At 36.6% G+C, this 72089-nt stretch overlaps 2 protein-coding genes across 2 annotated transcripts; one reads left to right on the top strand and one right to left on the bottom strand.

Annotated features, from left to right (window-relative positions):
- Positions 1–19551: 19551 nt before the first annotated feature.
- On the bottom strand, positions 19552–30963 carry ANGPTL5 (angiopoietin like 5; the record flags this gene model as incomplete). Its single annotated transcript, XM_083855840.1, has 8 exons — positions 19552–19871; positions 20959–21144; positions 22172–22292; positions 26543–26643; positions 27407–27500; positions 27883–27986; positions 28987–29137; positions 30862–30963. The coding sequence occupies 8 exons, from the start codon at positions 30961–30963 to the stop codon at positions 19552–19554; spliced, it is 1179 nt and encodes a 392-aa protein (XP_083711966.1).
- Positions 30964–33076: 2113 nt separating this feature from the next.
- CEP126 (centrosomal protein 126) lies at positions 33077–69265 on the top strand (the record flags this gene model as incomplete). Its single annotated transcript, XM_083854465.1, has 11 exons — positions 33077–33154; positions 34748–35070; positions 35785–35916; positions 44474–44619; positions 45974–46094; positions 49563–49761; positions 59618–61718; positions 65614–65738; positions 66018–66105; positions 66666–66875; positions 69201–69265. 11 exons carry the CDS (start codon positions 33077–33079, stop codon positions 69263–69265), a joined length of 3588 nt encoding a protein of 1195 aa, XP_083710591.1.
- Positions 69266–72089: the final 2824 nt, after the last annotated feature.

The raw sequence follows: 72089 nt of genomic DNA, 5'->3' as shown, positions 1-72089 counted from the left end.
GCTGCATGTGGGGATCAGAAGGCAAGTAACAATCAGCTCACAGAAATTTACCAAAACCAAGTTGCTTTTGTCTTCTAGATTTGCACTTGTCTAAGTGTATTTTATCAGTTTGCTACACCAGTGAGCCACAGCAATTACTTGACCTCATATGCTGAGAAACAGGGATGAAGTCTTTATAGGCCAGACACAGTCCATTTGGCAGAAGCACAATGATATATATATATATTAAAAAAAAAAAAAAAAAAAAAAATCAGCTCAGGGGTTCTCAAAATCTTTTAGTGTTCAACATCACTATGCAGTTAATGAACACTTAAAAAAATATGCTGACTGAGTCCTATGTTTTTCTCTTTCCTGTGTCACCTTTACTTTGAAAGCCAGTTTCCAAGCAGCAATCACCAGTAAAGTACATCACCTGTTATTAACATTTAGAAATTAAATCCTTCTCTGGCGACTGAATCGGCTGGAAAAGCAGCTTTGACTTTCCCACTGCAGCATCAAATGAACTAAATTTACTTCCAGAAAGGATACAGAATTCACTCTTCTACATTTTTCAGTTGTTGGCTGTCAACTGGGACTTGCTAAGTACTCAGTTCATCACATAATTTTGGCTTCTTAGGAACCTTAAAATAAAAATCTTTTTAAAAATTATACAGTGCCTCCTCTCTAAAAAGAAACACAGACAGCAGAACACCCAACTACAAAGTTAAAACACAGAGGGTGAATAAAAAGCACAAGAGACTGATCAGTCAAGATCCAGCTATAGGTTTGCTGTTCTCAGGGACCACTTACTAGCAAAGGTAAGGTGAAGTTCACTTTTGCAACAGACCCTTTTCAATAAACACATGACATTGAGCAATAATGGCAGAAGTAGTTTGGTTGATTTTTCAGAGGACATGACAGTTCGTCAGACATGTCTAACCTTGAATTGTTTAAGATTATTATAAGGAATTTTTAGCACTTCCAACAAAAATTACAGAGACAATTTTTTTTTGCCAAAATGCATCTTCATTATTTGCCTATTGTTTATACTGAATAAATGTACATACCTACATACTAGAGATTGCTGGGATGGAAGACTGATAAATCAAACTTTGAAACAAAATACACATTGAACCTCGAGCCACATAGCCCATGCTGGTGGCTATGGCCCCAAATGGCCTTTTTTACCCAGTGTAGGCAATCAGTGAGAGCTCTTTGACACAGGAGGCTGGACCTGACATAGGCCTTTTCTTTCTCCCCTGCAAATCTGAGATCTCCTTTCATACATGTTTTCAGTTTCTGGATGGTTCTGAACCCTTTACCTGGGTTCCTGAATTACAGGTGGGTGATGCTTAGCTGGAGTTATTTTACAGGCTGCTGCAGCAGGTATTGTACTAAATCATGTGGCTGTTTTCCTTTCTTACCTGACTGCATCTTCTTTCAGAGCAACACCAGCTCCTAGTAAACAGGTGACCATCAGCAAGTTGGTCATAGTTCTCTGATCTCAATTTTCAACCTGCACCCATACATTCAAGGTTTTCACTGCTATCTCATGCTTCAACTTCACATCCTAACAGAGGATAATTGGTACCAAGCTACAGTTCACCACAGCTTGGTGAAAGCCCTGACTGGAACTTATGTTGTTTGCATAAGGCACTTTTAGCATAAGGAACATAATGAGGCACATGTCCTACTACTGGCAACAACATTATTATTTGTACTGGAACACTGTGTACAAAAATGCTTATAGATTTGTTCCAGTTATGCTTTATTAGTGTGTTTACTTCTGAGTTCAAAGTAAGCTAATATTAATTAAATCCTTCTTAGGCTGTTGCTACCTTACAGGTACCAAGGTCTGTTCTTGGGCTTTTTTCACTGCCAAGGTTGAAACATGATAACCAGCAGGTCCTATCCCACAGCTTTCTGTGGCCTCCGTGGGTGTTAAGACAGACAAACTCCTCATTACAAGTTCAAAATTAAACCATTAGCTGGAGAAGAAAGCGAGATGTTTATGAAGTACAGTCTCTCAGCAGCCTTGCTGACAGTATCCAAAGCAATAAGAAAATGGGCTTCAGGCAGCAGATGACTCCAGCAGACTCATGGTCCTGGGACAGGGGGTCATGTTAGATATACTGTGAAATCATCACTGTTTATGCTGATGCGATTTTCTGTTTTGCACAAATCCGAATTGTTTTTAAACATACTTACCTCTTGTTATTATCAAATAACAACAATTTGCCTTGAAGTATTAGGATTTCCATGAGAACAAACAATTAAAGCAACTTTATAATCCTCCCAGGTTTTTAAATCCCTGATTATTGATGACAGTGGATGCTATTGTGCTTGCTCATTTGTTTGCTATCTTAAGGACTATGCAACCATGAGTTTAAAATTTTTCCACTGGGACTTAATCCTTGTTTCAGGGAAATGGAGCTGGTTCACGTCTCACTGACTAAAGATGGAGCGATAAATTATTCTCACCATTTTTCATCCCCATGAGACAGGCAAGTTAAAAGAGCCATTCTGTTGCTTTTTCTTGCTGTAATGTATTGGGGAGAGCAGGCAGGGATGCAGGATGAAGCTTCTTTGTAAACTTCACATGTTGGAAGATGCACTCTAAATTAAACACTGTGTTTGCACTCTTGGACTGCCTCTGTGAACCTGAAAGGGTATTCAAGGTTTCCGGTGTAATGCTGAAAATGTTTGGGTTTTTTTAATTTCTTTTTGTATTTTTTTTTAAATTTTTATTATTTTTGTAATGCAGAGGTAATTAAACTGACAAAAAGCAATGCTGAATTAAGTTATTGAATCACTACTTAAGCAAGCAATTCTACCAGAGATGTGAAGTGTGTAAATCATCACTTATGCAGTTAAGGGTTAGTCTTTTAAAATAAAGATACTGGACTAATGAGGTACAATGCAGCATTTTAACCTCTTTTCCATAATTCTTTCCCTCAAAGTATGTTCTCAAGTCTGGATACAAGTCTTGATATCAGAGTGATAAGAAGGCAAATACCTAATCAACAAGCCAAACAGTCAAACTCTAACTAGAATTAGTATCTTAAGTACAGGAAGAAAAAAAAAAAATTGAAGACTCAAGAATCAAAAAGATAGTAAGTGGAAATGGATAGTGTATAATTTTTTTCAATGGCTGTTTTTGAAAGGAACTTATGGTTGAAGAAGCCAGGGAGTACAGGGATAAAGAAAGAGAAAAAAGGGAAAAAGAGTTTCCTGAAGAATGAATGACAATACAGAATCTCAGCTTGTTTCCACAATGCTTAACTGCTTTACCTGAATGTAGAGTTATAAAGTTGAGCTTGGAGACAAAGCCAGGTTACTTAGGGAATATAAGAAAAAAATCAAATTTTCTGCACCTGAGGTTAAAACAAGTTTCAGCATTTGAGTGATGGATTTTTAACTGTATAAACAGGGTGATCTTTGTCCCAGCATGCTGAAGGAGCATGAAACTATAAGTCTGACAGCAAAGACTGAGCAGAGGTGGTAACAAATTTACTTCTTATCCTCAAGAAAAGTGGTGGGAGAATGCCCAAGCAATGGGGCAACTACAGGTGTCATCAGAGATGTGTAACCTTCACCACTGTGCTGAGTATTGGGGAACAGATCTCCAGAGGAGCAGCCACAAAACATGATCTAACACCCATCAACACCTTTGTACTGGGACTTTATGTAGTTTGGCTCATCTCAACAAGGTGTATAAAGTTCTGGACCTTTGATCTTGAAGGTGATGCTGAAGTCTTCCTCCCTACCTCTTAACCAGCTGTGTCAGCAGCATAGTGGCTCTCTGCACTTAGGTGAATCCTGTTAGCAAGGGCAATATCCTCAGCTTGAGCTGGAACCTGGCAACCACTCCACCACAGGTCAAGTAGCCTTTCTTCACCAAAAGGAAGAGTAATGCAGAACAGAATCTACCCAAGGAAGAGTGATAAGGAACAGAACCTGTTCAGCTCTGATCACTTGCTTGGAGGGTCTGCTGATTGTGACTCATCTGAAGATATTTGTCTCCCAGATCTTCCCTCCCCCAGCCACAGCTTGCAGCCCCATTAGCTGAGCTGAGACAGCTGTTTGGCAGAGCAGTTCTGCAAAAGGGATCACTGAAACGAGCTGACTCACAGTGCTACTGAGGGCCATGCAAAAAATCCTGAAAACAGCCACAGAGAAGGCACCAAATGCAGAACTGTATGGGGATGAAAACTCCCTAGAAGCCATCCCTTCTCCTAAATCTATTGAGACATTTTCCTTGGAGAGTCATCACTAAGAGAAAAGCTGAAAAACCAGAGACAGGATCCCACCTGTCTCTGGGGAGTTCCTATCTGCCAGACCTGGGAGCAAAATGTTGGGAAAGATGAGACAGGAAAAACTTATAAATATGATTGCCTGGCAAGAGATACTGAAAATAAAAACGTGTGAAATAGAAATGAAAGCCAGCTTTGAGATGTCAGCGTGGCAGGCAGGAAGATGGTGATTAACTGGGAGATGGGTTGAGTGATAACAAACAAAGGGACACCAAGGGACCCAAGGGTGTAGCCCCACCAAGGTATCCAAGGAAAAAGGTAGATAAGAGACTAGTCTTTAGAGTTTAGAATACAGAGTGATATGATAATATAGCAGTTCTCATAGGCTGTATGCAAAGTCTGTAGGTTTTGTATCTTGTGCCTGTTTGTCACTGTAAATTAGAATATTCAGCGCAAAAAGAGATATAAAGTATTGTAACAAGAACCTCGCTCTCTTACCTCTCTTACCTCTCTTACCCTCTGGTTCTCTCTCTCTCTCTCTCTCTCTCCCCCCCCTCTCTCTTTGGGGCATCCCTTCACCTGAGGCTGGTGGCTGAAGGAAAGGCCCTTTTTACCCACTGTCCTTGCAATAAAACCACATGTTCCTAGAGTGTCTCAGGTCTGCAGAGTTCCCTCTCCCTGCCGTCCACAGATGCTCCTACAGCTAAGCTTCCTGTACTTTGTTATATCAGGCTCTGATCCCTTGTTTCCTTCCTCTCTGAACAGTGGTCCAGCCATTTCAGACCCAGGCATTTTATCAAAGGATTGAAGGGTGAGCAACAACAAGGCCAGATGTTCCTTGGAGTGACTTGGGACTTCATCAGAATATTGTCCTACACAACGACCTTATGAGGAATGTGAATAGCAGGAGATAGCACACATCCTCATGATCTTCAGTGTGATCTTTGTTATCTTAGCAGAAGCTACACTTGTATCATTGGTGCACATGTACACTGAGGGTCGATTTCTAGTTCTAATTGTCTACAGTGGACTTTTACATTATGTCAGTATTGTTCAAACAATAACAGAAGAAACTTTTCCCACAACATCCAACATTTCCTGTTTGAATTCCAGTGGCCTTAAATGCTGAGAAACTTTTTAAATAGCTTGTAGTGGGTGACACAAGCTCATAGGTTTATTTCAATGAGAAAAGATGCATATCTAGTGAGGACCATCTACTCATGCAATATGAAATTCTGGGACAAAAAGGTCAAATTTAGCATTAATACAAAACAAGGTGAGTCATGTTGAGCAATTGCAATTAAAAAAATCTTTATCATTGTGATGCAAAATGTGTAGTTTCATATTGTTATTCCAATATGTCAAAATCTAAGATCAGATTTCTACATCCACTCTCTGTTAGCTATTAGAGTTCAAGATCTGTAGGTAGTATACAGCAGGTTTTCTTTCTTTTTCTTTTTTATTCCAATTGAAAAGTCATTTATATTTTTTAAGGTTTCTTTCCTTTATGCATAAAATTAATAATTGCTTCTGTGCTAGCGTCTGCCTATAGCATTACCAAACAAATGGAAAGCAGGATCCCAACTTGCCAGTCAATCACACCAACCTTACATCAATATCTCTTCTTTGAAATCAATTAAGTAACATCACTGTAAAATCAGGATCAGCTTAATATATAATATTTTAATTATTTCTGTTTTAATAATATTTATTTTCAAGAGCCAAAAAGTGTTACACAACAGTTTACTCAGTTTAAACTCACTGGTAATATAGTCTTAGGGAAAAAAAAGATGTGGATATAAATAAAATAAAGACTTCCTTCTGGAGCAATTTTTTTCCTACAAATTGAACTACCATCCAACAATTTCTCAGGAGGAATCAAAGACATCTGTTAAGAACAACTATTTTTGTGTTGCTTCCAGCCTTATGTGTGCTAGTGTTCTGAGTGGAAACAGGAGAAAGCATAAATTAACCATAAAGTAATTAATTGCAAATAAGAGTAAGCATTATTATACAGAGTTAAAAATTACCCATTTTAGTCAGGATCAGTCTTCATAAAATTGCACTACTGCTGGTCTTGTAAGGAAGGGAAAGCAAATAATGCTCTGTAATACTGATTCAGTATAGCCAGGAACTACTTAGCAAGAAATAAGGCCTCATTAAGGCACTGACAAATTTTGTAAGTGCATCTTTTTTCATAATTATGATGAAATAGGGTAGTGGTCAATCCAATACTGTTGATAGGTTAAGTAAAATTTATAGAAGTATGACATCACCAGAATTACTCAAAAGAACTATTTAGCAAATGATTCTGATAAAAATGAGCTTGTAAAAGTAAAAAGCAAGAAAACATTTGAGGAAACATAATGGATATTGATAGAGAGAAAATTAAATGTTATTGGAGCACAAAAACGTTCTGAAGACATTACTAGCAATCAAATCCTACAATTCCAGGAGGTCCAGTAAATCTTTTGTAAGCCTTTGGCAACTTAGCCAGTAGCATTAAAAGAAAACCAGGACTCAATCCTTCCTTTGCATTTTCATAAGATTTAAAAACACTGCCTTTTTAATCTCCTTCCACAGTAAGATTAAGTAAGCAAAGGCTAGGATCCCATAAACATCATTGATTCTCTTTTATTATTCACAGTATAGGAAAACTGTGACAGTAAAACTAATAACTATGGACTTAAATGGCTGTAAACCCAATCAAGTTCAGAATCATGCCCTGTGTATTTCCATGCTGCATGTTATCAAACCATTACAGTAGGAGATCTATCCAGTGCAGTACATCCTCAGATGTTACCTCCACATGGTTCACAGTACAATTTTAGGCAGGGCAAAAGCTAGATATGTAACATTTATTTTATTTAAAGTGGCCTCATTGACCATCTTATTGGTCTAAATATGCTACTGGGGAGCTGGTACTCTGTTTTTACAAACAGCAGCTTAGATTCTTACATAAGGAATTGGTATTTCATTTTCAGTTGGGCCAATTCAGCTGACCAAGAGAGCTACAGTCTCTGGATTTGTCCCACGGTGTTCTAAGTGGTCTTATGGATGTTTAGTGATGCTTATTCGTGGCTACAGTAACTTGAGTTGATCTGATGATAGAATAAAGGGCCTGATTCTTCACTGAGATTGGAAGGGGTAAACATTTGCATCCCTTCATCAATTTACTGCTATGAACAGGATTAAGGACCTGCACAGGTGGATCTTTTTGAAGGTTCTAGACACAATGAGCTGTACTTTCTTGAACATTATTAAAGAAACCAGTCAGTAGAATCCTTCCTTGACAGAATACATGTGTATTTTCAGTCCATCTGTGTTACACATTGTTATCATGAGGCTGGAGCAGATTACATAATCTGTTTAGATTAAGCTAAAAAGCCACCTTCTGCATTCCTCATCTACATCCCTGTCGACAGTTGCATGTCTTGCTGAGATTCTGTCTCTCCTTACAAAGAACAGCTTATATTGGTGATTTTTTAAATGAAGCCTCTTTCTTCTACAGCTGCCATGTCCCAGCTTATTTTAGGACTGTACTCATTACTGGTGTTTGTTTGGAAGCTGCAATGCTGCCCTAGCCTCATTGCAAAACTTGGTTTAGAGGACTTTGTGCTCCCCTCATCTTCTGCAGAAAACCCCTTCAACATTCAACATTTTTGTGCCAAATATTGTCTTCAATGAAGCAGAGTCCAACATGAATAAATAAATAATCTGTCAGAAAATTGTTTGGGATATTTACTATAATCTTTCTTATTCTTCTTCATTTTACCTTGTTAATTCCTTCCAGAACTTTGATCTTTGTTTATCTCACCCTCCTAATTTCTTCCTACTTGCACAGTCTAGTCTCTATTGTCTGATGCACCATACTTCTGGATTTTCTGTGCAGGCACAGTGATCACATGCTCTTCCAGGCACAGAAAACCACAGCAGCCTCATGTGGAGAATCACAATCATTACCATTATACCTGCCATACACAGCAGATATTCAAAACAAGGCAATCTCTTGGGTGACCAAGTTCAAGCTGAAACAGAAGCTCTAATGAAATTTGAAATGTTGCCTTTGGGTACATCATCAAATTTAATCATGCACTTAGTGGAAATTATTCACTTGATCTGTCTCAGGCTGGAGCAGCCTTTATGGAGCTCTCCAATCACCTGTTTCGCCCCCTAAAAAGCAGCTCCATTCAGAACACAAAGTATGAGCTAGTCACTTACAGTTCAAAGCACAACTGAAGCAGCCAAATCAGGGGTGGGTTTCCAAGCTGTGACTGACAGTCGGTCTCACACGAGACAATGTGAAATACTCAAGTCCCTACTCTTTTCCCCTTGACGTTCAACAACCCTTCCTCCTGGCTGATCTAGATATACTCTAGAGAGGAGACTCCCCCTCTAAAAGCACAGGTGCCAAGACTGGGCCAGGAATGCACATAAAGAGCCCCTCCCATTTCTATGAGCTTGACTCAGACACTGTAGATGCTGAGTGAGGAAAAATAAAGATCACAGATCAGCTCAGTGATTACCCTTGATTTATTCCTGTGCTTGCCTGTGAGTGACAATCTGATTATGCATAACTAACATTAAGATATTCATGAGTTGTAACTAAACTGCATGGTTTTTATTTTTGGGATACCTGATAAGTTGCCCCAGGCTCTTTTTTCTAAAGCACCAAGCATTTCTGTGTTACATAATAAAAACTATTTTGAAAATGCTTAGTCTTCAATAGACATCTCTGTGTGTCCCAATCCCCAAGATGTGCAATGAGGATAAAAAACAGTGCTTCTTTTATTTTTGTGAAACTAAATTACTATGTTAGAAAGCATTATGTTTCACACAGTGATTGCGATGGAAACAGCACAGGGAGTTATTAGCTTTATTTTCAGAGAAGAGTATAGTAAATAAACGACAAGGCCCTAGCTTGATCAATTAATATAAGACAAAACAATGATCAGTGTAACACAGTCAACATATCTGGTCCACTGCATGAGGCAGAGTACGTCTGCAAAGAGAAATATTTAGTCATGCACACATATTTTCCAAGTGACTTGCTCTACATCTTTCCCACTCTGATCATTTAATAAAAATATCTATGTAGACACTCATGCAGAACCATACAGAGAATTGTGTAACTAACATATGTAGGAACACTTCACAAAATCTTTGTATTTTTACTTTTAGCATTAAAAGCTACCAGCACTTTTCCTGTCCTGTAAAACTGGCACTAGTATATCAAAGGCTTCCTCTGCTGAAGCTCCTGAACATGAAGTTGCATTTCTTTTTTTTTTTTTCTTTTTCCTGTAACATTATAATACTCAAACTATTGTGAGGTGAAAAATGAACCTCACAATTTTCTTGTTTAATGACATACACTGTATTGAGATGATATTTTAATAAATGTGCTGTTATAAACAAAAATGAATTACATATATTTGTGTATTAATTTTATTTTAAATGCAATAAAATTTAAATTTCATTTTTAACTTCTTCTATTCAGGGACCTGCTGTGTTACGTTTCATTAATTCTTCCATTGATGGTTCTTTATTTGCTTGAATTAAGAATGACTCACATAAGGAATAAGGATCTTCAAACTATCACTGGTATTTTGATAAATCAGTGTTAGCTGGGAAGTCTTTCCAATATTAACAAGATTTTCTGTTCACATGGTCCTTCTGTCTGGGGGTTCTGGGATTTGATGATAGATTTTGTTAAACTAAATAAATGAACATATAAAAAATTATTCACAGTAGGTATAAAACTGATGGACAGGGGAGGATAATCCCTCAGAAGAAAATTACAGCAGTGGCAAACTCTCCCATTTATGCAAAGACAAATGAGAGCACATGAGGAATATTTTCCCAGACTCAATAATTTTCAAAGTGGCAACCTGTTTGTATAAGAAAAGCATAACAGGATATCATTTAACTCAGAGCATCTGTAACTGATACTACCATATGGCTTAACCAAATTGATTCTCTCTTTTCTGAAGTTCTGTGACAATTTTGGTTTAGAAATCAAAACACCCTGCATCTCTCTAACCAAAGCTACAGAAATAAAAAGTACATCTTCTGCCTTTTTCCATGCATCCACTAGCATCCTTTTCATTTGTGCCACAGATTCAAACTTCTTGACACCACCTGCATAATTCTTCAAAGACAGTGCTACCTGTAGTCTAGTTTCAGTTCTGCCTCATGCTCCACCTCTCTCCATCTCTACCTTCTGCTCAGTCCTCTCCTTGATACCTCTGCACCTTCTTTTGTCCTTTGCACCTGTTTTCAGTCAACCCATGGAAAAGATTCCTAGCCCCTGTTCGTTAGGTAATTTTCTATATCTCCACACCAGCACCTTAAAATTTCACTGTCTTGCCTTCATGACTCACCTTGGACATCCAGGTTAATGATAAGCCCCTTATATTGTTATAGCTTCTATTTGTTCAAACAAGCTCATCATCAGCTCAGAGCAGGGATTTCTCCATCATGATCTCAATCCTAAGGTGGATATTATACAGAATTAGCCAATTTCTGTACTAGTAACTCTGAGAGGATGCAGAAGAGTACCTGAGTACTGAGTTGGACGAGCAGGACAATAACCTTGCAAGGAAAATCTCACTGGCATAAAAGAACATTTCATCTGTGACTTGTTTCTCCAGGCAGCATTTCCACCCTCTCCCTTTTACAGGAACCAGCTTTGATGGACAGGCTGAGACTAGAAACAAACTAGAAAGACTTAACAAAATAGCAAAGGCAAGAAGCAGAACTAAATAAAAGCAGGAAATTATTTTCCTGGTGTTGATCAGATGGTTTCAACACTTGTCAGAGCACTGAGGAGGTAGAGATGAGGAGAGCTCAGGGACAGGCATGTGCTAGGTGTCTAGTGAACACATTTAGCTTCATACCAATGTAAACATTTTAAGGGAGTGTGACACAGGTGAGAAAGCAGGGTTCCCTGACCCTGTCTAAATCAACAAATGGCCATCAGTTTTCCTTAATTTCCTCCCTACAGATATCTCCATGTTGAGCTCTAGCAAATCTTACTCTGCCCAGTTCATCCTTTCCTCCCCAAATGCCTGTCCACAGGAAATGGTGGGTGTGAGAGGCACGTGGAATCAAACTAGTGTGGAAAGCAAGTGCAAAGTCAGCATTTGAGAATATCCTGTTGGGGGAAGCTGTGTCTCCATCAGGAGCTGGGAAGGCAGGGAGGAGTGCTGGCTCCCTGAGCCCCACTCCCAGAAGTGCCAGGGACAGACAGAGATGGTGCTTAGCACCAAGCAGAGGGAATCTATGAGAATCAGAGCTTTTATTTGGTCTCAGCTCCCAGCTGATTGTTCCTGGGCCACAGCTGATTTTCTGGAGCACAATAACTGCCACAGGGCGTGGTTTCTACTGCTGCGCTTTTACCACCTCTCAAACACCTGTGGGGTTCTACTCCACATGTCAAAGGGGATTTTTAGATTTCATCTGGGCTCCCAGACCTCAGGTTATCCTGAGCTGAAGAGCAACTGAAGAACACAGATGAAAAATCAGCAAGTTAATAGAAAACAATATAGCAAATAAGCTTCCAGAAACTTCTAAACCCAGTATTTTTCAATAAACAGTTGGCCAGAAAAATTTCTAAAACTTTGACAGCTCCACTAGAGTTATTTATTTATACTTCATCAGCAATAAAAGATTTTTTTTTAATATAAGAACCATGTACAGAGGACCATTTAACAAAAAAAACACCTTAAAATACTTTCAGTATTCCTGAAGAAAATCCTTGTACAGGTTTGTAAATTCAGAAACAAGGAAACATCCCTCTACCTGAAGAATTTAATCAACTCACTATACTCACCCCTGTAAAGGACTCAAGTGTTCACTATTTCATAAAGATGCCATCAAAAACTTCTCTAATATTTTTGGTGTTTATAGCTGAGGAACTTGACATTTTCTAAAGATCAGCCTCCTCAAAAAAGCCTTATACAATTTACAAATGGACCAAATGGATCAGCTGAGATCTGCTTAGCCAGCAGCAATAATAATCACATATTTATACAGCAGACCTGATTCCAGAATAACCATACTATAAACTACAGAGGAACATACTTTACTCCCATTTAAAATGGGTTTTGAAAGTTTTCTCTCAAAAAACCACCCATTTCCTTATCTAAGATCACATCCTTCAGTGCACTGCAAGGCTCTCTACCATGAAGCAGGCCTAAAGCAGACTCACATATCCCTCCTCATAGCCTTGACTTAGAAAATTCCATGCAGGCAGAGCTCATATTCCAAAGAGTCTTTTCCCTTAACTATAATCAGAAAAGACACATTTGGCTCATGGTAGTGATGCATACATGTAAGTTTTCCTTTCTCCTGGGTAGCTTCTAAAAATGTTGAATCTGGAACTTGAGCACTTCCTTTTCTGATGTAATTTGAGAAAGCAAGTTTGTAAATAAATGGACTATACCTGCTGTTGATGACATTAACTGCATTTATTAGTGAATCCATACATACAATTACTGTCTTCAGTAACTCTGTAAGCAGCAATGTAGAAAAAGATGGAGGTTTTTTCAATGAGCAGCATCAACTATTCAATAAAATTATGTTTGTCTGTGTCCAAACCAATTATGGAATTTTTCTATCCTTTTAAATCTTGTTTCATTACAGCCCAGAAAATAAATTAAGCCAAGGCTTTCTCCAAGTAACTCTTCAGAAAATTATTAACAAACTCATCAAATAAAAGCTTGTCACAAACATTTTTCAAAGTCAACAGAAGCATACAGTCTTTTTAGGTTAATATTATTTTACAACTACTTCTGTGAAGCAGATTAATCACTATTGATTCAATTCAATAGAGATTTCATTTTATAACATAGCTGAGGCACACTATAAATGCAAGTCAAAGGAACACCTTGCCCCAACATGTCCAATACTAAATTGAAATAAATATTTCACCTAAGTATCTTTTGCTTTGATTTACTAATTCTGGGTTCTATGCTGAGACTTTGGCTTCCAGAAAAATACCTCCTTTGGGTATCCAGCTAATCCAATGTGGGGTTTCCCACAGGCTACAGGTCTCATGCACCTCCAAGCACTGCAAGGACACCTCTGCCTCACCATGGGCTGTGCACTATGGGCTGCAGGGGAATCTCTGCTCTGGTGCCTGAAGCACCTCCTGTCCCTCTATCTGCACTGACATTGGGGTCTGCAGAGGAGCTCCTCTCACACATTCTCACTTTTCTCTCTGGCTGCAGGTCATCTGACAGAATTCGATGACAGTTTGCCTGATATTAATTCCAAGCCAAAAAAAGTGCAAGTTCTACAAGGGATCTGATTAATACACAACAAGAATAGCAGGGAGGTTTCCCCATCCCAAATGTATTATCCCAGAGCTGCTACCACTGTCATTGATGGGCTGGGCTGTGGCCAGCAGTGAGTCCATCTTGGAGCTTCCCCATGGGGGAAGCTTCCAGCAGCTTCTCACAGAAGCTACTCCACAGAAATCCCCATGCAGATCCCCTGCTACCGAAACCTGGACACACACTGAATGCAGTGTTTTAGAATGATGCACACTAATCCACGGTTCATTTCCATTAGAATGCAGGAGTTACTTCTGCTTATGTCTTGTAATTATTAATTTAAAAGGACAGAAAGAAAGTCAGAAAAAATATTTGAGAAATAACCAAAAGAATAATAAGAGAAAAGAATATAAAGAACAATCTGGAAAGTTACATAGCTGAATTCTTTAAAATATTTCACTAGAAAATAGAAATATTTAGATAATAGACTGTGCTTTTCCTTCTGATTGCAATTTCTGGATAAGAAAGAAGCTATTAAAATTGTAATACCTAAAAGGCTTTTACAAAATATTATTTTATATTGCTAGGACCTTCTCAACTTTTGTACTCTGGCCTGCTGAATTCTGTTTATTTCTCTGCATTTTAGAGGATTGCCAATGTGATTCGATCAGAATTAAATTGGAATGGTAGAAAAGTTTGAAAAATATTTAACCTTGCAACAATACAGGACCTTATTGAATATTATGAGGCAGAAATAGCTGCAATTACAAAAATTAATCTGTTGTCATAGGCAGGAGACATACAATATGAAGCCTTATTTTTTAAATAGTTGTTTTGTACTTGTTTGTATTAAATACTAATTTTGTACTTGTGTGCCTGTGTTGAGTTCTGTTTCATAACTCATGTATTTAGTCTTGCAACAAAAAAAAAAAAAAAAAAAAAAAAAAAAAAAAAAAAAAAAAAAAAAAAATTTCTATTTTACATCTGTTCATTGTAGAAAATTAATTGGATTTTGACATTTTTTGTCTGCAGCTAAATGCCACAAAATAGCTGAGACTGGAAGAATTGACTTAATTTTCCCATATATCTCATAGTTTCCCCAGCCCTGTTTCAGCTGAGGAACACAAATCTGTTTTTGTACATGGTCCAGGAAAAGAAGTACAAGGAGAGAGAGGTGGACATCTTCTGCCTGTGCACTTAGTGTGGGTACACGGTGAACTCAGAAGTCCTGTTCTAATGAGTGTTCTGACCAGCAACTGGTCAAAGTGTCCCCAAATGCCCCCCTAGGAAATGCCATGCATTACTTCTTCAGGAAAAAGGTGCATCAGAGGAATGAGGGTCTGGCAGGCACCCAGGCACAAGAGGAGTAAAGTTAGGTGACATTAAACCACAGCCAAAGCTTATCCATTCCACCTTAACCAAGAAGTGCTTCCTACATCCATCTCTGTAAATGCAACTTCCAAGCACTTACAGAAGATTACTCATCCCACATATTCCCATTACATAGTCTTCATCCAGAGGTTCACCTAAGCTCTGCTGGGAGCCTGGAGTAGATGCCTGTGGAAGCTATCAAGGTAAAACCAGACTTATTCTCCAGAAACCTCTGGTGCAGGGGCTCCCTGACCTAGTGACAATGTCTGTGAACATACTAGCAGCAGGTGAGGTTTAGATTGGATATTAGGAAAATTTTCTGCACTGAAAATGTGGTCAAGCATTGGAACAGATGGTGGAATCATCATCCATAGAGGATGTTTAAAAAATGTGTAGATGTGGTGCTTGGTTTAATGGTGGACCTGACAGTGTCAGGTTAAGTGGTGGGAATCTATGATCTTAGAGGTTCATCTTCCACTAATCCATTCAAGTCCTTTCTGAATGCATACAAACTTTCCCTATCTTTACCAAACTTTCATTGCCATGAGCCCCTCTTCCCTAGAGCTAAATAAAAAATCCCCCCAAAACCATTGCACAGCATTGTACACAGTAAATAATGAAAACCAGGGTACATGGAAACCCTTATGGGCATTGCTCTGAGGGTTTTCCTCATGGAAAGCAAAGCCAGTGACTGCAGTTCTGCGAAGAGAACACAGAACAGGTGCCTCCTGCCACCTCGTGCATCCTGGGCTGGTGCAGGTCAGGGAAGTAAAATGTGACATCGCTGCTGGAAGGGGAAGGGAAGGGAAGGGAAGGGAAGGGAAGGGAAGGGAAGGGAAGGGAAGGGAAGGGAAGGGAAGGGAAGGGAAGGGAAGGGAAGGGAAGGGAAGGGAAGGGAAGGGAAGGGAAGGGAAGGGAAGGGAAGGGAAGGGAAGGGAAGGGAAGGGAAGGGAAGGGAAGGGAAGGGAAGGGAAGGGAAGGGAAGGGAAGGGAAGGGAAGGGAAGGTGCTTTGGCGTCCCCTAGCGGCTGCCCGGAGCACACGGGTCGCACCGCGAGCCCGGCTGGGTTTGGAACGTCGTGGGATGCAGGGCCTTGGCAGCGGATGAGAGACCCGGAAAAACGCTCTCAGTTTTGAATGGTTTTTATAACAACGCTTTACTGGACTCAAAGGTGGGCCTGGTCTTCCCTTCCGAAGGCTTGTTTTTGTAAGACAGCCTTGCCTGTCAGCCCCCTGCCAAGGACAGCCTGCCACAAGCACAAAACCCAAAACTGTCCAACCAGATGTGGCTGGGGAAATGCTGAGGCAACGCAGGAAAACACATGAAAGATTTATGGTTGTGAGCCCCTTTGATACGGGTATTAGCAACATTCTGTCTCACTGAGAATTGCACTACAGATACATACCTGGGTTTGTCTGCCCATGTGTGATTTCTACACACACAGACACACACAAAGCTAAAAATTAAAATGATGGAGCAAAAAAGCTTTCTGTAACTAAAGGACCATTCCCTTCCATACTTGTATTATATCTTTGTACAGTCCTGAATTGTACAGTATCATTTACACTGTTCTGTATGAGAAATATTCATTAGAACAAGTTGTAAAGTAATAACTTCTGGTCCATGAATATAGAACACGTCAGCAAAATCTGTGTCCACTGAAAGCCATAGATGCCTTTCTTTTCTCAATTTTAACTCATTTAACAATGAGCTGCTAAATGAAGTGCATTCTGTCTTTATAGATCAGAACACCTGGCAGCTCAATACCCATGGAAATGGGGTGTGCAGGTTTCTAGTACCCCTTCTGTACATAACTTACATTCTCTATGCAGCCATACCAGCAGAAATCCCACAAAGCACTTTGCCTATGCCAAGGGATCGTCTCTGACAGCTTCTGGTTCAGCAATGGGACAATACAGGGCATACTTCAGAGGGAGACATGCAAAACAAAATTAAAGTCACCAGAAAGGTTTCTTGTGACCAGAACGGTCAAATAACCAAACCATTTGAGTTCACCAAACTGAGATTTACAAATTGAAGACATACTATGGGAAAAACAAAACAAAGAAATGCAGTTTTGTAGCATCAGAGATTATATGTCTTTTAATGGCAACTTCTCATAGTTTGAAGTATCATTCCTGGAGCAGATATTAAGTGCAGTTAAACCAAGGTACTCTTTATTTGAAACACTGAATTGGTTTCTCCTAATATGCTACGTCCTACATGTTCCCTTATATTATAGCTGAAACAAGACTGTTTGGGAAATAACCAACTGATTAGCAGTCCTAAATATATGGCCACAAAAATCTTACGTTATCTTATGACTGTCAGGAACCTTCAGCTGAAAATATGAAACACAAGCCCCTGGAAACAGTTTAATGTCCTTGAAAATTCTCCATGTTTAACTACAAATTTATTTCGTTTCCCAGTTTTTTTGTTACTGGGGAGGAAATGGAATGAACCTTTGAAGACAATAGCCATCTGTCACATGGAAAATGTTCTCTTGTCATTGCTGTATTTTAGATATGCACCAGGAAGCTGCCAAGTAATCTCTAGCACTTTGATTTTCTAGGCATACTCTACATTTTAAAACAATGTCTATTTGCAAGAATGATTCTTTAATCTCTAATTATCTTTTCAGGCCCATCTCCTTTAAGATTTTTTGCTGCCAGCTAATCTAGCCAATGTTGACAATGAGGAGATTAAACCTCATAATTAAATGTGGTAATATCTGCCAGCACAAGTGTGCAATCTTCATTTGCCATCTTCATTTTTAAACAGGAATTCTAATTAAGCCAAAAGCAGCCTCAGGGTGTCAGTAGAATATAGCTATATACATCCGAAGTACCTACTTGGACTCCAGCTCACAGGTTTGGACCTGCCTGTCAGAACAGAGGCCATACCATCAAAGTTTGAGGCTTTCATTAAAGTTATTACATTTCCATGAAATTTACCACTGGCATTCTCCAGTAGGATTCTTGTGCCACAGGCTGAGGACTGTTTCTGACATAAGAGCCCTAATGCAGTGACAACATCGAGACTTGCAGCCAGAACTAATAACCTTTTTAAGCTCCAGTTCTTGTTAATCTTAGTGCAGAAGCTCTTTCATTTAAGGATCTACAATTATAAGTCTGCTGGATCCAGGCTGCTGTTCAAAGCAGTTGCACTTATAACCAGGCTGGTGTGAGGGCAGGCTGAAGAGGGTATACAGACAATTTCACCCCTAATTTCAAAGACTCCAGTGTCTAACTAAAATAAACCGCCACTGGGCTCAGAGAATTCAGTCTCCCCCAAGAGCAGCATCTATCCCCTTTCTCACAATGCCTCTACAAGGCCTGTGGTATTTTTCCTCAAGCTGCTTCCTACTATGTTTCTCCTGTAGGCCTCCCCATAAGGATAGTCCTCAGTTTCCCTCTAGCAGAGAGGAAATCTTCTGCTTTTAGCAACTTTTTACCTCCAACTGCTAAAGGCTGGTCAAACATACAAGAAAAGAGGAATCTTTTCTCCCCCTTAACCTTGTAACATACTCTATGAAAAGCTTTGTTTCCTCCTACGGCTGCATAAATCTTTGGGAAGAAGTCCTAAACCCTGGTGGTTCTGAATCGGTAGTTTCTGTTCACTATATTAATGCTCGGTTAAAATGAAAAACAGCAAAGAGGAAATTCATGGAGTTTTTAATTATTTTCATTCCACATTCTACTACAGAGCTGGTCTGCTGAATCTGAAGTAAAGACAAGAAATAGCAGGCCTAGCTGCTACAGATTTGATACCAGATGCCAGAAACACTGTACTGACAATATTCACATTTTTTATTGATATTATTCCATTTTTACTGACAGAAACTCAAAGAATTCACAAGCCTTAGTTTTAAATGTGTTTACATAACTTAAGTTGGTTAATTCATTACCACATGATCACTCATTCTGGAAAACACTAAGAATGGAAAACATAAGATCAGGCCCATATACCCAAAAATTAAAACTGCAAAGGCTATATGAAAAGCTGTATGTTTCCCCTTAAAAAAAGTTCATTTGTAGTCAATTGTGAAATAGACAATGAATTATGAAATATATTGATGGCGAAAATTAAATATAAAAACTGTTCTTGAATGTCACTATCAACCTTACTTGTATAAAAATCGGGTTCTGATGCTATAAAAAGCCTTATTTATACATTGAAACAATTGTTATCTTGTCTGATAAGGAATATAGAAAGAAAAGCTGATTCTGGAAATTTAACTTAAGATTAAGTATTTTTCCAAAATATTACGATGAAAATGGCAGGTACATGGTTTTTTAAAATAAATTTTGCTGAAACTTCTTGCCAATTTAGATATGTGGACAGCATAGAAAGAGCACATTCAAAAGTCAGCATTATACTTCTTTTTATATTTTTTTCTGCTGGTTCTGAGATATTCCAAGAGGCAATTCAATAAAACCTGACCAAACACCCAATCCTTTTTCTGAAAACCCAGTTCTTTTTAGGACCTTCTTTTTCAAGCTATAACACTATAAATGCTAACATTTCATAATAAAAATGAGTAACTGTATTATAGAAATATCTAATAAAGTTTTAAGACTGAACTGTTCAAGTGAAGGCAAAAGGTATTTATGATTGTAGTGATACACCACTCCACATAATTGCAAGGAGAGAGATATTTCTATTTTCATATGTTAATGGAAATATGGATAATTGGTTCTCCGAATTTTCATTGAAACTGATTTAATTTTGACTGGTTTTTTGTTCATTGTCCATGTATCCCAGTGAATCCCAGATGCAAGGAATCTACCTGTGTAGTGAAGAACACCATTAAGGTTTGCAAGGCCACACTTGTTGAACCACCACCCGGTGTTATCACTGAAGTTACTGCAGCTCTTTACTGGCTGTCCTTTAATAGTGCACATTGGCCTGCATCCATCATTATCAACGTCAAAAGTGCTGAAAGGCATGGAATTTTGGTTATCTTCTCTTCTATAGCCTCTAAATGCATCACCTAAGTACAACAGATAAAACAGAACAATAAAAAAGTCATGTACAGAGAAATGTTTCTTACTTGATGCACACATTTCTTCTGAATTCATTAGAAAAGTAGAATTTTTCAAAAGCAGTTCAAGAGCAACAGTTAATGAGCTGTAAAAGTGCTAAAGATGTAGGAAAAAAGAGAATAAAACACTGAGAAATGTGGAAGAAGTTGAAATTCAATGAAACATCTTTGTATTTTTGTTGCTTTTAGTGATGCATGCTGGCTATGAAGTTTACAAACAGGCTTCTTTCTCAAAGACAGAGGAAGAAATGATAAAAGTAAACAAAAAGGGTTATAACTTCAGATTTTCCAGTAACATGCCCAAAGCCCCAGAGTGAGTCATGAAACTAGATGGAATTGTTAAAACACAAAGGTCAGTTATTACTGTCTCTGTTGTCTTACTAAAGAACTTACTGAAGAAATAGTATTTTTCACAAATACAGAGTAAAGCACCAACACCTTTAGAGAGTAACTATTTCATTGATAATAAAGACCATTCTTGCATAACATGGAAAAAAGCAGTAAGACATGATGCAAATGCAAATCTTTGCACGCTTACTATATTTATGCTATTAAGGGAGGTCTGGAATTAATTTGTGTCTATGTATCACCCAGCAACTGTGTACACACTGTGGGCCAGCTTTATTCCAGTCACTTTCTTTCTCTATCCTTTGTATATGACTATCTGGGCACCTCTGAATTATCCAAAGCATCATCAGGAAGACTGCCTGATGACATTTGTGATGAGATAATGGCGATCTAAATAATTGTACCATCAGGTAAAGAAACCTAATTGTAAATTAGGTAAATAAACACTAACACCCACAAAATCTCTTATTTACTTTATATGTATCCCATTCAATTTTCTCTTTTTTTATTACAGGCATAACTGATCATTATACAATTAAAAATTTATCTGCATAACTGTTCATTATATACCAGAGAAAAACACATTAGAAATAAAATTTTAAGTGAATTATTATTCTTTTGAATGCATTTTTTCATATTAAGAAAGGGAACAACTACCTTTAAATACTTCAAAGAAGGAAGTTCTTACCAGCATTTCCTGAATAATGCCCCAAATGGATCTTAAAAGAACATGTTTCATCCTCTATCCAAAATCCATCATATGATGCATAGGCATGCTTTTCATTTTCTGATTCCAAATCCACATAAAGATTGAAATGAGTGGCTTTTTGATTTACTATGTCAAAAATCTTCCTCAGTCCAAGCCAAAATTCTCCTTAAAGAGAAATATAATATATAGTCTAGAAATGGAAACTGTAAAAGAAAAAGTGATTGTTCCTGATTTTTTACTTTCCTTCCTGAATCAAATGCAATGGAAGTTGGATGATAGGTTTATATTCCTTTGAAAGACTAATGAAGGAACAGAGTAATATTCCTACTTCCTCAGGAAATCCCGCAGAATTCCCATGTGTGCATCATTTTTTTCTATGTGATATTTTTTAGAAAATTGTCCAGATGATAGATTTCAAATATTCATCTGCAATGCATCTTAGAAGACCAGAAAAATTGGATGTGCTAAAAATCCACCTGCATGAGCAGAGCTCAGAGCTCAGTAGCATTCCTAAGGGCAATACTGAGATATGATAAATGTTAGCATTCTATGAAATGCAAAATAATTGCAAACTCTATTCTCAAAATTTAAGCCCTGTTCTCAAGATTTGCTGCCTCCATAAATCATCACACTTGTAGCCTCATATGAGCTGCACTTCTTTGTACAGAAAAGCTGCATGCTTCCATTGCAATTCCAGATAAACTTCTGAAAAAGCAAATGGGTTTAGACTTGCAGGATTAAAGGTGGCAATAAAAAATTAATATCATAGTTGTGTTGGTATAGGCTACTGAAATATTTCCATTGTTTATAACTTTGCATGTCCTATGGTGAAATATTATTGATTTTTCTCTGCTCTAAGGAAATATTTTGCAAAAGTGATTCAAACCAACAAAGGCACTTTTTTTTAATCTGAAAAGCGACAAAATACAATCTGTAAATTATTTCAAGCTGAAAATATATTTTAAACACTATTGTGAGATTACAATAGCTAAAGACTCTAGTGGGGTAATAGTCATTATTGGGAAGATCACAGAACTGATTTGATGAAAAAAATTCTTAAATAAAAATAAGACTTTTCAGAAACAAGAACTTTATACTATTAAAACTACCACACAATTTAGTGGAATGTAGCTCACATAAAAACAGGAGAAATGTGGGATCAAAAGGACTTTAGAGTATTTAAAATTAATACCATTAAGATCACCAAATCCATCCAGATATTCAGACCATGTTCTCTGAAACTGAACAATTCCAACAGTTCTTTTCTGAATCACAGTCCATCCACCTCCTCGAAAATCCATGTCACACAAAACCTAAAATAGACATAGACATGATTAGGTATTCTTGAAGCAGCTTATGAAAAACACATTTTAATTAAATAAAGGTGGATTATTCAGAATTTTGCTAAGTAACATACTTTTCAAATATCTTTTTAAAAAGGTCTAAGAAAATAAAAAAAATGAAGCTTCAGTATTTTCTTATATGTTTTTGTTCAAAGGTTTGATTTGGGTATTTCTTCATCCAGTAGAAACTGCTGCGTGTAATAGTCTGCTCACAACAGATATAGTAATAAGATTTGATAAATGTCACTGTAACATTTATAGCATGAAAGGAAAGCAACTTGCAATGTATCATGTATCAATCAGCAGAATATCATCGATACAGGTAGAAACACTGAATGAACTTTTATTTCAGCAAAGCAAAACAGACACAGATTCTTATATGTTCTCCATCACCATCATGTCTTCTTCCAGAGAACACTGTGTTTGTGGTGCCTGGGAAATTTAGAGCCTTTAATAAGGGTGAGGAAATGGAAAACAGTGACAGCAATAACCCAGCATATAACAATAATTTGCAGCAGCAAAAACCTCTACATAAGAAGTGGCCCCTATCCAGGGAAGTCCCAATGTGAACATCTAACTGCCTGTAACTGAGCGGTACCACTGAACACGTAAGAACAACTCTCAAATTTATGAGTCTTTATGAGTCTTTGCTAAAATTTGTGCCCAGCAATATGTCAAATGGCAGCAGTCCAGCTGCCATCTGCTCTGCTTTGGAATATCACATTACGTGGCACGTTTTCTCTTCAACGCATCTAACTCAAGATATGTAATTGACTTTCCTAAGTGTATCTGCAGTGCCAAATCTTGATCAGTTCTAATAGGGATTATAAAGTCTGGGAATCTAATGAAAAAAGATCATTTTGCACATTTATACACTGCACTACAATATCAGGGGCTCATTTTTGTCTCCAAATGTGACTAATATCAGGAGAATTAACCTGGAAAATGCTTATAGGTAGCAAGCCAGTCAGCTTCTTGTGGTAACAAAAGCAAGTTCAGAACATAATGTTGGCTGTGATAACATTAAGCCAATGCACAAGTGATGGAATAAAGTAAGAAATTTTTTTGACATTACAGGAAATGTACAAAATGAAACATGTTTCAGAAAAGAGAGATTTGCAGTCTTAGCCAGCTGATAAAAGTGGAAACTAGGTATAAGTCAGTTTAACCCTCCAAAAAAAAAAAATTGTGGCAGATTGAGCATTATATGTTGCACCTCCATTGCCTGTAGTTGCCAGATATTTTTCAGGAAATCAGATTTGCTCCTTAGCAAGAAAACATCAACATCGCAGTTGGAGCCTCTTTGATTTAACAATGTCTTCTCAGTGAATGACATGAAAGCAACAGGACAGAGCTGCAATTTCATCTAATACAACATGAGGGATCTTGGATCTTCAAGTCAGATACTTTGAACAATTCTTGCAAAACAAATACTAAATGAATCATAGTGAGGTTCATGTGCATGAAAAAAATTGCAACCTTTATTCCCTGGAGAATCACATGCTTATTTCAGTCACCCAAGGAGGATAGAACTGGAATAAAAAGAAATATAGAAGATTCCAAAGTGAATATTTAGATGAAAATACCTAAACCTCATTCAAAATAATCCCATTGCCTCATCCACTGTGTTGAGAAGATGATTGCATGCTTGGCTACTCCTCTGACTATGAGTCAGAAATACTATGAGGAGCCCACTTGCTCACAACATCAGTCTTTGGTCCAATATAAATCAGTGGGAGTGTTGATAACTCACAGAAGGAGAAAATAGGGTTCTACATGAGATGTCATTATCCAGTTAGATACAGCACCAATACATACACCAGCTAAATAAAAATATTAGATAGATAAAAAAAAATACAGTTACAGCTGTGTAGTTTTTTTAATCCCTTACGGAAATGTTGCGATTGTAAAGCCTTACAATAGTTAATCTGCTTTACAGTTTGCTCTATGTCTCATATCATGAAAGGTATGAAGGGTGCCAGGCACAACCTAAATTAAATGAGGATGACACTTCCACTAAATATTTCTTCCCTTTCCAACTGCAGTATGTATAAGAGGTATATTCTAAACAACTGTTTAGTTTGTCTGATCCAACTGAAAAATATCATTGATCTAAATTTACTGATTGAAAAATGTATCAGAAATGGGTGATGGTTCATTCTTCCAAAAGTGAAATTGGTTTTAATCACTTCATGAATAAATGCTCAGGTGAAAGGCTATTTGAGAGTAAATTTCTGAGGTGAGAGTAACATCCCACTACCAGTAAAGCCAGATATTCTTATTGCTCCTTGAATGTGGAGTTCAATTAGCCCAAGCTAAGCATCAAATCTATACTCACTTCTGGAAACATGAGGTATCAAACATGAAAAATAAGAATGGGATCACATTGTCTAAATAGTTTGCATTTAACTGACATTTTTATGCATATTGTTCTAAACACATTTTCATTTAGGTTCCACTGCATAAAAAGGCATCTTATTGCTGCAAAGGTCCCCATTGAAATAAACTGTTTCATGTTGGGTTTGTTTTCTGGTTTTTAGTTTCTTACTATGTTTTTCTGCCTCTGTAATTTCTCTTATTTTGCTGGTCTGCAGCAAAATTTAGAACTCTTGCCTATTAGCCTCTAAGAGATGCTTTATAATTTCTTGTTTATATTTTAATGTCTTGATATATTTGTCTATCTATCATTTCTCTTGTACTCCTTTTATGCTTCAACATATGAAAGAATTCACATTAAATAGTTTTCCTTAAAATAAATTCTTTATGGAACACATATTTTAGATATTTTTCTGTGTGAGAGCTTTTTGGCACTGTCTTTTAAGTTCTGTGTAACATTTACCAGACAAGAAATGGGACACTCACAACTGCAAATATTCTTCTCATTGTTTATTATTACCTTGTTCTTTTAATCAATTTGCTATGATTTTTCTTCTGTGTTTCTGGAATTACCTTCAATCCAGAAGAAATTCTGAAATGGATAATTTTTTTGCTACGGTAGCATTTTGTTCATACTACAAATATGGTTGTTCTGTGAATGTCTTTGCCTTTCTTTTACATGGAAGGGACTTGTTGATAAGTTACAGATCTTTTTCCTGAGCTCACTGCATTGTATAGAGAGAATGACAGGTTTTTATATCAAAGGTTGCAGAATCAAGTCAAATTTTTCTTTTGAGATGCCAGCAAAATTCTGAAACCTTTTCTTAACCAGTTTAAGCTCCTTTTTGTAGCATTTTGAAGGGCTCCTCTTGGCTAGAGATAAAGGGATTAATCCTTCCTTTGTTATATATAAAGAAACACTATGAAGTTAGATATTAAACTTTGCTAGCTATTAGTTGGTTTAAATTCCTCATTTTTTCTTCAAAAAAACGATTTCAACCTGCACAGCAAAGTTGAATGTTTGAAAGTGCCATATCTGCCTTTCCACTATTCATAAGGCCTACTCTGAATAGAAAAACATGAAATGGAAATAAAGACATAAACCAAAATATTCCTTGTTTCTCCAAGGATCTTCATATTCTGAGTCTGAAGAAATTAACCCAAAATTCTCTTCATCTAGATGAGCACTATTAATCTGAGCAATTACATAAACTGCAGGCAGCGACAGGAAACATGATTACTGCAGTTTGTTTTAGCGATATATATTTTCATCTCAGGAACATAAATCCTGCAAACTGGATGGGAAAATCATAATTTTAGATGCCTCTGTGCCTCAAGACTGGATTATAATTATACTCAGACAAGAGCTAAGCACCTGCTCCTCAAACCGAGGCACATCTGCACCTACACTTGGATGACTCTGCATCAACGGAGTCCCATCACAAGAGAAGGCAATGTTAGACAGCAGAATCACTCAAAATCTAAAAGCTCCATCTTAAAAGCCAAATGGATCAGTCAATTGTTCTTCAGTTTTCCATCTCTAAAACAGAAAAGAACAGCTCTTCTCCATATCCAAAAGAGGTGCTGGAAAACACCTTGGGTTTTCCTCTTTGGTATGTTTCACTGCATATAAAAACTGAAAATTGGCTCTTATGACAGATTAAATTTCTTTGTAGAACATAAGTAACTTGTCAAAATTATAGTAATAGCACACATGTGCATATAATTTAATACATTTTTCATTCATCTGTTGAGAAATTGTCATGGAAAACTCTTTAAGTCTTTTAAAAATATTCTAAATACATATTCTGAAGGAAATTTGACTATAATAATAAATGTATTACCTCAAAAGGATGATTTGATCCTTCTGGATGGATAATGTACAGACCACTTGGAGTTTTTGAAACTGAACCAACAGTATCTTTAATATGAGTGCAGTCCAAACCTAGAAACAAAAGGTATTCAAGGAAGTTCATTGGCAAAATATGTTTTTAAAAAATACAGATTAATCCAGGAATATTACTTTTCTTGGTGGCATGAATTTTTTAAAATAAAATTTTCTTCTCATGCAAACTTTAAAATCATGCTTTGTCATTAATTTATCTTGGAAAATAAAACTCTCTAAACACCATTCAAATTCTAAGTACAAATTACCCTGTATAGACAAAGTTGCTTCTAATCTTAATAAATATGATACATACCTATATGAAATTAAAGATTATATATCTCAGTCAATTTACAGATTTTTTTTCATTTTATTTATAACACCTGTACTGTGAAAAAGACATCTGAGAAATGAAGTCTTTTTCCTAAAGATATCTGTATTAATACTTGTAAAAGCTTTTCCATTATAAAGTATATGTGAAAAACATTTGAACAAGGATACTGCAGATGCAGAGCACACTTTATTTCATTGCAAAAGAACGTCCCATTCAGCAGCCTCAGATCACTTATTAGCTGATAATCATATTTGGTATTTTATATAAAAATCAGCATGCTAAATAGGATGCCTAGAGTTGTCAGTTGCAAATGATTTAAAGCAGTATTTATAAGACTTTTAAACAGCTTCTCAAGTTTCCAGAGTTTATATGTGACAAATACAGGATAAATGTCAATGTTACAATTGCCTACCTTTGCTCTAATTAGCTCCTTTTCAAGATTCATAGATAAAAGGGATGGTGTCAAGACTACATCTGAAAAATACTTACCATGAGATTGAACTGCTTTATAAGGAAGTGGATCCAGATGTTTTCTCAAAATTACTGTGTTCAAAAGAACAAGTTTGTTCATGAGTTCATTTACCTGCAAATTCAAATAAAAAAATCTTTAATTAAGTTGCAATGAGAAATTGTACATTCTAAAGATTTTTTCGGACTCCTAGAAAACATAATCTGAAGTTAATTTTTGTGATGTGTAGTAATTTGTACCAATGTGAAGAAATGGTCCTCCACTTTTCCTAGTGCAATGTATGACATTAAGTTGGGAAACAGGGTGCTTACCATTCCTCATAGAAATGGAATTCACACCTTACCAGAGCTACAAGGACTGATGATAAGGCACTCTATCTAATCCTACTGGTTTAATGACAATTCAATGATTTAATGAGCCCTATTTTTCCTCAGAAAGACAACACCTGCTGTGAGAAATAAAAAATACAAATCTTTATAATGAAGATAAAAAGTACCTGATTAGAAAGGTAATCCAGTGAAGACTGTTGATCATCCATCATGTCTCTTACCAGCTTTTTTGTACTTCTGGCATATTCAGCAAGAGAGTTCTGCAAATTTCCTTCAAAAGAAATATGTTCATCCACTTTGTTTTCATAACTCTAGATATATTCTCAACTAAATGACAACATACTTATTTATATCATCTAAGTGAATACTGAAAGTGTTTTATCTTGCAGCACCTAAAAGTGAAATGGAAGTAATACAGAGACCACAGATTAAAGCCAAAGGTGCTAAAAACTTCATACTTTCTGATTGAAATAAAGACATCTTAAGAAGTTATGGCTTTTCTCATGTTTAGGAAAAGAAATTAATCTTATCCTTGGGTAAACTGGACAACCAGTTAATGGATATCACAGAAATATAAATGCATATGATGAAAGACAGGTATATATAAGGTTTCTTGTCACCTTACGTTTGCTCATTCATTGTACTACTGGTTTTTGCCCTGATGCTAAAAATCATTATCATCATGATCATCATCATAATGGCATATAATTAATAATATATAGATTTTTTTTTTAATCATATGTGAAAACCAAAGATTTACATAATTATTTTTGGAAGCTGGTTGTATAATTTGCTGCGTAGTTTGTCAAGGTAGTGAGCAGAGAATATCCTGTGTAAGGCCTCTATAAAAAGGTAAGGCGCAGTACACATTTACTGCCATGTAACTGACTAGCTAACTAACTAACTACCCCCACTTACACCCCCACATCCAGCTATGACATTTAAATGAGGAACAAACATCATCCTCTTCCTCTCTAATTGAGACATTGACATTCAGCGGGTAACAGATCTAGGTGGGTCGTGCAGCTGCTTGGGTTTGCCTGTCTTCACCAATGGTTTTACTCTGTCACACCAGCTGCATCCCAAAAACAGGGAACTCCAGATTTTCTGGACAATACACAGTTTGGGCAGCAGGGTCACAAGGCTGTCACGTGTGCTCAAGAAGATTAAAAAATAAATTTGCACAGCATAGCATAGCAGAGGAGAGGAGAGGATTGCATAGCATGGCACTGCACAGCTCATCACTAAAAGTATTCTTTATGAATACATACTGCACATGTAATGTTTGTCTCCTTGTAAAATTTTAGCTTGAGAATCACATGGTACAAAGCAGCATTGTTCTTTTTGTTTTGAAATATCTGCAGATTTATTTTTCTCTTCTGCCTGGAGTGGTTCCTCCACAGCTCCAACATTCCTCGTGTCCTGTTGTACCAAACAATGGAGGGGGAAATAAATTGAACATAAAGCACACATAAAATAGTTCAGTCTGTCAAAATGAAGTAGGTTGCTTCACAGGACTTCCTTCAAACCCTGTTTTTCAAAAGCTGTATTGAGTGATAATTGACAGAGGTGAGGCCTAAAACCAATTAGATGTTCTCTGCTTAGCCATACCTCACAAGAAAAAAGTAATGTCAGAGGTAAAGAATAACTTCTATAAATGAAAAAAAAAACCCCAACTCACCACCTTTTCTGGTGAGTTATTCTAGTTGTGAGCACTCTAAGTGGGAGGCAAGAATTTGCAAATCCTGCATTTTAGGAATCACCACACCCAAAAGATATCTCAAATGCTAAGGAACTTATTTTCACTGGAAAGGAGCAAGATTTTGGATTTACCTGATATTAGCAAAATACTTTTACTCTTGAAAATCCCTAAATTCATTATTTAGATGCTGATCAGTGAAATACTTGCATAAGTTTTTACCTTATGCACACAGGCAGTTGTGACCCACGTGCAGACCCAATTCAAGCATTAAAAAATATTTTAAAAGTTCTTATAGGGGAAAGAGTAAAGGGACAGTATTCATGGGCACACAATTATCTGAAATAGTAACAATAATAGCATTCGTAAAAGTAGTTACACTATTACTGTTATTTCAAAATTATATTTTCATATTTAATAGTTTTCTTCCATGGTGCCATATGACATAAAATAAGGGAATGCCTCTGAATCATCACTTAAAGTAATTACTAAAAGTAATTCCAAATATATGTGTCATTGTCAAAAGACTAAGCAACATATTTTTGTATGAATCTTTGTTTGCTGATTTCATAATCTCAGCAAATCATTTGTAGTATGTTCATATATTGTGTTTTCAAATGTAAATAGGATCCTTAGAAATGTCAAGATTTTAATGAAAAACAAAATTTATTTATACTTGAATACATCTTCAACATAGTTGTTCTTTCCTGCTCCAGTTTTCTCTTTCTGGAATTGGTACTACACCAGCAAGCACTGAACATGGTTTTTCCCCTGATTTTTGCTCTTAAAAAGTGAAAGTAAAAATTACAAAAAACTTTTAACAAAGGATTTTTTTTAAAAAAAAGGTTTCTGAATCACTAATATAATTGCATTTTGTGCCTGGAGAATGGTAGAGAAGTAAAAGAATATGTTTCTTTAATTTTGAAATAAGCACAAAATAAAGGAAGAGAAATTATGTAAGAGTTATAAACAGATCTCTAGAAACTTATAAATAGGACACTTGAAATTATGGCTTGTTCCAGGGCTATCACAGCTACTCACCAGATGTTCAATTAAACACTGTTAAGCACATATTTTTAATCAATATTTATCTTTAACGAAAGCCAACATGAAACAAGCAATTCAGTCTCATCTCAGCAATTCAAGCAAAAACTGACTCTGCCAAAAACAATACTTACTCTGCATTTAAAGTCATGCAGATGAGATTAAAAATATGACATAACAACTGAGCTGTGATACAGGACATTAACACAAAATGTTCTAATATACTGAATTCCTACACCTTCAATTTAGTTTCTTTTCTCTATTTGAAAATACTTGATCCTTCTGTATTTTCATATCTATCTTGAATAATGCAATCCATATTTTTAAAACAACTGTCACTTTTCTGAGAATTCCTTCAGTTACATTCATTATCTTATGTAAACAAAGTAACAGAAAATCTTACCTTAGGTGAACAAGGTTCGCCATTATTCATGACAGTCTCTCCTAAACTAAACAAAAAAATATTAAGACAAATAAATGAAGTTACACTAAAGTGGTGGTTCATCTTTTACTTGAAGAAATGCAAATGTTTTGATGAGTTTCAAATTTCTGTGGAAAGAATTGTACACTATGAAGGCCTGATCTAACTATTTGGGAATGTCTACAGCACAAAGGGCAGCCAACACATCACTCCTTTACTGCCTGGATTTAATAAACCACATTTCAACTGCAGAGTAGATTTTATATATTAGTACTTGCATCCTGAGTAAAATTACTGCTTATCACCTCTACATGACACATTAAACATATATATTTTCATTGTGATAAACTCTGACAGACTTTCTTATATGCTACCTTTGAGCATTTGTGGATATTTGGTATGAGTGTTCCAGGCTACTTGAAATAAAAACTAGTATTACTAGATGTTTTCAAATTTTTACCAAGTTTTTTTATCATTAAAATTAAGGAGTCTGTATTGTTGTGGTGGTAGTGCACTAAACAGGCTGTGGAGGTAATTTTGGAATATGTCATCAAAGTAAGTTCAAAATAGAAAACTGAAAAAACATTATTTTAAGTTAGAACTTTGTATTACATAGAATATTTTTTACCAGGAGAATAATAGCAGTATTGTGGTCTCACTGGTAACCCACCCTTTGTAACACAGGTTGTGAGACTATCATTCAAAACAATGATTTTTATTCCTGAAAAAAGTCTAAGTACAAGACAATGGTATGAAAAGGAAGAAAATTAAATGTAGTCCACAGAAGCTTAATTAAAACTTCTCACACACTCAATTCTACTACTTTTGTATCTTAAAACTGGATCTGATAATCTAACAAAAAAAAATTTCAGAAAGGTCCAACATATCTACAAAATTTAGACACATTAGAGAACTTAAACTGTTTGTGATCTGGCCTAATGAATGAAGCCTCAGCTTAAAATGTACCACTGGGAAATACACCTTCTAAAGGATCTTCAGAATATACCGTTCCACTGCACTGATATTATAATTACACTGGTACAACAAGAAAATGTTCCAAATTTGTCTTGATTATGTGGTTCAGCTCCACCTCTCTTTAAAGCTGGAATACACTGTAAACAGCTTTTGCTACTAAGATTTGTTGGGAGCAATCAGTGTTTGTTGGGAGTGGGGATTAATACACCTTTTAGTCCAAGGTTTTCTTTAAAAATTAATAGCTAAATGGTACTAAGAACCTGTAACTGAGAGGAATATATTCAACTGCCTGTGAAATTCTGAAAAACTTTGGTTCTTTCATGGCTCTCAAGATCAATTTTTTAATTTTTTCTAAAGTATCACATGGTACACAATAGTTTTCCAATGTGAGACTTACTAGAGTTTAATTGGTGCATCAGTTGATGCTCTCTCAAGAAGATGCAGGTTGTGAGCATTAGTTCAGTCTCAGGAAGAAAGTGAAAAGATTTCCATGGCTCTCTATATATCATATTAAGGGCACATGAGCAGTTTTTCTTCTTCTTTTTATGTACATAAATAGGCAGAGTGAGAAATTTCAGGCAGGAATAGTTAAAATAGTCAGAACATTATCTTCTCCCATGCAGTTGCCTACACAGCATGGAGAAAAACTATAGGACATCAGCAGATTGATCCTCCACTGGAACTAGAAGGAAAGAAAAATAGGTTTCTGCAGCAGCACAGCTATGCTCCAGCCTTCAAATAAATTGTAATAAATTCAGAATCCATCCCACAAAGTTTTAAGAGCTGATCTTTATCCTTCACTGGAATATCAGTGTCCAGCCCAAAGTAAAACTTATGAAACTTCTTACAAAGCAGTTGCCAGAGCAGGGCCTTCCATTCTGTAACTACTTAAGATCAGGTTTCTTGCTGCCCCAGAATAATCACACACTTCTGAATTACATGGCCCTCAGCTTGTCCCCTTCTTGTCCCACAGTCTGAAAGATGTGAGGTTGCTCATGGGGAGAAATTATCCAAAAACTGTAAAGGAGGACTATGAAGGCTTAATAAAAATAAACAAAAGAAAGACGAATATATATATATATATATATATATATAAAAATACTATACTTAGTTCTGAATCTCAAAAGGTATCTTAAGGTAAAGCTGCAAATTGTGCTGAGTTAGATCAAAATTTTCAGTAAATCTAATGAAGCTCAAATTCTGTCAGTGGCATGAGTTGACCATGACCTTCAGTCTTCCTAGGTGTGGGAAGCCCAAACTCTGGGCCCAAACTCTGCAGTTTCCCAGCTCTGCCTCAGATGTACTTGAGTGCCTCTGTTCTCCATCCTGATAAAGCCTTTTACTGCATCCTAAATGAAACAGCGCATTTTATCAGGCAAAACTGGGATTTTAAATGTGTGTGAGGGTTGAAAAGCACACAGTGGTAAATTGACCACCACTTTTCTCCCTTCTGCAACACAACAGAACAGACAGGGCAAAGACGTGGTGAATCTGGGGTTGTTTTTCTGAACTACAGGTGAAAGACTTCCATTTTAGGGTCATCTTCTCAACTGCAGTAACTGGGATACTATAAATATTCAACACATTTGGCAACTAGACCACCAATGGTCTTGACTGTAAAATGGTACCAGCAACACCCACTTCCCAAACTGTGCTACAAATATGGGGGAGAAGTCTGTGGAGAAAATTATTTTAGAAATGCAGAGTACTATTTTTACCTTCCTAGTCAAAGACACAGAACAGCTGCACACTCAAAACAAAACAAAACAAAACAAAACACACACACACACACACAAAATTACTTTAAGCTCTAATACACCAGCCAAGAAATGTCTCGCCAGGAAATCACCAAGGCATTCAGCCTATTGCTGACAGCTCATCCAAGGCAGGACAATATCCCAACACACCCTGCTTTGCTTAAAAAAAAAAAAAAAAGAAAAAAAAAAAAAAAAAAGAGAGAGAGAGAAAAGTTTTGCAGTCTTAAGAACAAACTAGGGAGTGGGGAGAATTTTCTTTTTCTATTTTTCTTTGTGACACTATATTTATGGACTTTTTAGGTTTTTTTTCTATAATAGTCATAATTTTGCGCAACAACTGATGCACAAAAAAAATAATCTTTTGGTGGTTGTTGTTGCTATTGTTGTTATTTCTGCACCCTGCAGTCAAAAAAAAAGAAGAGGCAAGGCAAGGCAAAGGCAAGGCAAAGGCAAGGCAAGGCAAGGAAAGGCAAAGGCAAGGCAAAGGCAAGGCAAGGCAAAGGCAAGGCGGGTCCCGGCCCGCCCTGTCCCCTGCCCCCTGGTGTAGTGGTGTGGGTTTGGTTTTATCAGTTTTATGTATGTATTTGTTCCTTGTATTAAGTTCATTTTTATGAGTTATAATGGTTTGCCCCATGTCACCCATGTTCCACCCTCATTGGTTTCATCCCAACCCCAGTTTTATGTCAATCAGAAGTTATCCAGCCCCTGGGCCTTGTCTGTCACTTTGGGGTCTCTCCCAAAAGTCTGGAAAGTTCCATGAAAAACCCCAAGTGATTGGACAAGACTTCAGCTGTCTCCCCACCTGAGTTATTAATTTGTTAGTATGTATGTCATTTATCCAGAGAGCCATGCCCCTTTGGCCCCTGATTTGTCCCCAGTTAGACCCATCCCTGAGTTCCTCCCCCCAATAAAAGGTGTTGCATTCGGGGGTTCAAAAAAAAAGATTTTTTTTTTTCCTTCGCTTTTCCCCCGCTGCTTCTGCTGAGTGGTGTCTGCTGGGGCAGCTCCCCTGATGAATAAAGCCAGCAGTTAACCCAGAACAGCCTCCTCTTTTTTCCTGCCGTCGTTGCTTCACTCCTTCAAGCAAGACAAGAACTCACAGGGCTCGGTGAGGTTCACTGAGGTTTCCTGTCGAGGTGTCAGGGCTGGCCGAGGCAGAGGCAGACACCTCAACGCCCTGGCAGCCGGCAAGGCCCAACCCTCTCCCCGGCGCGGCCCCGTTGCTAGGGAAGCGGCGTGCCCGGTTGCCAGGAGGCGGGCGGGACGCGCGGAGCCGGCGGGGCCCGGCGCTGACACACCCGGGCGCGGGATGGAGCTCGGCGGGAAGGCGGCGCAGGACGGCCCGGGAGGGCGGCGGAGCGTCCCCGTGTATCCTTGCCGAGGCGGCCCCCGGCGTTTCTCGGGGCCGGCCAGGCCCAGGGAAGGGGGGCCGGGGCCGCGAGGGGCCCGTGCGGGGGCGGTGCGGCCGGGGCGGGGATGGCCCAGCCCCGCCTGCCCCTCACAGGGACAGGGGGTCACAGGCCGCCTCAGGGGTGTCCCCACATTAAAACTTGTACATCGCCGGGTTTAAACTGCCGCGGGAATGTTGACTGAGCAACGAAAATAAAGTTTTCTTGTTTTCCCTCTTCTAGGAGATTATGCCACTAGGAATAGTGTTTTCCATCCTAACTTGTGGGTTCTTGGTTTTTGAAATTTAGTAGTGAGAGCTGCTGACACAAACTCTTCCGATCCGCCTGCAGAGTGCTGCTTAAATAATTACTGGCTCTGTGGAGAGCTTTTATTTAGTGATGTTAATCAATTTCAGTGTAAACAACTAATCCTTTAGGGTGTGGGGGTGTGTGTGGAAGGGATGTTTACTATTTAACATTTTCCCAGTCATACCTGCATCCTTATGTTACAGGTTTATATAGCTACACAAAATGTCCCTTCAAATGAACATAGTAAAAGTGGGACTTTTCAGCTGGTGGTATCATGAAAGATGAGTGCAAAGCCTCTCCTAAAATTACTTTAAAAAGTAAAATGCAATTACATTTATTTTTTTTTCTGGAAAAGCATAAAGTGAGTTATGACCGTAAAATACAATAATGAGACCTACTCTCTATAAGGTCAATCACACAGGTTATTGTGTCTTTTAATGAGCTATTCCATCCAGTTCCTATTGTCCTTAACATAGTGTTAGGGGTAGAGATTTAATATTTCATTTTGAACAAGATTTACAAGAAGAACGTCGGGCATTGAAAGAGGATCAAAAAATGCATCGGAGCAAGGCAATGAAATATTTGATGGAGACAAACCGAAGAAGGAGGCAAGTAACAAGGGTTCCTTTAATGGAGAATTGTAAAAAAAAAAAAAAAAAAGAAAAAGAAAAACTAAAGCAAAAAGAGTCAAAACTTTGAGACAGTTCAATGTATCTCTACTATTTTCATGTTCACTTTGATAAATAGCTCCCTGGTTTGGCCTAGAGGAATCTAAGCTGAAAAGGTTCACCAATCCAATCCAATTCCTTGGTATAGGGCATAAAAAATATATAAAAAAGCAACATTCTGATTTGCTCGCTAATTTTTGGACACTCGTAGTCACATCTCATATAAACTAAAGGCAAGTAGCACTTTCATCTTGTGGCTCTGATCTGCATTTCTAAGCGTTATGGTGTTTATTATCTTCAATGAATGTATGAAAATGCACTCAGCTGTACAGTGCGGGCCAGCAGAAGGCAGTTGTTGCCTTATGAAGTGTGTGCTTTCCTGTCTGCATGGCCTAACAGCTGCACAGCCTCCCCTTCGTGCCCAACCTTTGTGCTCCCACTTCCCAATAAACACAAAGCAACATTTTTCTTGTACAGGATTATACTTGTAATAAAGTTACTTTGTACTGACATATTAAACAGAGCTTTGCACAGTCTGTCTTCTGCATACATAAGAACACCAAACCATGAAATATTCTGTGACAAATGGATTAAATAAATTATGCACTGAAATGTCTCAGTGAAGTGCTGTAAGTAGTTTAATGGGCATAGAGGTCTTTTCCCTCACACTGAGATGGTGCTAACACATACAGGGGGCTCAGCTGTGTGTACTGGAGAGGGAGATGTGTCCCTCCTTGCAAGCCCCCAGCCTCAGACCAGCTTCCTCTGCCTCTTGTTAACTCGTTAATACTCGTGCCCAACTGTACAGTGTTTACTTACTGGCATATGTTCATAACTCGTGAGAGAGGTGGTGTCTATTGTTTATATTGCCATTTCAGCCTGACAGTATGTGCTATCAATTTATGTTTTGAAATATAACAAAAAATGGAAGAGGAGATATAATCACCTGCAAGTAATTAAAGATGGAGTGCGACCCACAACCTTTGTAGATAATAAACTGAGTCTCAGCTGAAAAATTAAATACCTAATTTCATTTTCTGGAACAGAACCACTGTAATGCTACACATCTCAGATGAACACTGTTTATTGTATTACTGGTCTTGAAATATTATACTCTAATGTAAAAGCAAATACCAGACAGCCTGCATATTTTTGACAGACTGGTGTAGTTAAAGTAATACTCATGGATACATAAATACATTTCCATATGTATTTTATTGCGGCCTTAAGAAACACAGTATAAATCCAAGTTACTCAGGTGAGCCACTTAGAAATTTTGGTATGGTATTCATTAAATGAAGTCGTTTCCATTTGTGGTAATTGAGAATGGCATTATTAATAGTACAGTAAGCAGTTCAAGTGGAAGTCTGTGGTAACGAGTTTTGTCTTAATAACCAAAAAGTAGTGGGTTGTTTAATGTTAAAAAGGTAGTCAGTGCATACAATATTATATGCTGTGACATATATAATTAAAATTTAAGGGTCACTGCATGTGTGCAGGAAAGTAGTTTGAAAATAGAGTTGCTTGAATCTAAATATTTTTTCCTGGCAGTTATGCAGGTAGGAATTGATTGATCAACCCTCAGGTAATGTCTCAAGTCTATGAGCCAAGTTCCATTAGCTTTCTTACACATGTAAAGGTGTTAGATATGATGATGGCTTCTCAAGGGTAGCATGACATTCTTAATGTTCTCACCTGGCAGCACCCAAAATTCTCCCTGCCAGGGCTTACACGTATGTATCAGGAGTTATTCTTGGCATTGCTAATGTTTGATTTCAAAAGAGAATTTTTTCTGTATCTTTTGCATTTTTATATGGAGAGTAGGAACGAGTGCACTGTGAAGTGTCACAGTCCATTTTCTACATTTAACCTTCACATAGAGTGGTTGAGGTTGGAAGGGAAGTCTTGAAGCCTTCTGGTTGAACACCTCCACTCAGGAAGGGCCACCCAGAGATAGTTGCCCAGGAATAGCTTTTGAGCTTCTCCAAGAGTGGAGACTCCACAACTTCTCAGAGCAATCTGTGTCAGTGCTGTCATCTTTACCAAAAAGAAGTGTTTCCTGATATTCCAAAGGAAACTTCTGTGTTTCCATTTGGTCCTGTCAGCAGGCATCACTGGAGACAGCCTGGCTCTCTCCTCTTTGCACCTTCCTTCTAGGTATTTAAAGACATTAATAAGATTTCTTTGAGCCTTCTCTTCTCCTGGCTGAGCAGTCCCGGATCTTTCAGCCTTTCCTCCTAGATTCTCCAGTCCATCATCTCTGTGGCCCTTCATTGGGCTGTGTCCAGTCTGTCCATGTCTCTGGCCCTGAGGAGCCCAGAGCTGGACACAGTCCTTCAGCTGTGGCCTGCCTAGTGCTGAGCAGGGGGGAAGGATTACTTCCCTCTACATGCTGGCTAAGTAGTTCAGGATACCATTGACCTTCTTTGCTGCAAGCTTGGTCCCTTCTCTCAAGTAACAAGTGCTACAGCATGAGAGTAAATGGCCTCACATTGCACCATGGGAGGTTTAGATTGGATACTAGGAAAATTGTCTTCATGAAGAGGCTTGTCAAGCATTGGAAAAGGCTGCCCATTTGAGTGGTTGCATGTGGTATATTTCAAGATGTGGTTTAGTGGTGGACTTGGCCATGCTGGGTTTGTTGTTGGAGCTGATGATCCTAGAGGTCTTTTCTAACCCAAATGGTTTATGTTTCTATGTTTAATGAAGATGGATGTTAAAGAGGATTTGGCCCAGTACTGACTTCTAGGGTTCACCACTGTGTACTAGCCTCCATTAGGACTTTGTGTCACTAGTCACCACCCTCTGAGCCTGACCATTCAGACCATTTACATTCCACCTCACTCTCTGCTAATTCTGCCTGTACAGCAGCATCTCATTTATGAGGATCATAGGGAAGACGTATCAGCAGCCTTAGTAAAGTCAATATCTACAATACCTACTGCTCTGCTCTCATCTACAGGCCTGTCATTTCTTTGTAGAATTTTATGAAGTTGAGCAAGCTTAATGAAATTTAGTTATAAATTTCCTATTAAAAAAGTAAAAGCAGTGATTTCCCTTTAGAAAGAGGCTCTAGTGAAGATGTAGGAGAGTTTCTGATCTCTCCTTAATCATGTGTCATTTAGGTTCATTCTCTTCATATTGCTTTGTGGAGGAAAGTGTTTCTGTGAATTTTTCCTTGTGTTTTTTGTTGGGTTTTTTTTTTTTTTTCAGGAACCACCAGCAGACCTCCTTTAAACAAGGTTGTACCAAAGCACTTTTTAAGCTAACAAGACCTGCATATTCATGTGCAAGGTTCTTGTAGATTGAGGTCTTCTGTTTTCAACCTTTTCTATATGTACTTGTAATTAAATTTTCCCTGACAGTCTAATGTTGATTTGTTGTCAATATTTCAAAAATGCAGCACCTTCAGCATTAAAAATACTCATCTCCTACAAGCTGTACTCAGTTAATTGATATAGTAGTAGAAGACAAAAACATCAAAAAGAGCAAGGATAGCTTTGGAAATAAAAGTGTCAGTAACTTAAATCACAGATCCTTTTCAAACCCTCTGATGTCATCTGTTTCTTTGCATCTCTTGTACTGACTAAGCTCCTTAGTTTTGAGTTAACAACATTTCTTCAACACAGGAAAACCCCCTAGTCTACAGTTTATACAAGTTGCCTGAGTATCAAGAAAGTAATTTCTTTATTGTCTCACTGATATATGAAGTTGCAATTTTAAGATCAGACTAAGAATCAAATATTCTCTGGGGCAGTAGCTGGCAGATATTTTGTTTAAATAACAGTATTCTGGAAATAAGAGCTACTGACTAAGCACATACTTGATGCAAATGAATTGGATATCATATTTTATGTTTCTATAACACCCTGTTTTCTGAATACCAACTGTCAGTTTTGCTGTGGACTATAGACTTTGTCCTGTTACTGCTCACTGCAAAATGTGTGGCCCATTTTACTGTGATGTTACTGTCTGCAGATAGCTGGTTCATTCTGTAAATGCAATTGTCTATGTGTATTTTAAAATAAACCTTCCATTGTTCAGCATTTTGAATTATTCTGAAATAGTTAATCCATCTGTTGAAACTGGGGAAGGAAATCTATAGTGGTTTCCAATCTATTGTTCTTTCTGTAGTACTTATTTTCAACATATGCACAAGCTTTTTGCTCCACCTACTGGCTGATTAACATTGATTATTTAATACAAGCTCTTTAAATCGTTCATCAGTTTTGTTGATAGAGAATTAAAAACAGTCCATGGCCAGAAATACAAGAACAATATCAGCACTTGGTAAACAGAGACGGCAGAGTGTTAAGAATTTTGTATTTCTTTCTACATCAGAATAGAACTGAAAAGTAGGTGACCACTGAACTTGAAATGCAGTATTGCCATTTCTGATAAAGGGCCACAGGATTGTGCTGAATTTGCAAGGCCTTGGAACAGATGCTTGCCAAGCTTGCTCTCTTTGAACTTTTCTTGACCTGACAGCAGCTTTGTTTTGCATGGTTTAGCTGTAACAGCAATTTCTCTAAAAGACCAGGTGTCTGTGTCTAATTTATTTTGCCTTTGTTTATCTTTTTATTGTATGGCCATAGTTTTATATAGATAGCAGTAAGAAACAGTTATTCTATGCAGAGAATGAGATATTTATGACTCTAAAATAATGAAGTACAATAGAGAAGTGCAGGCCTGGTTCAGTAGCAGAGGCTTTGAAAACTGGAGGTGCAGGATGTGGCGTGGCAGACAGGCAGGGGATGGTGAGATGGCACACAGGCTTGGCACTGGGGACCCCATGACTGTACTCACCAACAGTCAGATAAAGAAATGCAGAACTAAATCTGACAAACTTGGCTTTAGAGGTAGCAAAGAGAAGAGAAGAAAATAATAGCATTGAACATACATAGAAGGCACCATGTATGGAATATTTGGAAGTACTGTGGAGCTACAGATTGATGATAATAGACCAGAGGTGTAAAAGTGTATTAGCAAATATAAAAATTACTCCAAGTGGATCCTAAGGTGAGGGAGAAAAAAGCATTTACAGAAGATCCTGTTGGTCCTGCTCAAGGGACTCCAGATGCTGCCAGTTCGCCCTAACACTCCAGCACAACCAGAATGAAACTACAAGCCTTGGGAAGGCAAAAGAGCAATGCAATAATGAGCATAAGGAAAAGGGATAGAAACTGTGAATAACAGGTCAAACTGTTCTATCACTATTATTGAGCTTTTTTCTGTATAGTAATATTATAACAGTATTATTATTTTTCAGTAACAATTCTGGATTATTAATAATTAGACTCTTAAGATTTGAATTATGGTAACAAAAACACTGCTTGACTGTATAAGGTGTGTTTGGGTTTTGCCTATGAATGAGACTTGGCATGTGGCAACTGGTTCATGGTGCAGGCAGCCCTCCTGAGGACCTTTGGGGCATATTGCAGGACAGCCCTTTGTGAGCCCACACACTGCTGTAAGGGTTAGAAGAGCTCACAGCAATTTCAGGCTGTCTTTTTGTATTCAGCATGCAATCATCAAAGAAGATTAAGGAATGGATTTAATGTGTGTTCCTAGTCTTGGTAAGTGTCTCAGATTAAAAAGTTGCTTTTTGGGCAGTGTCTACAGATATTTTTAAGAACATAAGATTGCTTCCTGTTTGCCCATGAAGGGAATTTTGAGTGTGACACAGCATTCTTGACACTAGCCTACTGTAGTCATTGACCATAGAAATATCTCCCTACCTCAATTTTAAAATTACTGTGCACTGGTTTGCAACATGGTATGGCAGTGAAAGAATAATATCAATTCAGTATCAAAAGGTCCATTTCATAGCATCCCATACACACCATATATATTCCTTTTTTAATTATAATTTTCATGCAAGGCAGTAGTAGGCATGTAGTCCACCTGGGAATGTAGCATCTATCACTTCACTGTGAAGACAATTTAATAAAATTAACCAGGAAATTGTTCCACCATCTAGTCATACTGTTTTTAACATAAAAATTCCTTCCACATAATGTCTGTATATGTGAGGCAGCTAAGTACTTTAAGTTTTCAAATTCTCCATAAATATTTTGGCAGCCATTTCAAAAATTGCTGCACCACTGGGTTGTTTATAGTAGACAGAAAAATTGGGTTAAAAAAACACCAGTCAGGAAATTCTTCTGCTAACTATCCATCTTAAAGCCATACTCTTTTGCCAACGTTACATCTGTGATATGAACCTAAGCTGGTGGCTTAAGGAGAGTGCATGAACAAAAGATGTAAATGTGCATTTTAAAAATTTTTTATTTTACATAATGCACCTGGGTGTTACAATTTACATTCAGTGAGGTCAAGAAGTTAATAAGATTTCACTGAATAACTTTAATGCATTTCCTTACATTAAAATAAGATCCTTTTTTCTCCTTCTTGTCTTAAGCCAAACCAAATAGTGATCATGATGAGCTGTGCTGAAAAAGACCTCTTGCATCAGCATTTGGACTTGCTCATTCCCAGCTATATGGAACAACAGTCCTCTTTTTAAAACTCATTTAGGAATGTGGGAGAGTGCAGCTAATTTGTATTCAAAACAATTTAAAAAATACTCTGTCAGAATTTACTTTTTTCCTTTTTGGAGTTATACACTGGAATTTCTCCAGGTGTAAAGTTATAGAATTTCCCACATGTCTGAATTTAACAACTGCAGTTCAACTAAAGGCCTTCTTGGTCAGCTTCTAGAGATATTAAAGGGCTTCAAGAAGGATGTGTTAAAAATACTTACAAGGATAAGAAAGTCTGTTTCCTCTCTTGTGATTTTCACTGACTCAAGATAAAATTGCAGATTTCTGCATTAGATTTTAAGGTGAGTGAAATTCAGGAATACTGAAAGTGGACAATGAACTTTAGTTCTGTTTTTTATTTCTAACATGTTTTGACAGCTATGTATATATGAGTCTTCAAAACAGTGAAAGTTCTTTGTCTCTCTCTGCTATGCTTTGCCTTCCAAGTGGATTAAATTGGATATTCCTGTATAGGTGTGTACTTGGGAATTAGTTGGCAGTTTTTCCTATTTTTTTATTATTATTGTGCAATTGCAGCTTTTAAGCTTTCTAAAATAAAAAGTTCCTATTTCAAATTATTTTTGTGTTTGTTTTCACAGGAGATCAGTCATCACTTTGAACGGATACTAGAGAGGGTTAAGTTGAATATTCCATTTGAACTTTTTCCATGAAAAGCAAAGGGAAGAATAATTAAAATAGCTTGAATTAAGGAGTAGCTCTGTGAAATAGCAACTTTCTCCATTAAGCAAGAAGAACCATGAAGCAACTGCTAGTGATTAGAATTATGGGAAGGTATCTTATTGTGATGAGAGAAACAAAGAACATATGGTCAAACATTTCTTTCCACTAATGCTGGCTAGAGGAGGACCCTACTTAGAGCAGTAGTGACCTGTTAAATCACATTTCCAATGCACAAATGGGAAGTTCCCAGCTGTAGTGATCTTTGCATGGCAGACTTTGGAAGTTTCACGTGAAGACCATTACTTTTATAGTATTACTGCTTTTAGAATACAATGTTTCCACGGATGGGGCATCTACAACATCTCTGGGTAACCTGCTCCAGTGTTTCACCACCTTCAATGTAAAAATTTCTTCCTTGTATGTAGTCTGAATCTACCCGCTTTTAGTTTAAAATCATTAAATATGACTTGCCTAGAGAGGCACTGTGCCAATAAATATTCTGGATATATTTCACTTAGGGAGCTAGTTTGCCAGTAAAAAGTTGATGATTCTGTCAGCAGGAGAAAAGATTCCACATAGCTTCATGAGGCTCATGCCTACTGAAGGAAACTTTTGTGATGATGGTTGTTTTTGACTAGAGCCTGCTTTGCTTTCCAGCCAGTAAGAGGACACATTTAACATTTACTTTTTAATTATAGCAGATTCTGTCAATTATAGTTTCATGTTACTTCTTTATCCCATTTTTTGCTGCTGAACTGATTGTCTTTCAGGAAGCTTCTTAACTACAACTTGACACTTACTCTTGCATATTTATAGATAAAATGTGTAGTTCCTTTGTGTTATTTCTTAATGATGACTTTTAAACTTTTATTATGTCCCCAACAGCTTGTGAAAAGCACACACAGAGCATTTGCAGTTAACCTTCCTACTGATCTGCTCACTGTGATACCCTTATGTGGTACTGTAAAGGCTATTGTAAAAGTCACATTGATGAAAAAAGCTGGTTGAGTCTGTGTGTTAATTCACATTAAAAAATAATCAAATCCCTGGTTGAGGCTAAAAAATAAAAATTTATTTTGACTCTTCTTCACCACCCACTGTCCCATTTACATTCTGACAAACTAAAAATCCAGCTGTGCTGAAGTTAATAGCATTTAATTTATGGGCAAGCTGGATTTTGTACTAAAATGGCAAGTTGGTAAGCAAGTTACTAATATTTTGGTAAACATAGTTCATAAACTTAGGAGTGATCTACTTTTGCTTCTTAAATACAGAGCCTTCGAAGAACGACAGAAGGAAGAAGAAGCAAAAGAACAAAGATTTAGAGAACAAGTTCTGCAGCAGAGGAAAATCAAATTTCAGGAGGCAACTGCTAAATTCCGATGTGCTCATCGGCCTTTGTCTCAGCACAAACAAACAGGTTCGTCAATTAAAAATTAACCATTATTCACAATAGAACTGTTTCTATATTCACAGAATCAGAGTTAAGGTTGGAAGGGACCTCTGGAGGCCATTAGTCTTTTCTACTAGTAAACAGAACAATTAACTTCACTCAAAGTAATTGAATTCATGAAAACAAAACAATGGACAAGAAGCTCAGATCTGATTCATCTGATACATAATTGGGTAGGGGAATTAAAAACAGAATTTCTAAAAACTGTATTATGAGATATTTCACGATATTCCAGTCACAGTAAGTACATTGCCTCCTTGAGGTATTGTGGTTTCCTGGGTTTTCCCCACTTTTTAAACTGCGGTGTGCTTATTGGTTGCAGTACTGTGCTTTCACAGCTGGGTGAGAGGTGTTACAAGGCCACTGGCAGTTACTAGGCTAGCGTAATGATCTCTTTTAGAACCTCTGAATATAAAATACTACAAAATGTGCCTTTTATTTATCATTAAGTAAATGCAGTCCTAGCATCTATTAATAGGGTGCATAACCTTTTTTTTTTTTTTCTGAATTAGTCCACTTTCTAAGCTGTTCTCTTGCTGGGAAGCAGTTCCTGCTTTCTTGGAATCAGTGCAGATTGGCAGGAGTTTGTAACAGCATTGGCCAAGTCTGATTTCCCGTCAACTTTCCAGTGTTCAAATACTTAAGATATGGTCTATTACTTAGGTATTCTTTAACAGATTTACTCTCCCAACTGCAGTTGTGCCAGCTGTGAGGTAATGTCTCTGACTTCAAGATCAAATGTCAGATTAAAATAACAAAATAGAACAGTACTGGTTTAGGGCTTCTTCATAGCTCTACTGACAGCCCAGACTGTGAAGCAATAGAAGGAATACAATTTTTTCTCTTGGTTTTCCTTTATAGAAATTCTGCCTCTGCTACTCTCTACCCTACTTCTACTCACTTGAAAGTGGCACCACATTGTGCCTGTCTGGACTCCTTCTTTCCCCACTAGTTCAATTATTAAGTTACAATTTGGCCTCTGTAAAATATCTGCAAGCCATAACTTTGGCTTAGTGCATGAGTGGAATAATCATGATGTAAAAACAAAGTTAGATTTTTTTAACCTCATATTTTTTCAACAGTGCAGTTTAAAAGCAAATAGCAGAACTGTTGAATACGTGTGACTTACATAGACTGGGATTTTGTTTCAGAGGAACTCGAGGAGCTCTTTCATCTCTAATAATACTAAACTACTGTGTTTAATACAGTAGTTTACTGTGTAACTATCTGGATTTAGGCTTCCACACTTCAGCAACTTAACCAAACCATTTATGGTAAAATATTCTAATTTTAAAAAAATTTCCCCATTGTGTGTTTTTAGCTCTGATCCCTCCAGTCCAGACAAAAGCAGCTTTTCAGTTAGAAGAAGCTCTTGAACAAATTAAAGGATCAGATTTAACACCAGGAGTGTGCTTGCCAAACATAACCAAAGTCAAATACAGGTAAGTATTCCTGTTTACTCTGATAATCAAAGGAAGTAAATTTCTTACTGTATTCAGTAAACAGCAGACAATTACCTTTCAGAAATTGTAGGGTATTTCTCTCATGGCAAAGAAAGCATTTCTGTGAACCTTTCCAATGAAACATTATGCAATTTCCTTAAGTTGTTTGTGTCCAGTTGGTAAGACAGCAGAGGAGATGACACAAACCTTTTCCACTCAGTGGAATTCTGGGAATAGTCAAGACTAACCCAGTCTCCAGTCAGTTATAGCCCAACTCAGACTGCCATAGTTATCAAACCATTTGGTGTTCTCAGAATTATTCTGTCCAGGTGATTTCTTATCCAGATTTTTTTCCTTTTGACATTCAAGGATACTCTAGTTTATCTGTTCACCCAAGGATCTTCTTTCCAGCTGTCATTGCTTGATATTTCTCATTCTCTACATGAATTGAAAGTGTCCTGGTAACAATTTGACCTGTAATTTCATTTTATAGCACATAAAATTTTATTTGCATCCTTTTTATTCTACCCAAGCACCGTTTCTAAGATATCTTGCCTTATAACAGAATGTTCCTTCATACATAGTTTATTTATCTGATCTATTTCCCGATTATCTGATCTAGTTCCTGATTATCTCTTTCCTAACCTCTCATTTCTTTACTGTTTCAGTTCAGAGGATTATTTTTGTTGTTGCTTCTTTTGTTATTCCTTTCTGCATTTCAATTATTTTCTGCATGATATAAATTGTGCAGATGTTCACAATAGAGATAAATTCTGTCTGAAAGGGGTCTCCCTACTTTTGGACTTCAGTGTGTTTTTCATTGTGACATTAATACTCAACCTGTTTACATATTTTTTGCTGATTAACACATTTTCAGGCAATAAACTGGTCAGTTGAGAAAATGTTTTATAACTTGCGGAGCTTAACACTCATGCTATTTTCTAGTCAATATTCATAGGAAGATTGCAGGAACAAAAACAAAGAAACAAACAAGAAATCTACCTGTTAAATCTAAGTTTAATTTATGGCAAAAAAATGTAGATATTTCTGAACCCCATCTCAGTTTTCCTGATCATTTGTCTCATTGCACCCATAGGCTGGATTAAGGACAGCATCTCAGTGTCTTTATAATTTCTTTATTTTTCATTGTTTTTTAAAATGCTTCTAGTGCAACACATTGGTATCTCAGGACTTGTACAAACCACTTACCATTTCTTACATTGGTGTTGCTCCATTTTTATTTGTATAATTTTAAAAATTCACTATCCTTTAGCATGTGTGTTCTTTTTCCAGTTTTCATTTTCTTTACCTGATTTCCTAAGGAAATTCAATTTATATTTCATATTCTTTTACAGTTTGTTTTCCCCTAGTAACCAAATTTGAGAGAGAGCTAAGAATCTCAAAGTTATTATATTTCTGTAAGTTTGAAATTAGAAATTGCTCAAGGGAAAAAAAATGAAAATAAGTGACCTCAGTATTAGAAAGGTTTAAAAATTGAGTCCACTATGACCTATTGGAAGGCCACAAGACAGCTAGTACAGATAAAACGGAAGAGCATTTTGAGAAGGTTCTGAAAGTGAAGGTTCTTCAAAACTCACCAGTTCTGAGCTGAGAAGCTCTTAGCATTTCTTATAATCTCTTTAATCGGAAATTTTGGGATGGGTAATAGCTAATTCATATGAAGTAGTAGATACTTTTCTCTATTTCTGTTGCTTCTTACAATTCTGTAAATGCTGAAGCCAAAAATCTCGTGTCGTCTTTGAATTTACACTTCCTCAGGAATAGAATGCATAGAATTCATTGACAGTCCCCTCTTAAAGGAAGAAATTTATACTGTATTAAGTATGCAAGATAAATATAGCCTCAGACCCATCTGAATATCTGTGAATTTTAAAAGATTCTAGAATTCATAATGTCTGCGTTTTAAAAGGTGTAAAAAAATAAATTAAGCAATGGAGACCTATTAACTCCTCTTGGCAAAAGCAAAAGTCCTGAAACACCTTGTAAGTGTACTACATGCTGCAGTAAAGTAATTTTGCTTCTAGTTGGGTTTAATTACTGAGTGCTAAAGCAAAGATTTTGGAGAAATCCTTAGCCAGCAGACACTGGGATGTCTGGATACATTAGGTGTGTAAATGGCATGCTGCTCTTTTTGCAAGATATATTTCTCTGTTGGTGCTAAAAATCGCTGAATTTTGATGAAGTTCAGTCTTGGGATATAGACTTTAATATGACACATCAAAAATGTTCTGTGGAAAAGTTGGAATGTTGCAAATTTTATAAATATGAATGGTCCATGCATGTAGAAATTTTTATAAATATGAATGGTCTAAGCGCTGAAATAAGTTTAAAGAAAGTTGTGTATGTCTGAAAAGCCATCAAACCAGAATTTTGAGGGCCAAGTGTCAGTCAGTCTGATCCACAATAACAAAGAAGTTTTGGAGTAGGGAGGATATCTGCCATTCAAAAGAAAACAGCATGCAGTTTTCTGAGTTCAATAAATAAATATGTGAATTTGTCCTCCCTTTTTGCTCTCAGCTATCTCATCAAAAATAATAAATTCCATTTTAGGCTCTCCTTAAGTCACTGCAATTAAGCCAACATTTCTTGTAGTCTTGTATAAAATCTGAAAAATAGCAATAATCTTCATGGTTTGAAAGTTTCTGTTTTCCATTGCCCTAAAATGGTAAGTGTTATAAATACAAAATAAGATAAATACATGATTAAAAAAAAAAAAAAAGTCTTATTAGATTATTTACACACTTGAAAACAGATCCACTAAAAATAAAAGGGATAATTTTAGGTGCAGCAAGAGAAGGCTCAGAAGGAAGACCTTAAACTGAAGAAATGGATAGAAATGAAGGAAAGATATTATTGAATTTCTGTACATATGTGAAACATGTATCTTCAGCTAAGAGCTGGTCACAGGGCCCAACTACACTAGCTACTCTAAAGATTTTTTTTTTGTCAGTCAGAAAATACAAATTCTTTAACATACCACAATATTGATGTTACACCTCATTGGTAGATTTAGGTTCTCTGGATGCTAGAAAGCCTTCTTGCTCTTTAGAGTAAGGGAATACCTGATAGCATCAATACAGTTACAGTCTGAATAAGCCAACTTTATGGAGAAATGAAGCCCGTTTTCCTGTTTGTTTTTTCTTCTTTAAGAAAAAACGACCCTCCATGTTCTGTTTCTGTAAATTGCCAAACTGTTGGATGACATTTTCCATATTAATGCAGCCTGAGGCAGTCACCCAACAACCCAATCAGAAAATTCTATTTATAAATAACAGAAGAGAAGTTTTAAAATGGAAAGTGTTGGACACTTTCAGATGGTACTAACAGCATTTGTTGAGCTTTTCATCATTTGTTGATGGTATATATTTTTGGTAAGAAACATATTTTAAAATGGACAGTTGATGCATAGAAATAAGACAAAGTAAAAATTTGCTTGTTTGTATCAAGAACCACAGATGACACTTCATCCTCATCAATGTATAGAAATGATTCTTTCCATCAGAAGCAGAATTCAACAATGTTTGGCTGTGATAAAGCAATACAGGAGAGCAGTAGAACAGGCATGGATAGTCACCAACTTCTCTTCCAGAAAAATCTGAAAGAAATGCAACAGCTCCTTGAAAAACAGCATCTCAACAACTTGGAGGTATGATATTTTCATTTTCATGTGATTCATTGCAAGATGCTTTTAAGAGTGACAGAAAGTTTCTTGAATGTGATAAAAATGAAAGGTCTGTTCAGCTGTCTTTATCAATTAGACAGCCCAGGAGGGCACGCTGTGCTGCTTTATCAATAGATTATTTTAGTAAAATTATACATATTTTCCAGTAAGAAGTCAGAGATCTTTAAAAATAAAAAAAAATTCTGCTGGGCTCATTGTGACAGCTCAGCACAAAATGCTATAGCAGTATTATAATGACATGTCAAATGTTGGGAGATTTTTTTTATTTGGTTGTTTTTTTTCCCAGTGTGTGGTGATATGTTAGACATTGACTTCAGGTCTCCTGAGATCCCTTTTTGTAATCTTTGGAATAGCTGCAGGTGTTCCAGCAATGAGCTTTTTCTAGCTAAACTAATTCTAGACCGAAAATTGGTCCAAAAAATTACCTTAAAAATAGTGAAAATCAAGAACTGAGCTCTAAAGTGATTTTTAGTTGTGCACCTTTAAGTGTGATTTTATGTCTCAGTGTTGTCTTCGATTTTGGAAATACTGTCTTTAACATTACATTTTCTGGAAAAAAGAGGGCATACTTTGGGGCTCATTCTTTTATTTCTATAATATCTATTGTTATCCAGAGTAGTGGTACCTGAAATGACCTGGACTCCATGAAGCCTGTCTCTCTATTTTGGTCATGGCTGGAGGCATGGAATCATTGGTGGCCATAGAGCAAGGGCTTTTCCTCTCAATACAAGTGTATGGATAACTTGTGAAAGACTTCAGAGAGTTCAGATATGGTTTTGTATTGATGTTTCTAGGAAAACATCAAATACAAAATTGCCTTTGTATCTACTTTGTTTTGATGACTATGCATGAAAATCTTGAGCTGCTGATGGCTGACACAGAAAATCTCACTCACCTGGAGTGAGGTTCAAAAAGGTTGAATGGAGAGAAAGTATAGTTTGTACTGGCAGTGTTCTTTCCTATTTCTAAGCATAAAAGAAGGATGAGAAAGTGTCAATTTAAAGATGAGAGCTGATAAAACTGAATTCTAGTTAACCACTTTACAAAAATACAAAAAGGTCTAAACCTTTGTTCTTAATAATACCACATTTTCACTTCACTGGTAGAGAGTTTGCAAATCCTTCCCTAAATGATGATGCTGAATTTGGCAGTAGCTGCATTAGAACATCTTAGAATTAGAACACAAAACACGTTCTCTTTGAGAAAAATATATAAAAAGATTCTTCTAAATGTATTTTAAGGCTTCTATATTGGAATGTTTTATCAAACAGAATTATCATTTCCTAATTGAATTCTAGGGAAAACCAGCTATGAGTTGTGCATCATTTTTTTCTTTTAGTTTTCTCTAAATGGAATCATAACTTTGGACTCTGCATATAATGTAGGAAATTGTGTTTAAAAATTAATGTATTTTTGAAAATGCCTGTAAAAATTTTTGATTTTTTTCCAGAATATATTTTTCTGCTACCACTAGGGGTTGCTCAGCTTCTTTCCTCTGATGAATAATTTCAAAATGTAAATATTTATACTTCAGACATTTGGATTTGCTTTCTTGAAATCGCATGCTTTGGACTCTGATTAGAAAAATAGTCAAGAAAGCTATTGACCTCGTTCTAAAGTCTGAGTTTTGGAAGTCTAATACTTAGATTGTGCTGGTGGTTGGTGTGCACATGCATTGTGACTTCCTGTTTTGTGAAATAGTATTTATAATACTCTTACTAATAAAATTTATAGTTTATGATGCTTTAAAATACTCTTACTGAAATCAATAGACTTCAGTAGTCTTGATACTACCTGTTGTCCAAAGTAATTTCTAAAATTAAAGTATTTCACTGTGCACATGCTTTGCAACCAGGTCATCCATTGAGATCCTTTGACTTGTCTTTGTTTCTGTTTTTACAGGCCCAACAGGATTATAAAGATTCTTAAAATTCTTTACTTTCCTACAGGGCAATAAAGTTCTATGTGAATTTTTATCAGTAGATTTGTTGTGTTCCCTGCTTTACATCTTTAAATATTTATACAGATTCATCGGTAAGCCAAGAGTTTTAATGGCTTTTACCATTTTCCAGAATTATTTTGTGTAAAGTATTGAGAGCAGTAGATTTTATTTTGTGCAATAGTTGCATCTAAGCCACTACATCAGGTTCCTGTTTTATGTTCATGAGTATGTTCCATTTTGAAGAATTTAATATTGCTAACTTCATTCACAAAAAATGGTTTTGTCTTTTCATACTTTCCTGGTTTTATTGCATGCATATATAAAATCTTTAAGGTGGAGCTGGCAGCATGGTCTTTAGCTAAAGCTGCATGCAGCTTTTCACCAAATGACATTAGCCCCAAAGTGCTTAACATTTTTTCGAACTGTTAACTCATTATGTTGAAATTTTCCATTTCTGGTACCTACCTTGAACTGAATAATTTTAAAAATTTCCACTAAATGGCTCAAATGTGACAAGGAAGACTATTGTACAGGTATTTTTTGTCTTTTTCTTTTTTTCACCTCTTCAATTTCATGGTCATGCAACATTATTTTGGTCAGTACAATATTTCTAGGCTTTACCTGAAAAATACATTATGCCTGAATTAAAGTGATAGCACAACATTTTATGTCTATGGTTTCTTTTTTAAAACCAAATACTTGGAAGTAAGAGCTAATTCAAGACAAAATAGGTATAGATTATCATGTGGAGATTCACACTCTTCCCTCCTTTATATGACCATAATTAGGATACTCAAGTAGTATCTGTGAAATCCAGATTTAAATCCTTTTCTGACTGATTTGAAGCAGGATTTTTACCTTGGTTCACTGTTTTTTTTTCTGGGCATATTGTGCAGCCATTGAAGTACTCAGTACCACTCTTTCTGTGGATACCATTCCCCTTGGAAGAAAACACTTCAGTATTTATTGAAATAGGAATGGAGCACTGGTATCATTTCTCAGAAATTGCAACCCAAACTCTAAGCTCAGCAGGTTACTCTTATACTGTGTCTAACACAGGAAAAATTTGTATTTCACTGTACTGTGTGTATTTATACATGTTACCTGTGAAATCACATAAGTCTTCAAGGAACAATGAAGAATATTTTTTAAGTGTTGTTCCACTGAATGGTATGGACATCGCCTGCCTGGCAGGAGTTCACTTGTAAGACTGTTAGCTGTGTGTTACTGTGCTTTTGAGTTTCACAGTGTCTGTGAAATGGAGATGTCTCAGGCAACTGATAGAAAAACTGTAGTATGACTGGAATGAGTTAACCAAAGGTTGCTTCTGCAGGGGATGTTGTGCCAGTCTAATTCTTCAGAGCCATAGGCAAGACCAGCATGGAAAAAAGGAGTGCTGTGTACAGTCTCTCCCAAGCATCAAGAAATGCTCAAGGCTCATTAGTGGGAAAACAGACTCTGATGGAGAAGGTTAGGACAACATGACATTGAAGCAGAAGTCATACTCGATTTTGCAGAGACCATTCAACAACTTGAAATAGGTTTCTATGGTCACCTTAAATCTAGAAATGCTGGCCATTTTTTTACTTGTAAATGTGAGTGTTAACATTTTTATGTTGATCATTTAAATTATATGACAGGCCTGAGTGATTTCCTTACTTTCCTCTTGGCAAGAGGAGAGGTGTTCAGTTTTCATTGGCTTTCAACCAGTATTGTGACTAAAGGCTATCTTCCACATTATTTCAGTAACCCAAAATTCACATGTGCTATAAAGACAAATTGAAATGCATCTCCAGATTAAATTATTTTACCCAAATACTCCAACTTGTTTTGATTGTGTATTCCTCAAGAGTAGGTTTTGAGGTTTTGGGGGAGGTTTTTCATAAAATAACTTATTCTAATCTTCTGCTGTATAAAATTAGAGTCTTCATACCTGACTGTCTGGTATTCATTCAACAGTGTCTTTCCTCAGTTCAAAGCCCTTCTTGAACAGGTAGTAATGTAGGATTGAAGCTGAAACAGCTTTTCAGTACAAAAGAGGTTGTTTCAGAGATAGACTAATACAGGGATAAGGTTTTGCTTGTGGATAAGTTATGATTGTTATACATACAGCATAGCTCACAAACCACAGGAACAAGGAAATTGATATTATCCCTTCATATATACCTGTTCCTTTTTAATAAGCATATAATTTTTCATGAGAATTGTCATACATATTAACGTGACTCCATTTGTGGGTTTACATTCATATATGTGTTTCCATGTGTGTGTGTATATATATATACATATACATATTTATATATATATGAAATATTTATGTATAGCTATGCACTAAAGTATTTTTACCATACCTCATGACTGGTTTTGGAGGGATTTGTTTCACTACAATAGAGTAAGATGTTCATAAATGTAGTTGAAAGGAAGGAACAGAGTAAAAAATAGTAGTATCAAATCTTTAGTGTACTGCAGTTACAGTAATATGTTTGTTTGCAGGAAGGGACTGGAAGATGTAAAGATTATGCCTGTGGGTCTACCAGGATGTTGCATTATACTAAAGTGGTATAGTATATACTATATAGTAAAATACTATATAGTATATCCTATATAGTAAAATACATACTATCAGTGATAGTATATATTGATGTCTCAAGGAGGTGTTGGAAAACTTACTGATTTCTCATGAAGATTAAAGTATCAATCTCCAAAGTGGTTTTGCCCCTTTGAAGATGGCAGAGATGTGTTTTAGGTCTTTTAAAAAATATAAGACTTTTGTGAATGTAAAGCAACACAGAGTTCAGAAACTTTTTTCTGTCCTAATATTCTGTTCCTATCCTAGTGTTCTAATGGGTACCCACGAGCTAATCAATTATTTCATTATTTCTAGTATTAACTACTATAAACCTGCAACACACTTCTGTGGTATTTAGTAGCTTGAGCTTTGGGCAGTTTATGCCCCATACTTGCATATCTCCATAAGGAAATATGGTTCACCATAAATAATGTGCAAAATAAAGCATCAAACCAAACACCCAAAATTCAGAGTACAAGGATAAGCAGAGAGTAACTGGGACCTCTTTCAGGAGACTGAAAGTTATTGTGATAAACAAAGAATTGAACTATTTCAAACAGTGGTAAGATTTAAAAGTATTAACCTTTAAATTTGGTAGGCTGTTTAGGAGAAGGTAGATGCTGAAAGCTTGTACAAGTTCTTACAAATAAAATCTGGGAAGTTCTTAGGAAGAATGTATGTCTTGAAACACATTGAAAAAAGTTGAATTTTTAAAACAGGTAACATAAGTCACAGAATATTTTTCAAGATAAGTTATTATGTTAATGAAGCATGCAGTGAATGTTGGAAATTACATGAAACTGCCTTATTAGGTAAACTTCTTTCTAGAAATATAGAAATATAAGTATTAGAAAATGCTCTTAGATATATAATTTAGTCTTCAAGTTGCCCTGTATGGAGTCCGGCTTTGTACTCAGTGATCCCTGTGGGTCCCTTTTAACTAGGGATGTTCCATGATTCTGAAAGTATTTCTGTATCTAATCTTTAGGATTTCCTTATGTAATTCCACCTTCTGCCCTGGCTGCTGCTGTGCAGTGCACAAGAGTGGGACCATGTTAAAAACTCTTCCATCTTTACAAAGTATACTGCTAAAAGAAAACACAATCCTTTTTCATTGACTACAAAAATGTATACTATTTTTTTAGAAAATAATGAGCTCTGCTAGGGCAGTTCCTTGGCTGAATGAGAGGTTATTTTAAAAATTGTATTCACATACTGATTTATTCAGGAACTGTGTACTGATCAAATACTACTAATCTATTCTTTTTTACTGATGTTATGGCTCCAGTTAATTCAAATTTGTTGACTGTAATCATTAAAATTATTATTAGTTAAACACTAAAGAACTTCTAGAATTCATAGTTCATATCCATGCCCAGTATTTCTCTATGACTGTTTGCCTTATCATGGTTTTTAATTATGCAATCCCATGCTATTGCTACATGACAAATTTGTGGCATAGATGATGCCTGCTCAAACAGAATTTATTAATGGGTTAGAAAAAAAAAAAAAGGGGGAACAGTGCATTATGGTGCACATTGCCTCACCATTTAATCATTTAACAATTTGAATAGTGTTTATACCTAGCATTATAAATTGTGCTCGTGGAACTGAATGGCCAGATTAGTGTGTGAGAGCTAGACACCTGGGACAGGGTACCTGAGAAAACAGCACTCTGAGTACCAAGATGCTAAAGCAATAGCAAGTTCAGCTCAAAATCTGTTTCCTACACAATATGTGCATTTACCTCATGGCTTATTTAGACTGAAAATCAGAATGAAACATTGGTATTCAGTGTTCAGATCACTTTTCTTTTAAAATCTTCTGACAGTATGGCTTACTGAAATTGCCTGCATGCCTATGACATTAGAAACAAGTTCTTTTTATCCTGAGAAGTTTGAACCTGTATTTCTAGTGTCCTGTGCTGATTTTCCAAACATGACAATCAGGTCCTTTTAAAAACTCATAGATAGGTAGTTTCTGTATCCTTAGCCTGGGAGGACATCAGGCACCTAGGCCTCAGACTGGGAAAGACAGCCTTGTTGATAACAAGCTTTTCTCTGGTCATCCTATACCTTCATAGCTTCTTTGGTGAGTTTGGCACCATAGAATGGATCTCTTGTGTAAGGTAAGCACCAAAATCCTTTCACAGTGTAACTTGCTCTCTTAAGTCTGCCCAGATCTTCTGAGAAATAAGTATTGTGTAGGGCGATGTACATGATGGTTTTCAAACTCATATAGAATTGAGATTATTAATTTTGAATGGACTTTCCCATTTCATAGCCGGTAAATTTGGAATGAGTTGTTTAGGTACCTCACTGGCTTTGAAAGTTAGTTTTACATCTAAGTAACTTCAGTGGTGTCTTTTACTTCACAATCAATGTCAAGTGTAATATGATAAATATGCACATATAAAAAGCAAAATATTTCTGTAAAGAAACCAGTTGAAATTATCAAAAATAGCAAGTAGTGTGAGAAGTGTGAGGGGCCTCAGTTGTCAGAATAGGTAGTGTTTTTTCAGGATTTTATCTTCAGAAGAGTGTTCCCATTCACCTCTTGGAATTATGAAGAGTCAGCACTTCTTTTGCAGAAAATGTCAAATACACGTGTAGCAGCTCTTTAGTGTAATAGCATTCTGACAAAGGCCTTTGGCAGAAAATTCACCTGTCAGGTTCACTTAAAATTGTTGCTATGTTGTTCTTTCACTGGCCTTACAAAAGATCTCTTAGGCTCATGCTTTCTCTTTGTTTTAGTCCTTTACTAAAATGAAATTGCTTGACACAGCTGTTCTAAGTCCTAAGACATAAAAGTGACCTCTTTAATTCCTTGGAAGTATTCCTTCCCTAGGGGTGTGGATATGTGAGGGTGTTAGATTTCATGCATTATAACACAAGATAAAGCAAGCTATAGGCAATACAACAAATTGTACTTACTTAACAGGAAAAATGCAAATCTGGTAAATAACAATATAGTACTCTATGAATATTTTGTTTTCTAAACATCCTATAATAGTCTCACAGATTAAATAAAATTAAGTCATTGGGATTTCCAGGTTTATTTCCCTGCACTTATTGATCACTAAAAAAGGATAATTATTGAATGCTTTTTTATTTCAGCAGTACTATTTCTAATTACACATTTTTACAAGGAAATGTAATTTGCATTAAATAGAAGTCTAAAATGGGAAATATGTAAAATATTTTAATGAGAATGTTAAGCATCTTTAATGTGTGAAAGGATGAAATTGTATGATGCAACAAAATAAATGTAAATTAACTAAATTTGCATGAACTAAGTAATACTGAGTGTGTGTTTAAATGAGCACTCCTTGTTTGTTCTTTAGTTCCTAACATTTCTGGATGTTACCTCAACTGAGATTTTGTTTTCCATGGGGTTTTGCTTTATAAAGAGCATACCTATTTATATAATACAGGAACAAGACTATTTTCAACCTCTGAAACACTACTGCATGGATTTTTTTTTTTTAATTTTTAAAAGTTGGAAATTTTCTTGCACCCTCCAGATTTATCAGCTTAAGCTAAACTGCTATCAAGAGAAGGTTTTTAAAATTGATCTTTACAAATTTTTTCTTCTGTTTAACTGTCATTTGAGAAACACATGTTTTGCTGTACAGGTGCAGTTTCCAAATTAGACAAGAAGCCTGACAGCTGTAATTTCTTTTCACTGTTTTTTTCCCCTTCTAAAAATTTCAAAGTTAGTTCTTAAATTTGGCCTGATACAGAAAACTCTGAGTATATGCCTTTTCCTCATTTGGGGAAGTTCAAGCAGAGGTTAACAATATACTTTAGCCAAAAATAAAGGTTAATAAATAACTACCAGAGTGCTACTTATTCTTTTCTATTAGAAGGACACTGGTTTGTATAGATTAAGTTTGAAAATGTTCCCTAAAAGGATCTTTGCCTACACTTCCTGCTTTGATCTTCTATTTAGTAACTTTATCTTAAATCATAACTATAATGGAAGAATGCACCAACCTCTAAACATTAAGTGCAAGATAAGGTTTAATTCAGTCATAAAAAGTCTTTCAGGACTTAACTTTTTCTTCTGCAATTTAATATATTTGTACAGCTATAAAATATGCAATATTTAGATATAACAATTTTATTGGAATAAAAAATGTTTACTACAAATATACATTATTATTTGCAAAAGAATTCTATGTTAGTTTTCAAAATGTTAATTCCATGTCATTGCTAGGGGATTTATAGTCACTTATGTAGGTTAACAGATTTTGCTAGTTGAAATATTTTTCATTTGAAGTCACTAATGAAAAAAAATCTTTAACACGTAAGGTTATATCTAATTCAGCTTCTCTTAATTTTTCTCATCAGTTTTGTCCAACATAAGGTTTAAAATTACTTTACTGCTGAGCTGTGTGAAAGTGAACTTCTAGGAAAGAGTATATGAGACTGTGGAAATTGTTGACATGCATGTTTTCCTTTATGTTCATGTGTATTTTGAAGTCTTGTACTTAACAAACTATTTTCAACCATGTCAGCATCTCAGTTCTTGGATAGAGGAGTAACAATGAAGAAAACATTTGTATAGTACATGCACACAGTTGTCCCACTGGTGTTTCAGATGGTGCCAGTTGCTGTTATTCATCACTCCATTAAAATTTAATGAAAAGGTTGGGGAAGTGGATGGACAATTCCTTATGCCCTGGGACTTGAACAGTCCTCAAAGAACAGGAGATATTTTCTTCTCTCTGGAAGATTTGTAGAAGGAGTTTCACTGGGGGCTTAATCACTTTGGTTATGATAATCAAGAGACTTTTCTGTGTTTGCCATGATAAGGCTTAACTCCTCATCGCTTGGGGCACTTTGTATGAAAAGAAATATACTCAGTCCAGTATTATGGAAAAGTTGCAGTTTGAGGTAGATCTCCTATCAAACCTTCATTTTCATGGATTCTCTTTCAATTTATAGCTCAAGTTACAGAGGATGAAAACCACCCAGTCTCATAGGGAAGTTCAGAAACAATACTGTTTTTCAGATAAATCTAGTTCCTTTTCTAATATTGCAGAAATTATGTATTATTTTAGATTAAATTTGTTGAACTATGTTGCTCTCTCCTCTGGGTTTCTTCCCAAACTACTTCATTTTCTTTTGCAATTTAACACACGTAAATTTTGACTTGATGGAAACACTCATGAAGATATGACCCCAAGTCATGAAAACACTAGTCTCAATATTGATTTGGTCTAAGCTCTGATTAATTAAAAATTATCATGAGCAAAACCACATTTCTGATAAGTCTTAGAGTTCAGTTTTATGCCTGTATTTCAGAATTTTCATCAAGAAGTCAAAGAAACAGATGATTCAGAAAGCCTGATGAGCCTTGACAGCCTTGACGCTGGAGAACAAAATGGAAATTGCACAACACAGAGTGAATCATCTTTTACCACACAGTGTGACTGTGCCCTGGATGATCCAGAAAAATGCCAGACTAGGAATAATGGTTTACTTCACACAGATCAAAGTACTTCTAAAAATGCACATCTAAATAATTGTCTGAGAACTGTAGATTTGTTACACTACCACAACATACCTATTCATGATCTTTTAGCTAAACATAATGTTCTAACTCCTGCTGAACATGTAAACACTTCAGAAGTGGAATCACCTGCTTCTCACAGATCTGGAAAACAACCTGCAGAATTCTCTGCCTCTGGTAAGCAAAAGAACTCTGTAAGTAATGCATTTATTTTTCTGCAAAATATAAAAGACAGAAGCAAGCCATCTTCTGCAACAGCAAGCACATTTGCCACTGGTCATCCTGTTTTCTATCGTAGCAGAGCCTGGGACAGCACTGATTCTATTCCAGGAGAAAGAACTCAGGGTCTGATGCAAGATCAGAGTTTTAAAATGACCCCACAGGAGAGAACTAAATCTATGCAAGCATCCAGTCAACCTATTGCAACATCTGTAATCTTATTTCCTAATCAGGGATGTTCCACTGGCATTCCCAGCACGGCTGATGTATTACCAAAGGACAAAAACATCAGTACATGCTTTTTTAAAAATGCCATAGGAAATATGACTGAAAAAAACCATAATAAATGTATGAATAATATTATTTCAGAAACATCTTTATTTCAGGACATACCCAATACCTCAGTTCTGTTGAAAGTTAAGCAACAGAATAATAAAGGAGGAAAGGGAAATATAATTGAAAATACGTCACTATTACCTGATACAGAGTTCAATTCTGACACTCCTGCACAGGAAAAAATCCTGAAAAATAATATTCTTGAAAGAAAAGGAGCAAAGTTATTCAGAAGTATCTTAAAGAAGGATTCTAAATATGAACCCAGTCATTCCAAAGCTGTGGTTACAGACCATGGGATCAGTTTTGGAACTCAACGCATGTCATTTATCAGAGACAGTTTAGAACTGGCAAAAGCAAAAAATAAAAGTGCAGAAAATGAAAAATACGATAGGAAGCTAAAGTGGTGTGATCAAATTGACCAGATAATAATAGAAAATAATGAAAAATGCTATGAAAAAAGCATCAGTGAAATACCTTCTTCACAGCTGCAACGTGTTCAAACTGCAAATAATGCTCCTAAGAATAATTTAAGTATTGTTGCTCAGCCTTCAAACCCCATGTTCATAAAAAATCATCAGGAAAATTCTCATGTATCAAAACCAAATGTTAATTACCCATCTCAGAATATATTTACATCTACAGGATCTTTTTCTGCTAAGAAAGCTTGGATGGTATCAAAAGATGAAGGAAGTAAACCCCCAGTATGTAGCAATAATGCTAAAATTAAAGAAGGTGGTCAACTCAAAAATAAGGCAAAAATAACCAAAAGAGCAACATCTGTAAGAGTCCAGTCACATTTTATGCCCGAGAAGAAAAGAGGCACCATGATCCAGCTGCAGTCAGCCACTGAAGCCAACAAAACTCAGAAAGCTCCAGGGAAATATCTTGCACCTCACCCACCTTCCACACCTCTGCCGGGAAACAGAAGTGTTGAAAACACAGCCAGCCCTGGGTGTCAGTCACTGCCGCCTGCCAGCCTGCAAGCTACCAGCGCTAGCAGCAGTGATTTCAGTGACAGGCATGTTGTGCTAGCAAGTCAGGTTTTAAATAGGAACAGGGCAGAGCACAGTGAGAATACTGCTGGTTGTGCTGGCTTGGCCACAGCCGTCTTGACACCTGACTGCAGCACGGCCAAACACAAACCTTGGGCAAAAAGGTCTTGTTCTGTAAATAATGTTCAGGCAAGTGCCTGTCAAGATCATTCAGTATCTTGCTCTGAGAGAAAACCTGTTAGCACGGAAAAGGGATTACATCTCCATCATATCCCAGCAGCTGGAAAAACAAGCACCTTCTGGCACAGAGCACATTCTGCCCAAGCTCCAAAAGACTCTGCTACTGGTAAGAGTCATGTTTCTGGATCTGGGGTGGGGGGATGTTCAGACAAAAGCCTTCTTCAAATACATCACAGATTTGTTTTCAGTTAAAACATGCAACCTTTCATCCATTCACACAACACAGCCAGTTTTAACAAGCTTTCACCATTTGTCATTCTCATTTCTATTCTAGTGGTGCCCAGAGGCCTCTCAAACGTCAATCCTCATTTCTAATAGCTCTCTGCAATATTAAATGAAAAGTATTTTCCCTGAGATTATATTCATGACTAATGAGCAGATGTGACAGGTGGTCTAAATACTAATATAGGAGGAAGTGACTAAGTTTATACAAGCGAGTTTTACAAGGTAATTGAGAGTGATAGCTTTTTGTCCAACAGCCACTCCCACATGAGAGTGAAAGAAGTTTAGTTCTACTGTGTTTTTAAAATGCTGACACTGTAAATGCCTACAATTACTGAGACTTAGTCCCAATAATACTATTAAAAGCTGAGCAAAAATTAAAGATAAGTTAAAATTTAAAAGCTTCTGCCAGGCAAACTTTGTTCTGCTGCAAGCTATATATGATTTATAAAGAACTCTTAAGAATTTTGAGGAACAATCTGCATTTTTAAAAAAAATAATCTTGGGAACAATATGAGGTGCAGATTGGTTGGTAAGATACAGGAAAGATGGATAAAAATTTTTTTTGAGAATAAACTTTAATCTCCCGGGGTTTACATTTCAATTTACATTTCATGCTTTTTGATTTGCCTTGTTTGCTCTGTGCAGCCTAGCTATATTCTGTGCAGCCTAGCTGTATTCTGTGCCTTGGGCATTAATGACATCCTTGTACTTGTAATTTCTATGTAGTATGCTGGTTTGCTTCCTACTGAGGGCTGGAGCTGAAGCTCCTGAAGCTGAAGTCCCTCCTTCAGGTACTACTCTGAACTGCTTCACATACTGGGATCACCCCAAGGATTGGTCATACAATTCAAAGATACTTTCTAGCAAAATAGTGAATACCCATAACTTTAAAACCCTCACATTTCTAGTTTTATCTACAGTAATACACAGTTTTAATTTGGAGTGATTCAGAAAAACTCTATTGTGTAAGAGCAGATGCAGGCAGGTGAATTTTCTTGGCCTAAAGCAGGGGTGAGCAGAGAAAATATTATCTTGCTTGTCTGTTTCAGTTCAAAGTCAAACAGATGAGTTTAAGATCTGTGTGACTTATCCTATTTGATTTTACATTGGAAATGAATGAAGACTTGCATTACCATGCCTTGCCTCCAGCAGAGGTTTTTGTCTCTTCATGTCCTTATCTGCACATTAGATCAATGAATCAGGAAATGTCCTGGGTCCAAGTTGTGCACTACTAACAGTGCCTTCAGTGCAACTTTAAATGCTACATCCCCAGCATCACATATCTCCAGCTCATTTAGAGAAGTGCTGAGAAGTGCCCTCTCTCAGTATCTGCTTATATTTTGTATTTTGAAAGTCTTCTAAATTTTAAGTACTCTAGATAAGTCTCATTGACTTGCTGTTATTATTCAATTGCCTCGAAATGCACATAGACACCATAGTCTTGTCCTAAAGTGCTTGCAGTGAGACTGAATACTGCACTGCTCTCTAGTAAAATATCTGCAAAGTTCCACGATGTCTGTGAAGACACTGTAGAAAATGTGATCTATTGCAATGCTTTGCCAAATGTACAGAAAGTGAGAACCAGATGAATACAATTGTCATCCATGAGGATCTTAATTTAATTTGCCTTCCAGGCTTCAAGTTGTGTATCTTCTGCCTGACACATATTATAGCATATTATTGTAGCTGGATTTTAGAATTTTCAACACCTTTCTTGTTCAGTCAGTAAAGGCTTTAAAAATGTGTTTAGCCTTTAGCCTGCGACAAATATAGGGCTAATTAACATGCTTACAGTTAATTAGCAGTAGACTGCTCAGTATCTTATTCCCTTAAAGATACTATTGATTATAATTATTTTGCCTTACGTGTTTCGAAGGAATCTTCTCCTTGGCATTGACCTAGTCTTGCAAATTAGTTAAATTAAATATTGCTGCATACATATAGAGCAACTGTAAATTCTGTTTTTCCAGAAAAACGTTATATGATTGCTAATATACTAAGGGGGTTCATTTTTTTTTCTTTTTATTTTTTAAAAAAATTTATTTTATTTTATTTTCTCTCATATTCAATGTAAGATGATCACATTTCCTTTCCTTGTCAGGTGCTATTCAGCACCATGTCTCATGTTACAGTAATTCACATATAACTAAATGGCAACATTTCAAAGCTGATGTGTCACATTTTACTATTGTTGGCAGCAGCCAGATGACAAGTTACAAATATGTTTCTAGGATCAATTCTTTGCTTTTTCTATGAGTAATAAGAATTCTGCTTTAATATCACTGTAATACTAGAAAAGAAATAAAATTGTGTTAGAATAAATAAAGCAACTCTTGGTCATATTATGACCTGCAATTAAACTGAACATGTAAATATTGTGTAAATAAATAGGTAATTTTTCTTCTCAAGTATAAATCAAGTAATTCCATTTACAAATCTAGTAGTAATTGTGTTTACAAATAAGAATATAGTATCTCCTTGGTATGTAGATTCCTGAGGTGCACATGAAAATACTAATTTGCATCTCCAGTTTGTATGCATGAAAGTTTAATTAAGAACATAATTTTAATTTGGAAGCTTGATGCTTCAATTTGAAAATGTATTGCTACACCAGACAAAACTGAGACAAATTTGAGGTACAATGTCTAGATTAGATTTCTCTCTGGCTGAGAGAAAATGCTGCATAGCAGTGCTGCCTTTTAAAAATTAGCACAGAGATGTATGAACTAATAAGACTAACTAAAAAATGCCAAGCTATAGAAATAAGGTTTCAATCCATGACTTTTAAACCTCACAACACCTGTGAGGCCATATCTGGAATACTATGTTCAGTTCTGGGCTCCTCAGTACAAGAGAGACGTGGACATGCTAGAGAGGGTCTAGCAAAGAGCCACAAAGGTGGTAAAGGGACTGGAGCACCTTTCCTATGAGGAAAGGCTGAGAGAGCTTGAAGTATTCAGCCTGGAGAAGAGAAGGCCTTGGGGAATCTTACCAATGACTATAAATACCGCAAAGGAAGCTACAAAGAGGATGGACCCAGGCTGTCTTCAGTGGTGCTCACTGAAAGTACCTGAGCAGTGGGTACAAATTGAAACACAGGAATTTCCTTCTGAACATCAGGAAACTGTTTTTTATTGTGAGAGTGACTGAGCACTGGCATAAATTGTGCAGAGACTTTGTTGAGTCTCCATCCTTGGAGTCACTCAAAAGCCATTTGGGCAAGGTCCTGGGCAATGAGCTCTATGTGGCCCTGCTTGAGTGGGGGAACTGGACCGGATGGCCTCAGAAGGTCCCTTCCCACCTCTACCATTCTGTGATTTTGTGAATCAAATGAACTTTGTGAAATACTACATGTTTTCTGCACGCTACTATGTAATCTTAATGAAAGTTGAAACAATTAACATATAGATACAATAATTTATCAATAGTGATTTATTATGTTGGACAGTTAGACTTTAGAATTATTCTCTGAATGCAATTTCTTTTCTAAAACATTACTTATTTGATATTTTTTATATCACAGATCACCTTTCATTCTCCTTTTTATTTGGTAAGACCACCTTGTATGTCTGTACAGATCATCTCTATTTTCTGTGACTCAACATGGGGCTTCACTTAAGCTGCTTAGGTCCACATCCAAGACAATTTAAGGAGATCAAGTGTAAACATTTAAATGTGGACAGAGGCATTTATTCACTATTATTAGTTTTGCTACTACTGTATTTATCATGTTGTTTATGCATTTTTGGTTTACTTTTGTCTGCATGTCATTTAAGGTGGTGCTCCTGTTACAAGAAAAAATCAGGTTTTTGACAACTATGAAAATAAACACCGAGCTTTTTCAGGATGCAGAAGACAAAGTGTTGTCTCTAAAATACGGAAGCCTGCTCATCATGCACAGGTTAATATAAAATACTATAAAAAATAAAAATGTTTCAAAATGGAAAGAGTTTCTGGAATTGTCATTGTCACATGATTTTGAATCAATGTGCTTAGTCAGCTTGCTTTCACTGCTAATGGAAAGAATAAAACCAACTAGAATACATCTCTATATTTGTGTACAGTAGTATTTTTTCACTTGAAAACATTTGGTAATACAAAATAACAAACGAAACATGTTCAGAAGGTAGTATAGTTACCTTAAATTATACTAAAAATACTCTTACAATATTTTTGATAGAATTCATTATGTGCTGTCCAGCTGGGTCCCATTCAATCTGCATTCGATCCAGTCCAAAAGGTGAAAAACGTCTCTGAATCTGAGGAAGGTATAGTAACACAACTCAGTTCAGTTCTTCCTTATACATAAAGTAGAATGACAAAATATACCCACTGTGTAACATGACTTGTGTCTTTTGGCATCAGTGATGATAAGTAAGAAATGGTAATTCTCTACAGCAATTTTTTCCTGTAAATATAAGATACAGCATCATATAGGATGATATTAATGGTTTTATAAATGCATTATAACTTGTATTCAATTTTCATTCCATTCCTGTTTATTTGTTTTAAAGGACACATTACTATATGTCACATATAACTGTATGATGTGGACAGATATTGTTATATTGTTATATTATATTGTTAATATCATTACATATTTCCAAACTCGTTAAGACTTGCTCTGGTGCCATTTGTAAGATGCAATAGTGTTCTTAATTATTTAAATTTTATAACATATTGTGTTTCTTGATTTTGCCACCTTTTTCTTCTTTTAACATCAATTTTGAATGTTTCACAGACCTACGGTCATGAAAATCAGCAATTTATTTAAATGTTTATTCAAATGAGCCCTTCTCATGTGACGTTTCCCCTGTAATCTCTTCAGTTTCAGAAAGCACTGCTCAGTTTCTAGTGGCAGAAAAACTAGCAAGTATGCCAATTTCAGAGGGCGAAATCCTGGCAGCCATGGACCATGTGAAGCCAGCCAGCCAGCCCTCGCTGCTTAAAAGGGCTCCATATCCAGGCAGGAGTGGTCTTTCTGTAGAAGAACAGAAGATTTTCCAGTCTCTGGATTGTCTGAATCAAAAGCTACAAAGTAAGTTGGATAATAAATAGAATATTACATCAACTGATTAAATAACTTTATGTTTTGTTGCCATAGATTTTTTGGATTAAAACAGGAATCCTGTAATAGAAATATTTTCTATTGTTGTTGTTGATATTATTTGCTAAATGTAGCAAACAATCTATCAAATTCAGGAAACCCTTCTTTATGTCAATTAAATTAATTTAAAGTAATGGTGACTTTGCCTTGGTAAAAATGGGAGTACACCTTCAGAAACTCGCTCAGCCTAACTGTAGATGTTGTTTGTTAGAGATGTTTGTCAAAATTATTCTTTCAAGGTGCATCAGGTGCATCAGCCTCACTTGGAAACCTGTTCCAAAGCTTATCCATCTTAATTTTTTTGCAATTCTTTTTGCAGATTATTGCCCTCCATATCATATAGTTTTGCAAATGTAGCCCTTTATAATTAATGGCTTTTCATTTTCTTACTTCTAATATTTTAGAATGTTCCTCTTCTCTGTAAATTCTGAAAGGCTAGAAATAATGAGTTCTGATACTGCTGCAGATAAATCTCAACGTTTAAGTGAATATTACTTGTGCAGCTATTTTAAAAATGTCAGACTTACCTAAGTATTCTCTAACTTGTTCTTCCTTTATGGCAGGTGGATTTCTTACCTGCTTTATGCTGGTGCCCTTTTATGAACTTCCCAATCACAGCTTCCATTTTGCTAAAGAATGTGGGGGGAAAGTCTGTAGTTGTTCTTGATAATTTTTTCCCCAGTGAATAATTTGCTAACACTTTCATTAGTCATCCTATGGTAACTATTATACTTGAAGAACAAACTTACTTCTGGAGTCTCTTGCAACTTTAGGATTTGCTTTGACCAATGTGATCATACAGGTCTGCTTTTAAAACTTCACATTAATTTGGCATAATTTTGGTATTTTGTGTCCTCCATCCTGTACTTGAAATCAGTGAGAATTAGTCTCTTCACTGGTCTGCTTGGTGTTTTGTACAATTGGAATAACTGCTTGCCATTTGTTCTGTATGTGGAATTGTCAGCGCTCCTGAATTTTACATTTTCCATGGACTTTTTTCATATAAAATTTTACATGCCAATTATTTGAGTTTATTAGAGTGTGCTTTCTTAAAGTCCATTGATTTCACTTTACTATTCCACTACTATACCTTCTGGCCTGCACCATTTCATGGTCAGGTTACCCAAGTTCACCCCTTATTGACTGAAATCAAACTGAACCAGGGCTTATTAAACTTCTGTACACTATCAGTATATTTCTACATTACATGGTGAATATTCTGACTTTGAGGAAAAAGGCTTCAGTTCCTATAAACTGCAACAGCAGAATAAAACATCATAGGGATGGTTTAGAAACTTTTTGCAGCTATAGCTTACAATTATTTCTCTGTCAAACAGTGGTGCAGAATTTCATTTTATCATAACCAGTGGTTATTGCTTCCAGGCAAATGGAAATGAAAAAATCCATTTTTTTACCAGAGAAGTGTTTCAGTATGATGTGCTCAGGTATAAGGGAGTAGATATGAATAGAGAAATATGAGCCTATAGAACTAAATTTTTGCATAAGTAACAGAGAAACTGCATAAAAGGGAAAGGTAAATTCAGCTAAAGAACCGGGAGCAAGAACACTGAAGGTTTCGAAGTATGAAAAGGAAAACTGTAAGAAAAGTACATAACAATATGGAAGAAACAGTGAAAGAATCATAGGAGTTAACAGATTGCAAATGAAGTAACTGTGAAAGTTAGTGTAATACATACACGTATGTATGTATCTCAGAAATTTAATTAGTTTGCCTAAATATTTGGGGATTAAAATTGGTAATAGGAAGCTGGGAAATTTTACAGGTAGACTTACATGTGACTAAATATTGTAGGTATTTACATGTCATAAAAGTACATTGCTTTTCTAAACCATTACCTTTTTGCACCCCTTCTTTTGGCCTTGTTTTCACATGTTACCAAATTTAAAAACTGTGTAGCTTTATATTGGTCTTCTTATTGAATAGCAGTCAATCACTAGCCAATCTACATCTGGAATATTTGTTGCTGGAGAGAAGATGGTATTCTTTTCTCTAGCTTTAGATGTCTTTATTGATACTAAATTTTTTGTTCATGTACTATTTAGATGCAAATTTTAAAAATAGAAGTATGGCCTATACTTCAGCAGTTGTTGGTAGGGGAAATAAAACCAGTGCTATTAAATTACATTTTCACAATCTTCAGAATGTTTTGAGTTGAATATTTGACAGTGAATCTTATTTTTATTGAAGTATTTTGTTTATGTAATATTCATTATATACTTCCATGCTTTTTTCAGATATTCAAGAAGCCATTACCAGAAACCCATTTGCTTTACATGTTTTGCAGATAAGCAACCCTTAGTAAGTACTTAATTTAAATATGTTCAGCTTTAGTTTCTACAAACTAACCTTATGGCTTATTTTATTGTAAATATATAATTGAAAATACTGATATCAATCTGTTCAGTTGCCTTGCCCTATTTTCTGTTTATGTAAAAAAAGCTCCAACAAACATGAACTTTATATTACTGTAAGCAGGCTTTAACAGTTTATATCAGACAGCCTCATCATCTGGCTTCATTTTCATTTTGGTATCTGAAGGCACTTGCTAAATCCAGGGAGTTCCAAGAATTTTTAAGGAACAGTAATTTAGCAGGGTTCATTTGAAGTATATATAACTCATAAATAATTTGTATTTCTCAACAATATAGAGACAAAAGGAGTAATTATGCATTGCACTGCATAAAATAATTGTTAATGCAATGAATTCCTACTTTGATATGAAGATATACCATTTGCTACAAGTGATAGGTACTACCTTTCTTCAATATGTATTTGTCTTTTGTTTCACATATTCTAGATCTTGTCAGTTGGAAACAAAATATGATACCTGGAATGTAAAGAAATGAATAGGCATATGTGTGTCTGAAATATAAAATTTACTTTTCGAAAGTTCAGTGTATGATGCAGAAGTTAGTATTTATAATTCTGTATCATCAGTCTTCTCCTATACTATAAATTTACAATGAAGAAAAATTATAGATATGACCATATACTTAGAAACATAGACTCATACGATTGTTTTGGTTGAAAAAGTTCTCTCAGATCATCAAGTCCAACCATTAACCCAGCACTGCCCAGTTCATCCCTAGTCCACATCTTTAAGTGCCACATCTACATGTCTTTTGAATACCTCCAGGAATATGGACACCACCACTACCCTGTGAAGCATGTTTCAATGACTGACAACCTTTTCCATGATGAAAATCATCCTAATACCCAATCTAAACCTCCCCTGACACAATTGGAGGCTGTTTCCTCTTCTCTTGTCACTTGTCTGGGAGAAGAAACCAACTCCCACCTGGCTACACTCTCCTTTCAGGCAGGTGTAGAGAGCACTAAGGTCTCCCCTGAGCCTCCTTTTCTCCAGGCTAAACACCCCCAGCTCCCTCAGCTGCTCCTCACAGCACTTGTGCTCCAGACCCTTCCCCAGCTCCGCTGCCCTTCTCTGGACACGCTCCAGCCCCTCAATGTCTTTCCTGCAGGGAGGGGCCCAGAACTGAGCACAGGATTTGAGGTGTGGCCTCAGCAGTGCCCAGGACAGGGGGACGGTCACTGCCCTGGTCCTGCTGGCCACACCATGGCTGATCCAGGCCAGGATGCCATCGGCCTTCTTGACCACCTGGGCACACCCTGGATCATGTTCAGCCACTGCTGACCAGCACCCCCAGGGCCTTTTCCACTGAGCAGTTTTCCAGCCCCTGCCCCCATCCTGTAGCAGTGCCTGGGGTTGCTGTGACCCAGGGGCAGGACGCAGCACTTGGCCTTGTTGAACCTCTTACCTTGGCCTTCACCCATCAATCCAGCCTTTCCATATTGTCCTGCAGAGGCACCAGCAGATCAGCACCCCCACCCAACTTGGTGTCAGCTACAAAGTGACTGATTCGTCCCCTGATCCAGATCAGTCATGAAGAACTGGCCCCAGCACTGAGCCCTTGTGAGCCTCACTTGTGGCCGGGTGCCAGCTGGATGTAACTCCGGGCACCACCACTTTCTGGACTCAGCCAACTGGACAGTTTTTTACTCCGTGAGGAGTGCATCCATTCACACCATAAGCAGCCAGTTTTCCAGGAGACTGCTGTAGTAAACTGTGCCAAAGAGTTTACTGAAGTCCAGATAAAGAACATGCACAGCCTTTCCTGCATCTGCGAAGTGGGTCACTTGGTCATAGAAGGAGATCAGGCCGGTCAAAGAGGACCCACCTTTCCTAAACACATGCTGGCTGGGCCTGATACCCTGGCAGTCCTGTACATGCTGTGTGATCCCTCTCAAGATCACCTGCTTTGCTTACAGCATATACTTTACTGGACAAGCTGTTACCAAAAATGTAAAAGAAAATATTCTTTATTTGTAAAGCTTTTGCAGCTTTCTGAATTTGAGATCAAAAGACCCCAGGAAGCATCCCAGGTTCTAAATTCAAAATGATTGCCTGGTTTGGAAGTGGGACTACGGAAAGACCACAATGCATCAGTGCCTTTCTTCTTGTGAATCTCAATAATAGGTGTAACTTGGAACCTCAGCTTCCTTTCTTCTGCCTCCTATCTTATAAATTTAGTTGTTTATGGCTAAACAACTTGTAAATTTTGCCTTTTTTCTGTACAGTTACCTTTATTGGATCTAAGTGTGTTTTAATAGTGCATTTTTGAACTTTTTCTCTGGTCCTTCATGGTCTGTCCTACATGAAAAAAAAAAAGAAACAAAGATGTTCTCCTCACCCATGCATTTCTCCGGCTTTCAGTAGACAGAATTCTTTCTTGGCTGACTGGTCTGTGACAAAGCTTTCTCCCACTAATTCATCTACAAGATTTTTATTACATGAAGAAGATATAAACACTAGATATTGCTCAGGCTGTCCAGTCTCTAAAACTGTAAGTTCTCTGATGGACATTTAAGACTCTTCTTTCACTACAAGTAGTGTATACTTGCAAATTGAAACAGGTGTCCAGCTATAGATACACATTCAAATCTCAGCCGCTGGTTTGGAATCCTTCTTGATAAGAATGAGCTGTCATACAAGTACCCAGCTGCAGAAAAAGTACATGAGAAAAAGTGATGAGATTTCATCAAGTCTGCTAGGAGAAACAATGGGGTTTTAAATTTTTACTTCACCCGTTTTAGCTCTGCTT

This window comes from Zosterops lateralis, assembly GCF_965231275.1.
Source record: "Zosterops lateralis genome assembly, chromosome: 2".
Classification (NCBI taxonomy): Eukaryota; Metazoa; Chordata; class Aves; order Passeriformes; family Zosteropidae; genus Zosterops; species Zosterops lateralis.
This window is presented reverse-complemented; position numbering and strand designations above follow the sequence as displayed.